This window comes from Amblyomma maculatum, chromosome 4, assembly GCF_055883805.1.
Source record: "Amblyomma maculatum isolate TAMU_Amacu chromosome 4, ASM5588380v1, whole genome shotgun sequence".
Lineage (NCBI taxonomy): Eukaryota > Metazoa > Arthropoda > Arachnida > Ixodida > Ixodidae > Amblyomma > Amblyomma maculatum.
This window is the reverse complement of record NC_139347.1, coordinates 118799232-118860179: the sequence shown is the minus strand read 5'-3', so window position 1 is coordinate 118860179 and position 60948 is coordinate 118799232. Positions and strand designations below refer to the sequence as shown.

Genomic DNA, 60948 nt, shown 5'->3' with positions numbered 1-60948 from the left:
AGGTGCCTAAACAGGAATGCCTAAAACGTTTTTACCAGCGGCAGATGTGGCAAAAAGTTTTATATGATTTTAATTCATACGAACACAACACAACATACACATGCGCTTATGATCTCTTATGTTTGAACATATAGTTAGGAAAGGCGCAATTCTTTTCGGTCTTTGCAGGACTCAATTGAGAGCCGAGGTGTGCGGTGAGCATTTTAGGGTGACTTGAGTGCCTCAGTGTTTGTAGGCTCATTAGGTGTTCCAGGAGAACCTTTTAAGCCATAAGAAATGCTGGTAACGCTGGTGAAAATCGAGAAATACACTTTGGAGTATCTTTGGTGGACAGGGAGAAAAAAGAAAGAACATTTGCGCATGAACGTTGTTGCGAACGAGTGGAAGCGAAGCATGTTATGGGTCAATATTTACCTATGTCGCGTCGTAGAAAACGCGGAATGAAGACAAGGACTAAAACGCGGAGTAAACCAGAAAAAATGAAGCCACTTTTAAATCTTCTCATAAAAATCTCAACCACCTTGAAAGTGTGTTTCATAGCAAAATCATTCTACTGAACTTTCCCAATACCTCCACGAAGCGGTACCTTTGTCATAGATCATCCACCTTCGCATTCGGTGTGTACTTGGTTGCATTTGCTCTGCTGCCCGGTTCGCTCCACGTTTATATTGGGTGACATCGTTCACATAGCTTTGTGCTCAACCTTTCTGGCTACAACAGGCGTGAAAAAGGTCCCATCACCAATCCTACGTTGCGGTGAAATTCGTAAAAAGGCCATTTTTAGATCAGGCATGACTACTCATAAAACGCTAGAATAGTCAAGCTTCGCATTGCAGAGGTGCTGAACACGGTTTGCGGTACCGCGTGTACTCACTGCTCTTTTACCAAGCATGAGATCTCCCCTTACTAGGCGGCCAAATTCCTTTGAGTTGTTATATAATAAGAAAAAAAGACCTTAATTAAATCAAAGTAGCGCAAAGCAAAGCATTGTTTCTACAAAATAAATGAATGCTGGATGCCTTAATTCACAGATGGGTTTATTCGCTGCCTTAGTTGCAACATTGGGTGCCTCTTCAGAACAACTAATGAATTTGGCAGCTCTCACGATCACGGAAATGCAGTGTTCACTAAAACATCAGGAAAGCGCAGTGCAGCAACCCTGAACAGTTGCCCAGTTTATTTCTCCGAAGCATATCTTAACAATGACATTTGAAAGAGCCGCCGAGGACATCAAGGTTGCAGTTTTCCCAGGTCCAATGCGTACCGGCGACACCAGCTGATCGCCCGGGTTCCTGAGAAGAAAAGTGTATGTTTTATCTAGATAGAGTGAGTTGTATCTAGTCATGGATAGATAAAACTAAGGTTTCGCGAAGTTTACCGCTACCCTAACCATTTGTTTTCCAAGCCCAAAGAAGCGCAAAGTGATCTTATTCTACCACAAGGAATCTAAATATAAAAATGTCATGCACCGTAGAAACAAGCGAATAGCGGGAATGCAAAATGTCATATTGAGTAGGTAGGGTGCGAGTGGCTTTTTGTATCGCATAGAAAATCCATGATAGGCTGTGTACGTAGAAGAAATGCAGAGAGTAGAATTTTAGATACAATGACAAAGGGGATGCTTTGTTGGACACAGTTTCTATATGGTGCGATGTTACAGAGAATAGTGTGAACAGTAGAGTGGAGAAAAAAACAACGCTTACCGGAGTTATCAACGTCCTAAGAAGTGCCTGGCGGCGTCTAGCCCCTTCACCACGCAAGCGTCCATGGCTGCCATCGGCACTGGAAGGGCTGCCGCCAGTCGACGCCACGAGTCAGTAGACGACGAATAACACTCCACTGTTGCCGTTAGGCCCAAGTCTGCGGGATTAGGTGCAGTTAATAACATTGCCTGCACAATATTTTGTTCGAATAATATGCCAAATATTCTTTCATTTTACAGAGCTCGTAGGATATTTCTGGCGTTATTCTCCTGCACTATCTGCGAAGTCTCTATATTTGCGGTAGAACAGATATTACGTTGGGGGCAAAGAAGAGTTTGAAATAAAGGTTAACCGACGCCGCATCGCGTGGTAGGGCATGTGCGGTGGTATCAGATTATGTGCGGGGCTATACTTAGCGTGTGTCCATACTACCTAGAAATAAAATTTTCGCAACTGAGCTTCAAGCCCAAGCCGACTGCAAGACAGATGGGACCGCTACGCATCGACCAGGAAGGGTTGTTGGTATAAAACCTGTCAGATGGAGTACTATTGAACCGGCACTAATGGGCATGACTTCTTAACGTTTGTTTAGGATGTTAACAGATGCTACAATAATATAATTTTCAAAATGTACAATTTTTAAGAACATATAAAACTCACGGAATGAAAAAGCGGTGTTATTTACAGGTAATATCGCACCGTGTGCTTTTTAAATGCAAAGTTTAATTTATTCAAAATATTCGTGGCATCTTCAATTTTTCTCGCGACAAGCAAACAAATTTATTTGCATTTGCGGTGTAGAAGCTTATCAAGAAGAAAATGCAGGAAAAATGAGTTGCCTAGTTGTGAAGTGCATAAGAAGGGATGGTGCAAAAGTTTACCGAAGTAAATTTACAGGGTTCGAAGGAGGAGGTTGCAACACGCCATGACTCAATATAAAGCACGAATAATTTTTTATGCCAATCAGTGTGAACTGAATGTGTAATGATGAGGATAATGCATTAGAAAGTAGAACAAGATACATGCACCTGCCGCTGGCCAGATACGAAACTACGACCTCTATAATTTCGCGTCTGATGCTCAACGGACTGAGTACATCAATAGCTTTTCGATCTTCTACTTTTTTGGTAATTTTACGTTGCGCGTAATTTTCCCTCGAGGTTGTTCAGAAGAACCACCATCCAACACAGCGGCAGATGTGAAACGTACTGAGATACCGCCAGTGTTACGTCGGAACCTTATCTAATGATAAAATTGGGCGCTGTTGGATAATCCTTTTACGCTACCTATGGCGCTAAAGCCGCCAGTTTCGAAGACCCTGTTAAGCTATGCACCAAACAAACAAACGCAGGCGACCGGCTCCGTCACAAAGTACATAGGAATGGAACCAGCAGCTACAGACGAAGATGAAAGCATAAGGGATTTATACGAAACATGTACGGCTTGCTCGGTCGAAAAGCCGTCGCTGTAGCCTCAATTTAGAAACGTGGCGTGGGAGAAAATACGCATATGGTTTTGTGTAAAAAAAGAGCGCAGTAACTCTTTCTTCAGTGCTGTTCTATCATTTTGTTTGTCATTTATCATTCAACTTGAAGTCAGGTTGGAGGCTAATTTCCTATAAGGATTCCAAGCAACGACATATGTGCCCCTGATTAGTAAAGGTGCTCACTGGAAAGTGAGACTTCCTATCTCTAAGAAATCAACCTAAATAAAATAAAAATGCTTCGAGGAAGAAAAGTGGCGTTAAAAGCACTGAGGCAAATCTACTGTGCCCGCCTTTCCCCCAAAACGTCCAATTAAACAAAATATACAAGTATCGATAGAATGAGAAGACGGTGTGAAAGGCGCTCCCCGCTTTTAGCTAAGGCGCAGCTTTAGCGCCCACTTATATTCTTTTATGTTGAGGTGCGGTTTGTCGCTGAGCAATTTTATGTCTTTACTTGAATTTTATCTTAACTCAACCTTTGTATCCTTTAACAGCCAGTATTTTGTTCAGCGTAAAGGCATTTGCATTGGCTCGTGTATAGCACCAGTACTGGCTAAAATCTTTTTATCTGTCATTGACTGTGATCTGGCGCGCCTTTTTGACGACGAAGTAATTCTGAAAGTTTTTAGATATGTTGATGACTATTTGGTTTTTCTTAAACATCAACCTAATGTGCCCCGCACTGTGACTGTGGTAGATATGTTATCCTTTTTTAGACGACACGGGAAGGGTCTAACCTTTACCCACGAACTTCCGGAGCATGACAAATTAGTTTTTAGATATTAACCTGACTTTAACGCCAGATCACGTTTGTTGGATGTACTCACCACGAGCCCAGAAAGACCTGATACCATTTGGATCGGCACATTTGAAGACTGTGAAACGAGCCATGGCTTCCTATTGTGTGCAAGGCGCCTTGGATAAGTCTTGCGTGCACCTGGTAGATGCGAGTCTCAGTAATCAGGCCAATAGGTTGGTGAAAGCTGGGTTCCCGATTTCTGTCATTGCCTCTGCGGCAGAGAAACTCCTACAGAAGCTGAAAGCCAGATCATGCCAGGAAGGTGGCAGGTCAGAGAAAAGAAGGCCTGCGGTGCTGCCCTACCTCCACGGGGTTTCCCACAACTTGAAGAATGTGGCGAAAAGATACGACGTGCCTGCCGGTGGTGCTTTCTGCACCATGAAAATTGGCCTCGTTATGCCCGCTTATCATGTCCGAAGGGAAAAGTACGCAAGACTGCGTGAAGCGTCATGCCAACCCATATGTTAGTTGTCGGACGGGCGTTGTTTACGAGGTCCCCCTAACCTGTGGAAGGGCATACATCGGTCAGACGGGCAGATGTTTAAATGACCGCTTAAGGGAACACCAGCTTTCTATGGGGGCTAAGACAGGGTCGAATTTAGCCTTGCACTGCGGCGCTTGTCCGGGAGCTACACGTGACTAGCCATGCCTACCTTTGCTGAAGAAAACAATGATTTTAAAGATGAGCAGAGACCAGGTCGCACGTGAACTTGACGAGGCGTTTTTCATTGGTAAGCGTAGGGATGATTGCGTAAGTGACCGTTCAATCAACCTTCATGAAAAAGAAGGCAGATTTCTGAACTGCGTATGGGATTAGATATGACGCTTGAAGGCATGTAAGATGTGTTTCCTTCCCTATGAATTTCAGTCGCGAGTCTGCGCTTGTTGTGTACCTTTCTCGTCCTTGTTTTGTGTGTGCGCAGTATACCTTGAAGATATGTCTGACTGGCTCGCTCAAATATGCGTTCTTTTAAACTACAATTACCCCCGGGAGAAAAAGGAGGCATCCTGCCGACTCATTGCGTAGACACAAAAGGCGGATTGTAACAGGGCTTGAGGCGGTCAACATGCACTGTTTTGCGCCCGCGGCAGCGATTATCCTGCGTCAGAGGAAGCGGTTCAGTAATGTAGTTCACTGGAGATGTCTGGCAAATAACGCGATATGGACCGTGGTATTTGAAAGCAAATTTGGTATAGAGGCCGGGGGCGGTAGCAGGAACCCAAAGCCACACGAGGGAGTCTGTGGTATATGAAGGAGCTGGACACGTCGGTGCGCGAAGGGTCTTATGGTCTGGTTCTGGGTTGTGAATGATCGGGCTAGCTGGCGACATTCTTCTCCACATGCTGTAACTTGGGAGAGTGTGATAGATTCTGAGGTGTCAGGGCAATAAGTGAGTACGGTGTTTATAGTAGGGGTGGGTTCACGGCCGTAGAGAAGAAAAAACAGGGTAAACCCAGTCGTGCTTTGTATGACACTATTGTAAGCGTACATGTTGAAAGGGAGAGGCTGGTCCCAGTTTGAGTGGTCGGACGCGACATACATAGCCAGCATATCACTAAAGGTGCGGTTAAAACACTCCGTCATGCTATTTATCTGCGGATTGTAGGCTGCGGTAGAGCGGTGAACAATGCGGCACTGCTGAAGGAAGGCTTCGATGGTCTCGGCAAGAAAAGCACGGCTACGGTCACTGAGCAATTCTTTAGGCGAACCGTGGCGCAGAACGAGATGGTGAAGGACTAAAGACGCGACGTCTTGCGTTGATATCACAAAGTTTAAATGCTTCTGAGTAGCGGGTGGGGTGGTCGACAGCCACGATTACCCAGCGGTTACCAGCTAGAGTGACTGGCAGTGGCCCATAAAGATCAATGCCCACACAATCAAATGGCCGGTGGAGCGGCGTGGAGGGTTTTTGCGACGTTGGCATTCATGGCATGCGCGGACGTAATGACGCACGAAGCGGTACATACCCCGCCATTGATAGCGGAGGCAAAAATGAGTGTAAGTTCTCAACCCTCCGGCGTGGGCAAACTGAGGATTGGCGTAAAACGCGGCGCATATTTCCGAACGAAGGTGCCGAGGAATGACAAGGAGCCATTTGCGTCCATAGGAAAGGTTTTTTCGGCGATAAAGCATGCCGTCACGCATGACAAAATGACGAGCTGGGCGGCGAAGAGTCGAGAGGCGGGGTGCAGAGTAGTTGTAGACAGAAACGTGAGAAGGGAAGCGATCCAAGGGCCCTGCCTTTGTTCATTCGACATGTCGGAAATATCCAGAAATGTTGAGTCACCTATGGTCAGCGCTGTCGAGTCAGAGTCACATTGGAGAGGTGACCTAGACAGGGCGTCGGCATCGGAATGCATCTGAACGGCCAGACATGTAGGTAACCTTAATGTCGTACTCCTGTAAGCGGAGCGCCCAACGAGCAAGACGGCCGAATGGGTCTTCAATGGTGGACAACCAGCAGAGTGCATGATTATACATTACAACAAAGAAGGGACGAAAGTATAGATAAGGGCGTAACTTCCTAATTACCCAAATGATCGCTAAACACTCCTTTTCGATTTACAGAATAATTTTTTCTCCCCTTGATAAAGTGCGGCTGGCATAAGCAACAACCTACTCTTGGTAGCCACGCTTTCGTTGTGCAAGAACAGCACCGAGAGTCACACCGCTGGCATCAGTGTGGAGTTCGGTAGGCGCTCTAGGATCAAAATGACGAAGAATCGGAGGCGACACTAGAAGGCGCCGAAGCACCGAAGAAGCTTTATCCCAGTCGGACTTCCAAGAAAAAAAAACATAGCATCACCGACAAGGAGCTCAGTCAGCGGCGAGATGATCGAAGCGAATTTGCGGATGAAGCGACAAAAATGTTAACACAGCCCGATAAAACTACGCAGCTCCTTTATCTCCGAGGCCTTGATCTAGGGAAGAAGGGAAAGCGGTTCAGAAGAGAGGCCGCACACTGCCGGAAGTGGCAATAACTCATCGTTCATGTCAAAACAACCAGTCCTAATATAGGAAGCTGCCGAGCCCCGAATCAGCACTTTTTCAAATTTAGTTGCAGGCCGGCGTCAATAAAACACTTCAGCACACTCTCGAGGCAGTCCAGATGGGATGCAAAATATTTTGAAAACGCGACAACGTCGCCCAGGTAACAGACACAATCATGCCACTTAAGCCTGCACAGAAATATGTCCATCATGCGCTCGATCGTGGCCGGTGCATTGCACAATCCAAACGGCATGACGTTAATTCATAGAGGCTGTCAGGGGCAAAAAAAAAAAAACGGCTGTTAGTTTCCCTCCGGGCGAGTAGGGAAGCGACTGCGCAGAGGCGAGAGGGAGTGACGCTGGGGAGACGGCGATCGGCGTGGGAAGTGGGAGCAGCGGTCAGGATAAAGTGAGTCTCTAGAGGTGCTGGTGACTGACACGTGGCGGCGAAGGTACATAGCGCTGTGCAGGCGGGAACCATTGCGATACGATGGGGCACACTGGCGGCAAAGCCGGGAAACGTGACCAGGAACACCACATGAATATCAGACTGGGCGGTTGTCGAGGGGGCAGATAAGGTCAGGGCAGAGGTGGTGGCGGTGGCAGCAGCGCAGTATACGTGTCAGGGCGAGATGGTATGGCGGCGATAGCGGAGTACGTTAGCGGAGCTATTGCAGCCGGAAGTCGAGAGCTTGGCCGCAAAACGTCCGCGACTTGCTCCTGGATGGTGCTTCCAAGTGTAAGATCCAGCGATGATGTGATTTCGGCAGAAGCAGGGAGGGGTGGCAGTTGACGAGCCACTTCCTCTCGTATAAAGGCCTTGATCTATGGAAGAAGGGAAGGCGGTTCAGAAGAGAGACCGCACACTGCCGGAGGTGGGAATAACCCATCGTTCATGACAGAACAAGTAGAAGCTTGTTGCCTCTTGAGGACGTCGTAACTCTGACACAGCTGAACCACTTCGATGGCGGTTTGCGGGTTTCTGTCTAGCAACATTTGAAAGGCGTCATCAGAAATTCCCTCTAATATCTTGGTAATCTTGTCACCTTCAGACAAAGAAGATTAAAACGTTCGCAGAGGTCCACGACGTCCTCTTATGTAGCTGTTGAATGTTTCCTCGGGGTTCTGAGCGCGGGTGTGGAGGCAATATACGGCACGCAGTTTTCCCACCGCGGGGCGCCCGAACACTTCTGATAAGCTTGTCTTGAAGGCCGACCAAGTGGGCAGATCGGGTTCGTGGTTTCGAAACCATAGATTGGCTACATCTGTCAGGTAAAATAGGACGGTGGCTAGCTTGGTGGTAGCATCCCACTTGTTGTAGGCGCTTACGCGTTCGTATGAGGACAGCCAATCGTCCATGTCCTGGTCATCTGCGCCACTGAAGAAGCTGTTGTCACACTGGCGGAGCCCACCAGAGCACAGGATGGTAGGCGAAGTGGTAGGAGCAGTCTGTCCAAGAGTAGCGGTCTGGCTTGTTGCCTTGAGCATAGAGGATGGTCAATCGAGGGTGCGGATCCGAAGCTCCAGCGTGAGAAAAGCGAACAAAGAGCATTCTCTAGCAAATGTAAGAGTAAGTTCTATTTCAAGTCGGCGTTCTGACCGAGCGATCCACTAGCAAGCGAGTCTCTTGCGTCTTGTTTATCTGTCTTCTTTGTCAGCACGTACCTTTCGACCTACGCTCGCCTTCTTTAAGACACCCACCGAGCGTTGGTACGAAATAAATATAAATAAATGAATAAGTAAATAAATGAGACTTTTTTTTTCATAGTATTTATTTCTAAAGAAATGTCTAACCGTTTCTTAGGTCCGTTTAAACGGCTCTAACATATGCAATTTGCATGCAAAGCCTAATGGCGTTAATAATGCGTTACCGAAAAAGAGTATGCTTATTATACAACTTATTCTAATTCTCCTGTACTTGAGTACCCAAGGAGAAAACAACGCTGCAGTAAACAAACTGCTAGCCTTAAGGTAGCAAGTACGTATTACTAACAAACATAAACTGAAGTATGCAGCGTTCGGGACCTAGCCTTGGTTGCCTTCGCAAGCTAGCCTTTGCGACCGCGTTGCCGCGTGCAGTTCAAGACACTCACAGAGGGTGGACAAGACCATTGGCTTTGTTGTTGTGGCTGTAGGAAGAAAGAAAAGAAAATGCACGGGCCTGCTACTGGCTCTGTAGCTGAGCCACCTCCGCTGCCTCGTGCGGACAGAAAATAGACAAGAAAGAAATAAAAGGGAGAGAAAGACGCGCTCCGCAAAACAGCCGTCGTCCACCACCTACGAAGCGGTGGCGGGTGCAATGACGGCCTACAACAGATAAAGATCAGTGGCTGGCTAGCCGCCGCCGCAAGCGGTGTTAACCTACCGTTCCAGCCCCATAGGCCAGGAACTGCCACCCTTCACGACCTCCACCCTCCAAGAACATTGGCGTTTTTGAGGTGAAAGCCTTTTCAGGCTCACGATACGCGAAGGTTGAGGCCGGAACTTGTAAGCGAAATGTGTCCACGAAAGGCGGCCTTGGTAACCTTATCATGTCAATACGAAAACAACACTGAGTCGTGTCCATGCCAGTCCTCAAACCACCATCTCTTTGTGCCAAAGCTGAGCGCGATGTCCACTATTAACACCAGCCTCCTCAGAATGAGGCCATAATTCTCCTTGTGTAGTGTACGGCGCCAGATTGCGTTGAGGGGAACTAAAATTGCGTGCTGGGGAGGAAGGTGGAAAATTCAACTGTTGGGCGAGAGGGAACCACCACTGGAGGGACGTGCCAACGGCGGAAGCCCGCTCGCAGCGTGTTTACGCGCCTTGTACACGATGCCGCGTAGGCCTAGCGCTTTATGCCAAATGCTATGGGTGACGACGCACCGTCAAGGACGGAGCAAAACGAGTAAGCGCTGTACAGCAGAAGCGGCTAGAGCAGCTTGAAATGGCTATGACGACGTAAATGATGTCGGCATGTAGATTTACGACTAGAAGTACTACGGTGATTGAAGTATGTACATGGGGGTTTAATGTCTCGTAGTGCGAATAAAAGACGCAAAAAGTGTGACCAAACGTCCAACTATGGCTTTTTCCTTAATAATCCTACAAAGCACTTGCATCCTCATAAATCTTGCACTGTTTACCGCCGAGGGCGCGACGTGTTCTCTTGAAACAGCAGCGCACAAATACCATAAAGACAGGACGCTGTTAGTCTCTTCGCGTAGGCCAAGCCTACCTAAAATATGTACTGCAGCACCCTACTATTATACTTAATATTGTGATTACTCTTGGTAAAGTAACCTAAATGCTCTTTGATCGCATGCCACCGGAGTTTATAACAGATTTATTTTACCGTTTATTAAGCAAGAAATTATTAATGTAGCTGACCTGAGATATTCAGCCCTACCCTCTGATAACCCGTACATAAAAATGGTCTACCGAATCACCCGCTCCCGCCACATTAATGCAGCATGTCCCCCCCCCCCCCCCCCCACACGCGCATCCTACTACTTTTCAGCAGTCATTTTTTCTTGCACACAACACAGGAATGAAATGACCTGCCCACTGAAGTCGCCACAATCATCGACCCCGATGTATTCAAGTGGATCATCGAAAACATGCCATTGTGATTTTCGTTATATTTGTGTGCCCTGTAATGCCTACTCCCTGATGTAATAGGACTTTTGAGGAATAAATAAATATAAAAAAATAGAATACAAAGCAAAAACTTCCAAAACACAGATTTCGTGTAAAACAATATTACCTTTTGTAAACATAAATTGGTGAATAAAAAGCCCTTGCCGGTGTTAGGATTTGTGCTTTCTAAGCCAAGTCGGAGTAGCTCCTCGCCGCACAATACAAAGCGATAGCCATAACACATCGTGCCTTCGGCTTCGAATGCTTTCTGTCCGTTTCAGATAAATCATGAGCTATGGGCTTTCCGATCTTGTTAAGCCGTGAATATGAAATGATGTCAACCATACTTCAATAAAGAAGACGGTAGTTTAACAAAACTTGAAGTTGGGCTAGATGGTGCATTGTAATTTGGCTGAAGATAAAGCGCACGGGAAGACGCACACAAGAGAAGAAGACACAGGACACGCGCTAATGTGTCCTGTGTCTTCTTCTCTTGTGTGCGTCTTCCCGTGCGCTTTATCTTCAGCCAAATTAAAGAAGACGCGGGCCGGCAAATGATGCTTGAGAGAAAACACAAGCGACTTAGCAGCCGACATGCGTGGTTGTAGAAAATTCATCGCTATATTTTATAAGCTCACTCAGATTCACACCTGTTGATGTTCAGAATGGTCAGTGCAATTGATTTTTGAGCGGCAGTTATATGCTTACGAAAACGGTGTGGTAGCGTTGAAAGTGTTCGTGTACTCAGTAGGCACTGAGACATTTAGATATAAAGCAAGATTATGTAATATAGAAAATGAAGAAAGATTGAGCTCAATGTTGCATTTCTAAACAAAACAACATAATCGCAAACGATGACGGAAGACGACAAGACAGGGCCTCTTCTGCTTATTTACGGCGTCCTTCGTCGCTGCCCTCTATTCTTACAAAGGCAACGCTTTTTTTTTGTTATAATATGTAGAAACCGCGCAAAGGCACGCGAACAGATTGCGCGCCCTCATTAAAATTTGGAAAAATATTGCGCTTGTATATATGTTGCATTCAACCATGGTCAACACTGAAATTTGGCAGTCGCAAAGGAAAAGACAGGCCGTAACTGCGAGCGGGCGGCTGCTCCAAACACTTACATTAAAAGAAACAATTAGCAGGAGGCTCATGCTTCGCATTGTGGGTAAGAAAAGGCACAATGTATGTTACATATCGATGAACACCGACACAGGCGCCCGTGTGCTGTGCGATGCCAGTGCACGTTACAGAACCCCAGGTGGCCGAAATTTCTGGAGTCCTCCACTACGGCGTCTTTCATAGCCTGAGTTGCCTTGGGACATTAAACTCCACAAACTGAACCGAACCGAACTTACTATGAAGGATACACAATTAAAGATACATGTATCATCGGCTGGTATCTCTATTGCAAGCCAGCCTCCAACGTGAAAAAATCAAAGTCAAATGGGAAGAAAAATGGTACGATACCACACTCAATGCGACTTAGAGAACTGTTGCATTATGATTTTAACACGAAGTGATGCAAGTATTTTTTCAGGCACATTCTTGTCAAAACTAGTTTATGACTGTGCCTTTTCGACCAAATGTGCGAAATATTGTATGCACAGGGCATAATGTTTTGTTTTGCGCACCAATAGGCCATGCGCAGTGTTTTTTTTTTTCTTAGAGTACTACATCGACACTCGCGCATAAGCGGGCTAATTTGTCACTTTTTGCGCCGTGTAAATCGTGTGAATAGCTCTCCCCTTTGTTTTGTCGCAATCCTATGTCCCTTCTACATCTGCCAGTAATCACAGTTCGCTTGCCTAAGATATTAGAGAGAAATTGCCGCTGCTGACGACACCTTTAGCTTCCATTTTTGTTGGTTTAACAAACCACTACTGATACTACTCACCGGTGACTCCGCCAATGACGTAGATCTCGTTGTCGAACTCGGCCGCCGCAAAGCTGCTTCGAGGAATGCTCAGCGGTGCCACGTTCTGCCAGTTGTGCCGCATGTCCACTCCGCTTCGTATCACTGCGCACACGGTGGCAACGACAAGCTGAGCGGTAACGATACTGAGTGAACGGTTCATTGAATATTTAGCTATCAACATTAGTTGTACCATAGCTATCGTATCATTTCAGATTATAGAGGCTGCAAGAAGGAGACAAGAAACTGCCTTGACATAATTTCGGCTCTCTATCACAACGCTCAACATGAAAGAATGCATCGCCGAATACGTGCTAACTGGTCATTTTTGTCAAACTTGAGGGATGCATAGTCACTGGAAAGCAAAGAGAATATCAGCGGTTAAAGTAGCGGTGCGCATTCACGAGAACCTTCCTCGATAAGGACGTGTTATGTTGTATCTGGGGTTTAACGTACCAAATGCGACGCAGGCTATGAGAGGCGCCGCAGTGTGGGGTCCCAACATTCCAATTACTTTGGGTTCTTTAACGTTAACTGACATCGCACACCACAAGGGCGCGTAGTTTTTCGCCTCCATCGAAAAGCGGCCGTTGCGCCAGACATTCGATCCCACATCCCTGAGCACATAAGTCGAGCGCCCTAACCACTGCACCCCCACGGCCGGCAAGATAATGAGAGAAATACCAGCAGGAAAATGTAGATGATGGGCTGCGATCAGCATACGCGGTGTTGAAGAGCAGAGAAAACTGTTTTTAGGGCTGATAAATATCATGACACATTTATGCTTTCTTGCAAAGTGTTCACCGGCTCGAACAATAGCTTTTGGCCTGCTGTCTAGGGGAAAGCAATCGAAGCTCCCGGCAAAGAACAAGGCGTCGTCTAACAACAATAACGTTTTAATCTTGCATTCCGTAAAGCGGCTCGTCAAGCAGGCCTAATAAAATAGCGTCACGATAACACGGGAGGTTTCATGGTGATGAATATACCAAAAGAAGAGGCGACAGCAGCTTAAATGCTCTTACAGTGCAGAAGAAAACACGCGAGGACGAAGCGGCAAAACACGTGGTGCGACTGGTCTGATGCTTGCGTTAAATTACTTTCTCGCACTAGCCGCTGTAAGCCTGAAAACTGACACTCTCCCTTCGTCCTAGTATTTTGTTCTGTAAAAGGCTGTGCATTCCACACCATTAGACCAGAGTGATGAATGATTGAAGATTCGCAAAGGAATCAGCAAGCGGAGCCAGGAGGATGAAGATGAAGGAGACAGGGCACCATGTTATGGTATTTACAGCCGTGGAGGCAGCCGAGGAATAAACGCAGTTTAGAGGCGGCTTGGTGTCTGCAATCGTTCTTCTATATTCATGGTGCCGCAACAAGGGAAGGTAGTGTGAGCTCCTCCATCGATCCTTCCCGGAGATTGCAAGATGAACGCCAACAGCCTTCCAGGAAGACACCAGGAGCTCTGCCAGCTAAATCCACGGGAGAGGGACGAAGAGGGCTTCAGAAAAGCACCATGGACCGCATTATAAGGAAGTGCGTCATCCAGCTTGCTTTCCTGACCCGGCTGTGCCATGAGATAAGTGAACTATTGAGATCAAATCCAGAAATTATTCTAGTTATAATTAAACAGCGGAAAACATGCTAAAGAAACGAGAGAATAACACACCACAAGCACTTTTGATATGTTATTCTCTTATTTCGTCTGCGTGTTTCGCGCTGTTTTATTTTTAACTATGTATCACCAACTTATCCGCTTAGCTATTCTGTTGGGACTATTCTAGACCTAAAGATCGTTCAAGCGAGAGTGCGAACCTTCAACAACAGTTTACGCGCTTAATGAGTAAATACAGGAATATAAAGTCGAGGTTTGTGCAGACGTCACAGCTGTGCTAGAGTACGATGAAACTGCCACATGGGCAATGACGATTCTCTGCCACTGCATCGAGGCCCTTCAGGTGCTTGTTCCTGCTGTTCACAGTCGTTGTTCTGTGAAGGCAGAGCTGAGCTCACTGCAGCAGCTTCATCGTCTATGAAATCAAATTTATCGGATATTTTGACCTATCATCTTTCCACTTAGCCATCCATTCTGCCACTGAGTTTAAAGAGACGCGCGTCGAAGGTTCCACCACGGTTAAACACATGCCTGACTTCCAATTCTCTGAGTCAGCTTCAAATGCATTATCGGAGGAAACGCAATTCACCGAGTTATTGCGGAGTGTCATTGACAAGAGTGATGATTTTAAGAGTGCCCAGAGCATTGTCAGCCGTCAGCGACGAGCGGCTGCCATACTGTGAGACATGCTTTTGGAAAAAGCTTACTCCAAATAGGAACAAATTCACAGGAGGCTCTCCGAGAGTAAGGGAAGCGTCGCGCCAGTTACACGCGTTGAAAGGTGGGCAGATGCATCTGTGAACTTTGCAAGCAAGATTGATTTTGGAACACCAATTACAGAAAACTGAACGAGCGCAACAAATTGATCCTGTGCCGGACGACATACACATGGAGTGATCATTCGAAGGAATCGATTTATCGGCCTGCGGTGGTGCGACGCTTACAAAGAGACGCTTATCGTAGGTAGCGAGTAAGACCTTACTCGAGGCTCCCAGAAGCCATCAACCAAAAACGACGTAACTTTATTCAGTGGCTCTAAGCAAGCTATGAAGGAGAGTGAACAGCTGAGAGTATCCCTCAAAGAGCGCAGAAGTGAAACATGTGAAACGAATATGCGAAAGGGAGATGTATTGAGTCATTCTAGTAGACACGCCACCTCGTAGACGTTACGAAAGAGGCGAAGGTTAAAAACGGAGAGCTTGTCTCCGGTATTATTGCACAAACGCATTGATCAGGAGAGAGAGCACTGTCGACGGCTTTCCGAAGACAGCGCGAAGCGATGATCTGTAAGAGGAACGAGGTGGGCTGAGGGCACTGACGCTGCCGGAGATTGTATCGGCATAGTGGGAGAGAGACGGCGAGATAGAAATAAAATGTTCAGAACGCAGAGGTTTGGCATGCACAGTGCACTCTCCACGTTGGAAAGTTAGTGGTAGAAAAATCGCTACTAGTGGCTAGTTCGATGTGGCCGCTTCGTACACTAAGGATTGCGCAGGGGAGGGGAAGACATCTTTGCGAGACGAAAAGGGAAGTTATGTGAAGAGCACTGTAAAATCATGAAGCGAGGCACAGTTTATAGGATCAATCACAGCAGATGAAGGGGGGATATGGGTAGCATCCGTGAAGTGACATTTGGCTTTCTCAAAAAACGTTAGCGGCGTCGGGTGCGCTGCACTGCGGAGATTGCTCGTCTTCGGCACGAGAGCAACGCATTCTGGATCGGTTCCGACAGAAGTCCCGTCCTAAAATATTGTCGTGAGAGCAGTCATGCAAAACAATAAAACTAATGACGTGAAAACATCTTGAAGGGTGTTTCTGGCCATGCAGGTACCTATCGGCTCGATGTGCTGTACAGTCGCGGTGCGCACTGAAACCCCATAAAGCGACAGGACACCTTTTCGTAGAAAACGGCAGTCTATCATCAATAATAAATACAGCAGCACCAGTGTCTACAAGCGCAATGGTAGAAACGTTTTCAATGGTAAGTTCTATTTAACTGTTCGAACACGAAGCAGGACTTTCAGTGGTCGACGACAGCGCAGTTCTTGCCCACGTTACTGCGTCTAGTGAGCTTCCGGTGATGGAGAGGTAGGACGTCTACGCATCGGCGACAGTGAGCGAGGACGCGGAGAAGCTGAGCGGTGCGCAGGCGAGAACTGGTTGTCAAAATGGCACGAGGGCTCTGGTGGCGCACGAGGAGTGGACGGCGGCGGACGGAGACGTGCGGGACCGAGCGATGGCGATTCAGGCGTTCAACATGGCCAGGGAGCCACATGTGTAGCAACTCGGCCAGTTGTCACAAGTCCGCCAAGGGTGCACAAAAGGCGGCGCACGTCGGTGAGTGCAAAATGCCCGCTGGGGAGAACCGTACAATGGAGAATACGTAGGGGGCGGTCGTGCGGCAACTTCAGCGTAAGATACTGGAGTTGGTCTTGGTGTCAGGACAGTTTTGGCATGAGTGAGCGGAGCTGTGCGCTGAGAAGCAAAAAGAGCTCGTTATCAAGCGGGCGGAATGATTCGGCAACTGATTCCTGAATAACCAGACTGTGTCGTTGTAGCCAAGTGTGAGGCGGACTGCGGGTGCTTTTTTTTTTTTTATTCGAGGAGTTTGCCATCAGGCATAGTGAGAAGGGAGCGGGGAGTAGGAGGAAACTAGAAGAATTAGTTCAAACAGGTCTCCCTTAAATAATCACACAGGTTGCCGATAAACTGATTGTTCAGCGTCCACTTCCTGTAATCCCATTCACGGTCCCACCGCAGGCCTACTTTCTGTAGGTAGCACTGTCGCATGGATGCCGTAGCTGGGCAGGTCCACAATGGATGCTTCGCATCGCACTGTTCCGGTGAAGCACCCCAATGAGGGCACGTTTCGGTCACTTGTGAGCATTGGAATATTTGGAAGTATATGCGAATGCCGAGCAATGTCTTCCCGCACGAAGTCTTTGATTTCTTGAAAAAGATTGGAGTGATAGTGGCATCAGACAAAGTAGCGATCATGTCTTCAGGTTTTTGAGGGACGACACGTTGGTGACATAGGTCGTCGTAATTTTGGCACATGGTGACAATATCACTTACAGCGCTGGGATCTTTGGCCAGAAGGATTTATGGTTGCCTTCGTGGATGCCTTTTATGACATGGCGAATCTTGTCGGTTTCAGGCATCGATTAATTTGAACTATGGCACAAATCTAACACGTCTTCGATAGAGCTGGCGAACATTTCTCCTGTGGCACGGGCAGAGGCTCTTTATTTTTCTTTCCTTTTGCATGCCTCAACATAATATATGTCATCTGCGTCCCACTCGTGCAAAAGGTGCTCGGCACGAAGCTTGTGGACCGCAGAGCGACCGAAGACATCCACGAAGCGAGATTTGAAGGAGGCCCAAGTTGGGATGTCAGCCTCGCGAGTTGCGTAGCATAACTTGGCTACTTCCGTAAGGTAGAAGATTACTTTGTTTTGTTTCAAAACATCATCCCACTTATTGTGTTTGCTTGCGCATTCGTACGACGAAAGCGAGTCTTCGACGCCCTGATCGTCAGTGCCACTGAAGACCGGAGGACCCTGCTGGCGGAGCACCCCAGAACATGGAACCGAAGGCGCCTAGAAAGCAGGGCCGGGTGTTTTGGTGCTGGAGTCATTCATTGTGGTCGGAATTAGGTGGCTGCGGAGCTCCACGGTAAGGAACTGGAATATAAAATCCGCGACCTGCATCAAGTGTTAAGCGGGGGGTGAGGCACTGGTAGCAGGCAGGACCGGAGCGATGGTGATTTCGCTTGTAGACTGATAGTCCACAAAAACACTCCCTCTTCCTCCACCGCAGCCATGCGTCCGCATAAATGTAACTTCTTTTCAGTTTTAAGGATTTTTGTGGTGGCTTCTCAGAGACGTTACTTTATGGCAGGAGTTCGTAAGCAGGACCGTTTACAGTTTCCCGATTTCGACGTGCGCTATGTAGACGACATTGTGAGTTGGAACAGCACCAGTACGGAGATGCGTTCTAATCGGCTCGGACCACGTTAGATTGCTGAAGGACGGGTTGGATACCACCTGCATCACGTCAGGTTTCTGAAAGTGGGGATATCGCCTTGTTAAGCACGCATTTTCGGAGCAGAATTCCAAGCTAATGGTGGCTAAGTTTTCGACTGGCCATCTCACCAATATGTTGGCGAGTGTTTTGATCACCCTCAGGCAAGGGGCGCAGCGTTAAAAATGACGCCATTCCTTATTTTCAAGGCAAATCGGCCTGACTAAAGACATAGCGGCAAAGACTGTGTTGTTTTTACATAAAATAACAAAGCTGGAGAACTTGCGTCGCGATCAAAAGCATGCTGGATATAATGAAGAGAACTAGAATACAATGGAGAGAATCCATATATATATATATATATATATATATATATATATATATATATACAAATTCGTCACTGAACAGGAGACTGTGGTTTATCATCTTCCGCTGTCTTCCTGAAGAAGCTGCTACGGGCAGACAGGCGTATGCCTTAATTGGACGAGAGAATGTAATTGGACTACACAGGGCATGTCTCACTCTGAAAGCAAGGCTCCAGGAGGGTTCGATTCTGCCGAGCCAGCCATCCGAGGTGAGAAGCCCGATTTACAGCTCTTGGCAAATCGTCCTTGTAATACCCCTTAAATGGGGCCTTTGAGGATTCAATAAATAAATAAAAAGTCCATATCATGAGTTGGCGTGACGTCGCACCGCTACCACATCATTCACTGCCCAGCCACAGGTCAGCTGCCGCCTATACACAACGCCGGAGACACGCCAAAGATTTTTTTTTCCCACAACAGCAACATCGCCAACAACGAAAACGCTAGGTATTCTGGAGGACAGGGCCTTTCCCACTACAGCAGTTATAAAGGAAAAGTCTGAGTCTTCGAAGTGATACGCAAAATTAAAGTGACAACAAGTAGCTTAAAGAAAGAACCACCGTTTTCATATCCCATCTTGGAAGCGATGCTCAAGTTTACCCAATATTTTTGACAAACCCTTTACTGGTCGTTACGAAGCGCACTCGATAAATGGCCAGAGTCGGTCCGACGTTTTTTAGTGCCCAGCATTCAAAACTCGGATTCGCGTTTTGTTCTTTGTCGCCCTAAAACAAATTATTTCACGCCATTTCCTCTTCTCAAAAGGAACCTTGATTATTTCTCTCACAATGTTTTGGGAACACGGAAGTCGCATCAGGTCGGAGGCACTCGGTAAAAAAAAAAAAAAAAAAAAAAAAAAAGAAAAAAAAAAAACGGGTTTAAAAGAGATTTCTGTTCTTTGTTTCTATGAAAACAACGAAGAAACAAAGGCGTTTTCTGGCAACTTCAAAATATCAATGGAACGCAGAATTGGGGCGACAGTATATTTATGCACCACACACACTACGTTGGCTTGATGCTGAGTTTGTGACTCTACGTGATGGTCTTATTTGTTAGTGCGAGAAATAACAGTCTAAGAATAGATTACGGTTATCGCAGTTACTCTATTGCGACTGCTCAGGACAAAGGAAATGCTGGCGGAGATGGAGGAAGCATAACGACGCACGTACCCCTGGCGAGTCGCCCGCGTTCGCCGTATCCTCCGATGACGTAGACGCGGCCGGCGTGCGTCAGCATGCGATGACCGTTGCGAGGATAGGGCATGGGGCACACCATGAACCACGCGTCCAGCTCCGCGTTGTACTCCTCTACACTGGCAAGCAAAGCCGAGTCGCTGCTGCCGCCACTCACGTACACCCTGCCTAAACGCGCCAGGCGACTAAAATAAATGCCTTCTAATGGCCACTGTACAAATGTCGCTTTGGGCACAAAAAGACGCCATATTGTTTTCGGCGTGCAGGGCAAGTTGACCTGCATTTGTTTTTTTAGACACCACAGAATTAGGAGCCATCACGATAAACTCGGCCGGCTATAGACGTTTCAGACATTTTATACAGGGCACTGTTTAGGTTTCTAACCGCCACCGGCTTGTGTCACAAACTGTGACTGTGCTCCATGTCCCTTTTCTCTTCCCCTCTTTATCCCCCTAATCCCTTTTCCCCAGTGTAGGGTAGCCAACCGGAGGCCTTTCTGGTTAACATCCCTATCTTCCATCCTCAACTCTATCTATGCATATGTAGAGAAGATAAATTTAGGTGCAACACCCAAAGCGATTTATTTGTCTAGCTTATTACACTCAGGGCTGAACGTTACAAAAAAATATATTTCAGTCAAAAATTAACAACAAACAATTTTACCAAGAAACCTGTTCTTAAAATTTCCATGGAAGTAAAAAATGACGGCTCATTATACAGATCAATTATTTTGATGACAGAATGTAAGATGGTGTCCAAAAAGTCTCCTCCTTCACCACTGATGACAGTAGTGGAGGACTCCGGAGAGTGCGACTACCTGGGATCCTTTGACGTACACTGACATCGCACAGTGCAAGGGTGACTCTTTTCGCTTCCATCGAAAAGCGGCCGCTGCGGCCGGGATCGATCCAGCGTCTTTGTCTTAAGTAGTCGAAGGCTCTTACCACTGAGCAAGGGGCGATTTTGGCTCTTTATTGAACTCTGCGCTTTGTATAATTATATATAAATTATATTTTTATTAAGCGGCATTGAAAAATTCGTTGTTCGTTCTCTCTAGGTTTACCGGTTCTGTGCAGTGGTATCAATTCCGAAGGCGACCATATGAAACTTCAACGCGAACTGAGAAGCTATTTGGTTGGTGCAACACATAGCAGATGTCCGTAAAAAACTGCGATGTCTGTCAACAACAAAAAGAATTCCCTTTTCTTTCAATACACCGGGAGACGCATTGTTTTTCATCGTCCTAAAAAGCATGCATAAATACCTTGGCTACAGGACAGCTTTCCTTCTCGCTTCAATAATTAGCATTCATGCTGCCGTTACAGCACCCGCTGAATGAGCGGCTATTGCGTACTCAACAGGCTAGTGTGATGGCAAGAGCAAAGCTAGCGATTGTGGTTCGGAATTTTTCTGTTCTGACCTTAGGCGGCTAAGGTGATGGAGAAAGATTGAGGTTTAATTTTTTACAACTACCTCACTGCTAATGTTCCATATTGCCATTGCAGGTGAATCCTTACGGGAAAATTATGCACATTACGTGTCTGCAGAAGGTTATTAGGAGCTCAGGATTAAAGGCTAGCCATATAGTTGCCTACACTGCGAGCAGTTGCAACTATAATTGGGTGAGTAAGCTTTTTTATGTCAAAATGATGCGTCGCTCTGCCAACAAACATTGTTTTTGAGAAGTAACCTAGCGAATAACAGCGCAAGGAGTTAAGTTGAAATGTGTGCCCAAGTGCATAATTAATCCCAACGTAATACATCGTCCGTATGAAATACATGGAAGCCTTCCATGAGATTATCGTTCTTTCCCTCTGTCATCGCGAGTTACCTTGAAACAAATCAAGAAGGTTTGTAAGGAATGGGGGCCCTGGAAGTATACAATGTTTTTTGAAAAGCGCATTTTTAATGGTGAAATATTTGTTTGAGACGGAATAGCGAGTTTGAAAATTGATTTTCTATACAATTTTCTTCAGTGTTCGCGCTCGCATGCAGAGTAACGGCGTGCAACCTTTTCGATATCGTCTTGTCACCGCCTCATTAAGAACAACAAGAAGAGGTACAGTACTGGAAGGCCGCTGGAAATACTTCCTGCCGCAAATTTTGAGGCCCCTGTTACGAACTGGAGGTAAGTATGTTGATGTCATCACTATAAGGACCAAGATTTTGCAAAATAATCCTAAAAACATGGGGACAGCATCTGTTGGCCTAATCCCAGCATTCGGCTAAATTTTTGATGTCATTCGGAATAAATAATAAGTAAACTTTTTACGTGTGAAATGTGATAGGTATTCTCCGTATTTCTTATTCTTTTTCCGACTCCTTCGAACGCGAGGTCTTATATAGAATGACTCCTGGACCACCACTGCTAGCGCTGGCATGTGTTTTGTCCAGGCCTTGCTGCCTCGAACCAAAAGTATATGTAACATGGAGCCCAGTCTGTCAGCATGAGGATACACAAGGAAGAGGTCGAAATGCAGTCTCTGAGACCCTGTCCGAAATAAACACTACCCAGAAGAATAGCGCTTACTTTGAAATACGCACGCCGCCGCCGAACTCCGTGATCTCCTCATTGGGGCTATCAGGGTCCACTGGTTTTGCTGTGGGCTGTAGCGCTCTGCCGTGGCCGTGCGTTCAATGCCTGCGTCATGAAGTGTACGGCAAAAAAATTGGAAATGACACAGTTCTTTAACGAAATAGTTTCGGAAGCCCGTTCTAAAAAAGGCGGCGTCGTCGGCGTTGAACGTGAGGAAGAAATTTTGACTGGTCGAGAGGATAATGACGTCACTGCCAAATTACCTCGCGAAGGAACTTTAATAGCCCAGAACGTTCACATTACACATAACATTACGCGAAAAATGGAGATTAAAAGACGTCATGTAATGGCAAACAATGACCGCCGCGTGTTTGAAATCTGTTGTTTTATAAAATAATTTACTTGACCTAAACCATACTGACACTTTATAAGGGAATTCCAACACGCAACCTTCGGCTCGCCAACCAGACACGCTACCGACTAGGCCAAGGAAGCCATTTTTGAAGCGGTAGTTTCACTACTAGAGTTCTCGGTAAGTCCATGGCGTGCGCTGCGCATGACCTTCAAGGCTGTTACAAGGTGAAACCTTGGGTTTGGAGAACCAGTGGATGGTCTGTGGCTAGATCAATGGTCAATCTACTGCATAGGTGAATGGTCAAAGACATGTCAAGGTCAAGCCGGGGACATCAAGGCCACGCCACGGGCATTTTAAGGTTGCAGAAACCGATCCCACTATTTGGGACCATCACTGCTCCCCTCTCGCTCTGCTCTTGACTGTCTTTCCTCTCGCCGTTGCCCTTTGCGGCGAAGAATGCAGGGAAGATGTCCTATCCGTGGGGTCCAACAGCGAAAAGCCTTTCCTCCTCGGGGCTCTCCCTCTCCATTGTTCGGCGGCAGCGCGAACGACAGGGCAGTGAGGAGTGCGGACCGGACGAGCGAAGGCGGATGCGTCCTCGATGCCAACAGGCGAAGGTGAACTCTGCTTGTTGCATGATCGCCCGCGCGGCCGAGGAAGACGAGAGGGAGAGCCCCTCGGTGTTCTTGTTCATTGGGGCCATTAGTGTGCTCTGAGCTAGCGGAGTGTGTCACAAACATTGCCTTTACGGTCAACAAACGCGCGGGATCCCCTTTTTGCTTACCTGTCGTCCCTCTATGAGGTTGGAGAACACAGGTATAAGTCAGTCCAGTCAACCAGTGAAGTACGTTTGTCGGTGTGTGATTGAGGAATAAGTTCAAGAAGGTCACTTTCTTTTGCAAACAATCGAATATTTATAGATAGTAGTCCAAATTACAATGCATAACCATAGAATAAAATAAAAATAACGCCACGGCACTACAGCGAAAAAATACGACCATGTAAATGACAAGAGAAAAACACGAAAATGAACGAAACACTGCGATAAAATAACACTATAAAGATAACAAAGCAAGTATGCCAGATATAATAAGTAGGGGCAAGATTTACACAAGAAAACACAGCGAAAAACAATACTAAATCAGGTCAAGGTTCAAGCAAAGGCGAAAACAATATTAAATTAACCGACAATCTGCGGCCAAAAGGAATTCTCACGTCTTTCTTGTTAGATGAAGCTTCGAAGTCGCAGATTTTATCGGTAGTGGTGGCCGTACTGATTAGGAGAATGGTGAGTTGATCGCAGGATTGGTGAAAAACAAGACACTTTCCCAGAGCGGTGTCGAGAGGGGCCCGGAGGACTGAATCTTCCCAGAACGCACTGCGGCGGGCGTGCTGCGGTATGCCTTTTTATTCTCTCGGTTGGCTGCAGCGCTGTTGCCATCTCAAATACGCGTGGTCGCTGCCCGAACTCATGTCGAGCGCGCTCGGAGAAGCGGGGAGATCCCGTAACTTCCACTCTATAGGTGAGGCAGCTTGTGACAGAGTGGCATATTGGCTTTGACAGCGGAGCCGCATCCGGTAGAAAAACGCCACATTTTAGCGCTTCAGCTGCTCAGAATTCTCCTCGGCCCTGCTCGCTTTTTCTCCTTTTAACGACGCATGAATCCTACCCAATGATATTATTTCAAAAAATCTATCAGATATGCTATACAGGATGCCCCAAGCATGGCTAAACAATGGAACTCTAGCGATGCCCTCTGGCGAATATACACTGAACATGGCAACATCTGTTAGGCGTCTACAAATTTTCTAGGTAACACATGCTAGATGTCTATATGACAGCTAGCAAGATATTTTAGCACTCTATTAAACATCTATGAAGTGTTTGCAAGACATTCAAGACATCTAGAGTTCATCCTGTCAAAAATTTCAAGAATTATCAAGCTGGTCATTAGCCCTCTTATAGCTGGGATAACGCTCCGTACATTTTGGGTTACAAAACATCTTACTAGATGATATACATCTTTAGGATACCTACTGCATGGCTATGATATTTGGCTCGTCTTATAGCTATATATTTATGAGCTAATGCGCCATTATTTTTTGCTTAAAAGGCTAGGAATACCTTGCAGAGATGCACTTAAAAATACAATTCAAAAAAAAAAAAAACTAAAGAAGCAAAACAAAACTGAAAACATCAAAGTTGAGGTCACTGAAAATTAAACATGTATTAAAACCGAAGAAAAAACACACACTGAACATTAGGACTTATCCGTTGAGAAATATTATTTGTCTAAAGCAGCGACCTAAATAAAACATAAAAGTGAGCATCAAATGTGAGATATGTAGAAGACAAGTATGCCACTCGGTTTTGTAAATACATAAATATCTAAAAAAAAACATCACAAGGAATTATGGACTCAGAAACAAGGTTCGTCTACAGCAACGACGTAATGAGAACTAAAAATAAGCATGAAATGTAATTAAATACACTAGCCAGTGCATGTAAATAGATAAATATCGGAAAAAGAGCATGACAAGACTAATGTACTCAGAAAGGTTGTCTACGACAACTGCCTAAACAGAACTGCACAATAAGCATGAAATGTGATGTGTAAGGAAAAAAGAAGTATATTGCTTGGCACTGTGAATAAATAGACAAATAACGAAGGACTTATGCACTAAGAGACATGTCTTGTCTACATAAAAATAAAATTTTTACAGCATCCATAAATGCTAACACTGGCTGGTGGGCACCTTGGACGATGAGTTTCAGTTGGCACTGGCAGCTGACCTATCAAGAATCCCCTAGGCATCCTGCATTGAGAAAATGTCTTTCAATGATATGTGACATATTTAAAAAGATACTTCTATAAAAATGCCAAATAAGTGTCTTATATTGTGTTTCCAGAATAAAAATGGGACCTCTATACTGCAAGTTTGCCTACATGAAAATTATTTTTTTTGCCTTGCGTCGTTGTCCGTGGTCACATTGTCACGCATGAAAATCTGCAACTTGTAATGCAAGGTGAAATGAGTAGTTTTCAAAGAATGGTTTGTTAGTAACTAGGGATGTGACAATAGTATTCTGAAACTCAATTGAATATTATCGCTTTGCTGGCGAAGTATATGTACAGAGCAGAAAAAAAATGAAACTGAAAAGCGAGTACCAAATCAAACATCCATGCGATTGTTACTTGAGTGCAATTGCTCGATTATTGATGATTGATGACCTAAACAGGAAAAGTAGAAAGGTAGGCTTGAAAACCAATATGCAGAAGACAAAAGGTAATATTCTACAGCCTCGGGAAGGAACAGCAGTTTACGTTAGGTGGCGAAGCACTTGAAGTAGTTGGTGAATATATCTATTTGGGAGATGTATGTAACCGCAGATCCGGATCATTAAAGGGAAATAACAAAGAAAATAAGACTGCGATGTAGCGCATTTGGCAAGCACTCCCAGATTATAACTAGGAGCTTACCGTTATTGCTCAACAGGAAAGTATACAACAGTTGCATCTTACCTGTACTTATCTAAGGGCCTGAAACGTGAAAGCTAACAAAGAGGGTTCTACTTAAGTTGAGGACAACTCAGCGGGCTATGGAACGAAAAATGGTAGGGGTAACATTAAAAGATAGAAAGCGTGCAGAGTGGGTCAGAGAAATAACTCAAGTTACCGACATTATAGTGGAAATCAACAAGAAGAAATGGGCATGGGCAGGACATGTAGTGCGAAGAGATGATAACCGATGGTCGCTTAGGGTAACAAACTGGATTACAAGGGAAGGAAAGCGTAGCAGGGGACGGCAGAAAGTTAGGTTGGCGGATGAGGTTAAGAAATTCGCAGGGCTCAAGTGGATGCAGCTAGCACAGGACCGAGTTAATTGAATGAATGTGGGAGAGGCATTCGCCCTGAATTGGGTAGTCAGGCTGATAATGATGAAGATAATGATGACCTTAATTTCGTGAGTCCATATGCCATCAATAGGTTTGCGTGCAGTCATAGCTTTGTTGTTCACTGAAGCCATTCTGCAATAAGACCCCTTTCTATATGTCTCAAAGGACAGACAAGATCCAGTGCACTGACTTTTCTCTTCCCAGTTGTGGACAGGAAAAGTCCATTGACACTGAAGCTAGAAAGTTAATAAAATTGATATTTTGTGTATATTATACTATGTATTTTTTAATGGAGGTCCCCTTGAAAACTTTGTTTTGGGAGCTCCTTCCGTATCACTTCAACTGACGCTTAATTTTTGTGATAGAATTCTGTAAAAGAAAATAAGCCAAAGCGACTATAGCTCCAGCACATCATATAGTCTCATTGCATGGCCCGTTTGGTGGGCAAATATTCGGCAGGCATTTTATTTGCATTGTACATAAAACGTTTACAGCCATGCATTACGTTGCCACAATACCTTAGTCGTTGTTATGCAGTGATTAAGTACTCCTATTCTTTATTCAATGATTACCTCGCTTAGCCTGAGGGCGCTACAGCAGGGGGGTTACAGAGTGGAAAAAACAAATCTTCATTTATGGAGCACACTTGATGACCTGAAAGCCGATTCCATTCAGTTAATCATCAGTAATCATGTAATCAGTTAGTACAATTTAGTTTTCTTGAGTTTCGGAACTGCATGCAATGAGACACTACTATATGATGTGCTGGAGCTATATTCGCTTTGGTTTATTTTTTATCGACAGAAATCTATCACAAAAATTAAGTGTCAGGTGAAGTGGTACGGAAGGAGCTCCCAAAACAAAGCTGTCCCTGTGAACAGGCCGAGAGTATATTGCTAGCAGTGAAAGAGTCGTTGTGGCTTATGTATACCTGACCCAAGTCTCTGACTGCTTTGGGCGGCTCGAGGTCCATTTTTTTCACACCTTCTGCTTCTTATGACTTCTAACCCACGAATCGTGACACAACTATTGGCGTATGATCTGCAGGCAATATAAACAATGCACGGCTTCCATTTGACGCCTCTATCTTGGTACAGAGTGAAGGCCACACTAATAAGCAGACTTTCGTGCCTGTTGTGTTTCTTGCGAAAGTGTTAGAGCCAGCAGCAGCCAACGAGAGACGACAGGGATTGCCGAGCTCATTTTGAAGAATTGCATCGCGAGCTTCACCGCCGGTGGCAGTTCACAAAACGCAGCGAAAAGAATTAAAAGCACAAACCTTCCTCGATGCACAAAACTGTAGATGTTTCATAAAACCCCGCCTTTCGTACTGACTAAACGGTCTGTGCGCGCTATCTCGCTCGCCCATACAGCCTGCGCTCGCGGAAGCAAAGAGCGGTAGCTTTTGTTTAGAAAAAACAAAAACAAATCAGCCATTTTATGCTGCTCGATTAGGTGACACGTTCAGAAGACAAAATTTCTTACTCTCCCAGCGAAGCTTGCCTTGCAGCCAGAAGTAGCATCCTTTGTGCGTAATACATTTTGAGCACAGTTACCAAACAATGAGCATACATGACGAGATTCAAAATTCTGATGGTTGCGATTGGTCGGCAACGTCGGCAATGTCACGCAGCGCATTGATACAATCACTTTGTGCACTGTATGTGCTTTAGAATGCCTAATAAATTTAAATTTTCACTCGTGGGAACGCTATGGTCGCGAGATCATTTGGGACAGATTTCATTTCAGGCATACATACCACAGGAATTTATTCTCATGTTCCTACATGACCCGTCAAACTATGCGAGATTTTAATGAAGCGATGGCTATCAAAGGCAACTTTGCGGAGTGATGTGGGACGAACTGTGCCTCTCAGTCTACGGCGGTGGCGGTGATGCGTGAATACTTATCTGGTTATGCACATCCAGAGGAAAGCATTGTGAGTTAAGACAAGTGTTTGTTCATCTCTGATTGCGACTCCAGCTCACATATAGAAATCTCGTTACATCCCTCCCAATGACCGTGCCAGTCTTTTAATTCAAAGTAACATTTTGTCGAACGTATATGCGCCATTCGCATATCTTATAACATATTTTATCATATCCTATAATATATATTTCATATCTTCCAGGAACCCGCGATTCTACAGAGGAGGATAATTAATGTTATTCTGCTCACACGGTAGTCCTTAAACTGAACGAATCACTGCTTCTGCACAGCCACTTCAAGAGGGACCGGTGATGTCACTTACACTACGAATAGAAGGGGCTGATGGCGTCTGAATCAACTCTTTGTAAGCGCCTACCGACAACAGAGCTGTCCTGTAGAACACAAGAAAGCATAAGACCTGCATGTCGACTTTGAGCTTGTGACGCCTACCACGTATTCTTGAGCAGATGGTAGCGGCCATTTAGCTCTTTAGCTCGTCACGCAGCGACTACGACTCGAAGAGATGCCACACACTGCTCCTTCCTCCGCCATGACAGTTCAAAAACGTTCAAAATTCACTCGTTTTTCCTGATTTTATCTTTTTCTCGAAGCCATATCTTATCCCCGGGAGTGGCATGTGCGCGTACTTACGCGTACTCGCTAATGTCGGCCCACGCACCGCGTACTTAACTGTTGCCTAAAGCTAAGCCACGCTCCCGCACATCAATTATCTTGACCGTGGAAACATAAGAGACGATAGGCTCACCATAGCAAACTCTTGCCCCGTTTTTAAGGCGACGTAAAACGTCTCAGACACTTATAATGCATAAGCATTAAGTGTCTATGTTCTAGGAGTTTGTCACCAAACTTTTGTCGGCAGCATTGCGTCAAATGAGGGGAGATAGGAAAAAAACAAATGGAATGGTTGTCAATACAGAATACAAAACGTCGCCAGAGAACAATGTGGTGAATGTGGAGTCATTAGTTAAATAATTAGCGCCAATTAAGTCAGTCAGATGCAGAAAAAACAGAACGGGGCAATGTAGACGTCCAAAATGATCACGTGGTACCCCATTCCGGTCGCGTTACCTATCAGGACGTCGGAATAGTTGCGTAATTATGTCGACGTTGGATGTGACGCCAGTGTGTGATGTGATAAACCGGAAGGGGACATGCTTACGCATTCCCTCAAAGCGGGAGGCAGCAGTAATCAGTAAAGTTTTTTTTTTTTTTTTTGTTATCTTAGACTGTGATGGCATAACTGCGCTATAACCTGCGTTATAGCCGTGTAGAACACGACGAAAAGCGGGCGGAAAGTCACTGCAGAAGCTACAAGAGTAAGGTGCAAGGACGACGATGACAAAAGGATGGTATGGAACACGCGCAGTTCTCCATCTAAAAAGTGTTTCGTCTTTCAGCACGCATGGTTATCCTATCAAAAGAGATGAGTCAACGGGGCGAAACATTGCATCGCCGCCCGGTCAGTGTCTCGCCCCTGCAACACAGAAAGATAGTGCAAGCATTCTATTATCAGGAAAAGGGGTCTGTTTGTTGGTGCCGCCCAGACTAGCAATTCGGCTTCAATTTGAAAAATATTCAGTATGTAGCGCATATATGAGACGCTCAGAAGTAATTCTGGTAACCTAACTCCTCGTCAATGTAATTTTAAGCGCCAATGCGTATATCGCGTAAAATGAGGTGTTTTTTGTGCTGCTGCTTTCAAAATATATTGCACCTGACTGCGAATGGCTGTTCGTGTACTGAATCGAAAAAAAAAAAGAATGCGCATAACTTTAGTATGTAGCTCACGTTTAGTTTCGACTGAAGGCAGGGAAAAAGAATACCCTACCACGGTGCCTCAGGGGTTAGGGCACTTGACAAGCGTACCCAAGTATGCGGGATCGAATCCCAGCCTTAGAGGCCGCTTTTCAATGAAAGGGAAAAGCAAGGCACCTGTGTGCTGTCGGATGTCAGTGCACATTGAACAGGCCACGATAGTCGAACTTTCCTACGCCCTTCACTATGGAATTTCTCATAGCGTGTGTCGCTTTGGGACGTTAAAACCCACAAACGAAAACCAAGCCAGGCAAGGAGGAATATTAGGAATCCCTTTGGCGGCATCACATCGCAGAAGGTTCCTCACGTGTCCGGCTGATTTGACTTCGCCGAATGTAAGCTGGCGCTACTTGTGCTGAAAGGGCTGGTTTCTGCATTAACCTCACCTTTCGCTTTTCAGCAAAGCTTCCTTGCGCTCAAAACTAAGACAAGGAATACTTTACTTCACATATAATTAATATATATGATACATTCAACGTATTGGAAACAAGAAGAAAGGTTGGCGCGAAAATCCACTGCGTGTACACCGTTTGCCTTCAAGTGTGGATAGCCAGATATTTAATTAAATTAAAATGTGCCATGCTGTCACCCGTTAATAATTAGGGGGATTATTAACGATGCGCCCTTAACGGTGCGCACAATCCCACGCACCCTTAGAGTGAGGGGGGGAGGGGGGGGGTAGCGGCTCCGGTCGCAAAGGAGATGCCCTCGATTGCGAGGCAAGCTCAGCCGGAATTAAACTACCTTGTAGTGACAGAAGGGGGTGGCAGTTTGGTGCCCAGCTATCGCCGGTTCAAGGAAGAGTAAGGTTCGGAGTCAGAAGTAACAAAGAAAACAAACTTTATACACAGCAAGAGACGATACAGAGGAATACACAAACACTAAAATTGCACAGACGAGAGGTTCATAGAAAAACAAACGCTAAACTTACAACTAGAGAGGTGTTCAATAACACAGAGGCTTTACAACACAGATCAAACACGAGAGGCACATAAACAAACACCAAATTGTTCACCGGGCACTGTTGCAGTCCGACGCCTCGAGAGTCACAATGTGGCCGCCATGCAAGACGAGCGCCGCTCCCTTGCAGGTCCGTGGGCTTGCCAGCAGCGGGTGATCCCCGGAAGTCCAGTCGAAGCACTGGCGAACACGCCGCAACCACCTACTGACTGACACTGACTACACAAGCGGCGCGGCCTCAATAAATAGGGTGCGCCGCGTCTGTCTGTTAAGCCGCGCTAAGGCTAGCGCGCACACACACTTAGCTTCGCTGGTTAGAGCGCCCCCTTCTCCTCCCGTCGAGCCGCGCGTCCTCATTGGCTAGCTTCCATAGAATGTTCTGGAGTTTTCTGGCATATTCCAGACTGATGAGTCAGCTTCATCGCCGGGTGATGAGAAAGAGGGCGACGGCGACGCGTACAAAGCTACGCGCTCTCTCGCGCGGGGGAGGAGGCTTTTTCTCGAACTTTGTGGAAGAAACCATGCGGCGCCGCACGGGCCTCGCGCTGCGCCGGCTTGATAAAAATGTGCGCCGATTTCGTGACACATGCTCATGACGTGCGTCAAGTGAACATTGCGCACGGATTCCAACGCGTATCTTCATAGCGGCTAATTGAGGATATTATGACATTTATATGTTGCGTTGATAAAAATAAGTGGTGCGGGCACTTTTTCTGCTGTATTTAAGATGTGGAGGCTGCGTGGCGAGGGTGGGATCGTGTGGCTGCATTTCGCCATTTCATAACCTGTTGCTTTTGAACTTTTCACGCTATCTGCGTTTACTGACTGCTGTCGAGAAACCACGGAAAACGCTCATGTGAGCGCAGTACGCGTGGAATCCCGCATGGTGCCTCAGATCGGCTTCATTATTTCATAAGATAAGCCCTTATACCAATTTAAACATGCGTAGACGGGCGCCTCATGTTGTTGTGCGGTTTTAACGCGTCAAAATCCCAGATTCTTGCATGTCTATTGAACTATAATTGTTCCTACCGTTACATGATAAACCTCTCATTTTGTTTTATGGCAAAATATCTGTGCCGTTTTTTAAATGAATTATGTTTTGGTAACAGAACTTTTTGTAGTAATATCAGAATTTTCCTTGTTACATAAGTACTAACAAATACAGACAGCTGAAAATAACGGCTTGAGGGGCTAGTTGGTGCTGCATAATATTCAGAAATGTGGCGCAACAAACACAAACACAAGAGAAGAGACACAACACACGCGCACACTACCAACTGTAATAAGAATCTGAAAACCCTCTTCACCACTCCTCATCTTCTACACTCAGGTACATCTCATCTTCCTCTTCTTTGCTAAGGGGCGCGTGTGTTGTGTCTCTTCTCTTGTGTTTGTGTTTGGTGCGCCACATTTCTGAATACAGAGAGCTGAATACTACAGAAAAAGGTACAGAACTACAGAAAAGTACTACAGAACTGCAGACAATATTACTTTTATGACAGAACAAAATAATGCCACATGGCTCTTTGCGACCGTGGAATAGACCGAGTACGGTGTAGTGCAGTGCCATACTGACCGCATTAATGTTTTCTGCCGGATTTATTGGCGAGTGCTTATTACCGTGCACCGCGCCCTGTATCGATTCCATTTTCTCGTGGAGGTGCTGGGCGTTTACAAGCCCAGGGCACTGTTCCTGGTTGACCGCAAGCATTAGGCGGCGAAATCTTATCCTTGACCATATTTGGATCAGCTTACCTAAAAGAGCAGATCATGTCTTCGTAACACATTGCAACACTCATGCGGACAGAAAATGTACCCAGCACAAGGTGCGGAGGTAATGAGCACTCGCCGAAAAATACGAGACGGACGACATTGATGCGGTATGGCCCCACACTACACTGTACTTCGTCTTCTTTCGCGGTCGCAGAGAGGCACGTGGCGATATCTTGTCGTATATTTGACATGGTTATGTAGTTTCTTCGACTGGGCTCTTTGGTAATTGCCCCTTAAAACTGGCGAGGAAGGCCTATTCCACTGAAGCCTAACGAGAACTGTGCCTTAAAGTTTCAGCGTCTATGGTTTAAAGCAGATTGTTTGTAACTATAGGTTCGTATAAGGAGTTTTTGGACAGAGGGGCCGACGAATGCTATGATTTCCACACGCCAAAGGTTGAATGCTTTCAACAAAATTCCTATTTTCTCTACACCACCACTCCACAACTGGAGTTTTCTTTTTTTTTTTTGCTAATATCATCATCGAGTCCAGATTCTTTTCACATGTGTTAAGGCATTGAGCAGCGCGCAAATTATTAAGCTTAGCAGATGGAACATAAGGTTTCACACTGTGGGACCAGTCTGGGTGTCTATACCACGAAATATTTTCATTTAATGTTGAAATCATAAAGTGTAATGACATCTTGGCTCGGGCGAACGATATGCTTACAACGTACTTGGTCGGTGGAGTCATTTGCATTTAAAATAGAAAAAGCAAAGCGAATTTTAGTATATAGTTACGCATGTTGTTATATTGCTTCTAACTTTGCAATGCCATTGATTGAATTTTTGCGAAAAGCATTTAAGGCTCACAGTTTCTGACTCTGTAATTGCGGCGAGGGATAAATGCCTTCTCAGCAGTGACGCGTTGGAACTTGTAAAAAAGAGAATGAATGCGTTAAGTAAGTCTCCGTAAGCAGAGCAATAAAAACGAACTGACATGAGACCGTTGCATCGTGGAAAATTGACTGAAGGAAAGAATATTCAAATTGAAATGTTTAGTCTTCAGACCTAATTTCTTTAGTGTTTAGTTTTTAGTCTTAATTTGCACTAAAAACAATTACAGTAACATTAACATCCAATGACTAGAGCAACTGAGTGTAGTTGGCTACCCCAGGTGCCATACCACCCTTTGTGTTTGAGGGCTATCCACATCTGTCCAATAAATGCCCGATGCGCACATTGGTAGGAAGAAAAATGCGAGCTTGAGCTCCAGCGTTCAGTAAGTGTAGGACCGACAGGGTCCTTGCTGGGCTGCCTTAAATGGCTGGATGTTGCTTCGAGTTCTACAAGATGCAATTCACCCACATTTTATGTTATATCAAACCTGCAGGGACAAGCAGATAAATGAAGGGGAAATGAGGGTGCTTTCTTTCCTTTCTGCAGGGACAAGATATCACATCCTACTTGGTGCTACACATCTGCTACGATCAGATCCTAACTCAGAATGTATCACTACATACATACATGTCATTTTCAAAGTAACGTCGACTTGTTAATCTAAGTTTAGTCGAAGTACCGGGACTACGAGACCAAATTCGGGAGCTCTCAGCTCAGCTATACTCAATTTGGTCTCAAAAAGCCGAACTTGCAGTGATGTTAAGTTCGTGTTCGGCAGGTACAGAAGCAGAAGACGATGATCTGATGATGGTCAGGAGGAGATATATATTTACAGAAGCAAAATATTATACATTGGCAAACGGTTACAGTAACAAGAGTCACACAGACAACTGCAACTTAAAGGGCAACTCCGGTGGTTTTTTCATCATTTTGTGTTTTTAATTGAATTACATTCCTCGGCACGTCCTGACTCCAACACAAAAAACCGTGTTCCAAAATTCCAATTAGAAGTATTTTTAAAAAAGAAAAACAGCAAATCGAAACCGAAACTGATTTCACGGCCAGAAGCGACGTCACATTTGACGAAATGGTGACGTCACACTCAGTATTAGAAAAACCCTCGTACGTGCGTTGGATGGTGAAAATAAAGTATGGAAATCATGCCGCACTGCGTAAAATGTCTGAGGTTGTTCAATATAAGCCTCACAATTTCATAATCACGCGGGAAGTAGACATTAACGCCTGTATACTGTTTGTGACGTCAGAAACTCAGTGTTGCCCGCAGAAATACTCTCAACTTAAGCCATGAAAACGGCATATTTTAAAGCCGTATTGCGCGTGAACGGATTATCGTACGGCACTCAAATTTTGTAGAATGCGTCAGGACGGAGAGAAGAACCTGTGGTTAAAGTTTCACTACAATATTCGAATGTCAAAAAACCCCCGGAGTTGCCCTTTAAGACAAAATACTCTCACACAGAGAAGTCACTCTACAAGCCCTTACTTTTCTACCGAGCATTTCGGTTAAAGCCTAGGGACTGTAAATACGTGCTAAGCACGGAGCCTCATTCTTGACTGTCGAACATGGTCCGAGGACCGCTTTTTCATACCAGACATCAACAAAGACCCAAGGGCGGTCACCTTAGGTGATCCGCCCCGAAAATGAAGCAGCCAATCAAATTATTTAAAAACATGCCACAACCTCCGTGGGTTGGGAATAATCTGGGACCCAGGTCCTTAATTACGTCAAATAAAAATGCAACATTCAAAACACACACTCTTTCCACTCGCCGGTCCCCAAACCCTCTCACACAGCGCCTGTCTTTGCCTCCCCTCCTCAGCGTGTTTGCGACGCGACCTTGCAGCTGGCGCCTTTGTGAAAAAAACGCCGCGGGGTATCTGGAGACTAGGTCACCCCGCCGTCCCGTTCGAGGAAACAGGAAACAGGGGGGGGGGGGGGGGCACTGTCCCAGAGCAGTGTACCGTCGCCTTCTACAGGGCGTTTAGGGAGCGCTTGGGGCAGGGCAAAACGGCTTCATTATCGGGGTCTCTCTGCCCCGATGTTTCGCGACACAGCGGGAGATCGCTGGGCTGATTGCCTACTTGGGAGGGCCGAGGGTCGCGTCCATTGTCGCCTTCTGCAGGCCATTTAGTGAGCGCTTGTGGCAGTGCAAAAAGCTTCATTAACGGCGTCTCCCTGCACCCATGCTTGGCGCCACGGCGGGAGATCGCTGAGATTGCTCGACGAGCTGGCCGTAAAGTGGTTCGCAGAAGTGTGCCACTGTTGTTCCCGGCTGATAATTGGATGCGTCTGTCGTTCGCTTCTTGGCGACGCCTCGGGGCAAAGGGGCGAAACAAACCAAGCCTCGCGCGCACCCCGCGGGGCGCAGAAGAGCATCCAAGAAGAGGGGAGAAAAGGAGAACAAAAAACAACAGCGCTCGCTCCTTGGCCTCGGCGCGTGGGGGGTTCGACCGCCAGCTCGACTCCACGTGCGAATCACTTTTCACTGCGGCCTTACACTTGCGTTTCAACAAGCTATTACAGTTTTTAAATGCCTAACGAGCTAGCTCAACCGGGTGTGTGCAACTCTCGGCACGAGGAAGAAGCGAGAAGTATGTGGCGCGTGCGAGATGGAACGGAAGGACACATAAAAGAGGACTGCAGAGCAGCGTTGCTAGACGACCGGTAGTCACGGAGCTGCTGCTAATCGCGTCCCGCCTGACCTACTACCCCAGAGGCTAGACCTTGGAGTGGCCACGGAGCTCCTGCTGATCGCGTTCCACTTGTCCTATGACCCGATTGACCGACCCTGGAGTGACCGACTCTTGTCGTGCTCCAAGCACGTAGCTAGCACTCACGTTCGGCGTTGTGCTGGGTGCGCTGGACAGACGCACCTGGAAATTGGCGTTTCTACCGCTTGACAGCATCCTGAGGCCTCTCGCCTCGGCTGAGCCTCTCTGGTTGCCTAGCCACTTGCGGACCTGGCTCAAGAACCTGTGGACACTAGGCGCTCTCTTTGCACTCCGAGCCCACGCGACCAGGAGCGTTGACATGGACTTCATGCTTCTAGCGCTCATTTGTTACGCACGTTATTTGTAATTTGTTATTTTGTCTAGTATAATATTTCTGTATAAAAAGATATATTTCTAGTTTGACCGGTCTGGTCATGTTTTTGTTGGATCCCACCAAATCAGTACTTCGATTGGTAGGTTTTAAAGAACCTCCTCACAACATTATTACGGAATTGGTTGGACAACCCAGCCTACTTTTCCGCTAATAGCCTTATCGGTTGTAAGTATGGAAGCGCCCTAAACATTGGCTGTGAGCTATTAACTTAGAAATGGGCAACAAAAGTCATAAATAAAAGCTTGACGCACACACGCACACCACACAACACACACACAGTCACGCGCGCTTACGCACATAGGCCATGAGGGCGGCACCGAAATTATGGCTTCATTGACCGCTTTGAGAGATAAACAACCGCGCAAGGTTCCTTCATGTTAACAACCTGGAAATTGTCGCAACATGGCACAGATCATAGTGACGTGGTAGGCGTACCGCTGTTCCCGCCGATGGCGTACAGATGGCCGCCCATGACAACGACGCAGACGAAAGCACGAGCCACGTGCATTGACGAGCATTCTTCCCAGACGCCGCTCTCCAAATCGAAGCAGTGCACTGAACGAAGGAACGTGTCTTCATCCCTCCAGCCGCCAACCACGTAAATTCGCTTGCCCAAGACTGCCACTCCATGGTACGCTCTGCAGAGGTGAAAGAAAACTTGTTTTGTGTGGTTCAGGTGATCAAGTTAAGACAGTGCTTTTAAGGCAACAATCGTTATGGAGCTCTACCAAACGATCATGGCGATCTAGCTTAACGTCTGAGATTCAAAGTGTGAGAAACTTTGTCCATGCACCCGAGTTTATTTTTGAAATAGATTTGTTATAGAGACAGTGCAGAGGTGACGTAGAGGTAGAACATCGACATCGCATTAAATAGGTCCGTGGCTCAAATCCCGGTACCGCACAAATTTCCCTCGTTTAAAAAACTCCGCGTGTCGATGGAATTGTTTGAACAGGTTTGCGGTGCCACCAGATGCCAGTGAACATCTCCGGCAACACCCTCCCTCACCAGAACAGGGGTTGGCCACCCTGGTGCAGTAATTGGCGATAACCATCTATGATTATAAAACCCCGGCCCTCAGTCACTAGCGGATGAGGAGTAACTGACCACGGGGGGAGATCAAGTAACTGTAGATTTGTTGAAGCACAGGGGAGATATCGTGTTAGAAAACTGGCCACCCTGTACACGCAGTGCCTGATGACAGAGAAAGTACCGAAATCATGGAAGTAAAGAACGGCAATATTATCTTAATTCATATAAACGGAAACGCTGAAGACTTGATAAATTATAAACCAATCAGCTTACTATTCGTTACGTAAAGAGTATTTACTAACGTAACTGCTAATAGGAGCAGGAGAACCTTAGACTTTAAACAACCAAAGCATCAAGCACAATGTCGGAAAGGGTACTCCACCATTGATCACATCCACCCTATCAACCAGGTTACAGAAACGTGTCCGGAATATAACCAGCCCCTATACATAGCATTCACGGACTACGAGAAACCATTCGACTCGGTCGAAACCTGGGCAGTCATGCAGGCATTGCGAGATCATGGTGTACGTGAGCAATATGTGAAAATACTGAAAGATATCTACAGTAGCTGCATAGCAACCATAGTCCTGAATTAAGAAATTGAGTCATAAAACTCCAATTAAGAAAGATGTTAGGCAAGGAGACACGATCTCCCTAGTGCTATTTATAGCTTGCTTAGAGCGGGTATTCAAAGACATGTAATGGAAGAAGTTAGGCATCAGGGTCAGCGGAAAATATATTGTTATTTGCGATTCGCTAATGACATTTCCTTATTAAGTAACTCAAGGGACCAATTGTAACTAATGCTTATTGATCTACACAGGAGAAGCAGAAAAGTAGGTGTAAAGATTAATATACAGAAGACTAAGGTAATGCTGAACAGTATGGGAAAGGAACAGCAGTTTAAAATAGATAGCGAAGAATTGAAGGAGGTACGCGAATATGTCTACTAAAGACAGGTAGTGACCGCAGACCTGGACCCAGAAAGGGAAATAGCTAAGAGAATAAGGTTGGGATGGAGCGCATTTGAAAGGTACTCAAACATTATGACTAGCAGCTTACCGGTATCACTAAAGAGGAAAATTTATAACGGTTGCATCCTACCCGTACTGACCTATGGAGCTGAAAGATGGAGGTTAACGAAAAGGGTTCTTAAATTTAGGACAACACGGAAGGCCATGGAATGAAAAATGGAAGGTGCAACGTTAAAATACAAGAAGCGTGCAGAGTGGATCAGAGAAATAAAGCAGGTTATTCACATTCCAGTGGAAATCAAGGAGAAGAAATGGGCATGAGCAAGAACTGAAGCGTCAAGAGAGGACAACTGATGGTCTCTAAAACTACCCAATTCGATTCCAAGGAAAAGTAAGTGTAGCAGGCGGGGGCAGAAAATTAGGTGGGTGTATGAGGTTAAGAAATTCGGAGTGGTCAAGTGATTTCAGCCAGCACAGGATCAGATAAATTACAGGAAAATGGGGTAGGCCTTCGCACTGCAGGGCTTATAGTCCGGCTGATGATGATGATGAGATATGGAGACATCAGCATCACTTGTTTCTTTTTTTTGAACGAAATTTGAGATATGTAGACTTATAGCCAAACATGGATTTGACCTTGGATGCTCTCACTGAAACCTGTAGATTTTACAAGATGAAAGGCGCCGTAAAAGAAGAGGTGAGAAAAAAACGGCACTGCACCGGGGTTACTGGCGGTGTAAAAATATGACCAATTTTATTTAAAACCAACTAGCCTTTACTTCCTTCCTTTGGAGGCTCCTTAAACCTGAGCTAGCAGGTCTTTGTGTGTTGCTTACTGTTTTTGCTCATAGATAGGGATAACAGCAGGTGTTACAAAAATACAATTAAAAAACTATTGTTTATCTATATCACACCTTGCCATTCTTTGCCAATAGCGGTAACTGACATGCCCATAATTCTCCCCTAGTTTCTTTTCCTGCATTCTTTTCCTGCAAACGCAGTCCCTCACACTCCCTCTCTGTGAAAAAAAAAATATTTGGTTCCCCCATTATGCAAAAAATAAATGAACCAAAACTCTGTAATTGCATCTTCAGGTTGCACATGATAATATCTTCATTTTTCAAGCAATCAATAACACCGCCTCCATCTGACACCGAAAGTGACATGCAACGCAGAAGCACGAAGACAAACCGACGCATCAGTGCTGTTGCTAGACAAAAATGAGTGTGGCAAGTTTCCGAGGTCGATGCAAATGATTAAGGGAGAATTCCAGGCTGCAGCAATTTCAAGTTCTAGTATCTTCCTTGCTCAATCGCAATACATGGAATTTCAACATGTTTCTGTGCCTAGCCGATTGTATACATATTCAATTGTGCATCTCCAGGGTTGATGCAGCGCATCATCGCAAAACTAGCGTGGGACGCGTATGTGCATCACGTAAACTCACTGATGGACAGTTCGGGGCAGTAAGCTTGTGCTGTCTTGGACATATAGCTTCCTAATATAATGTGATTATTGCCAATAAGTGGTTTTGCGAGTTTCAGATAGGTCTGATCTAGTTTAACAGCTCAGAAACCGTATGTGTATGTGTGTTTCTTCTATGTCCTTCGCTATTTATCTGGCTATTTTTCTAGTAAATAAATGATAGGTAATCATTGATATGCAATAAGTACTGGTAGTAAAAATATCGCGGCAGTGCTAATGCTTTCGCATTCTTCCAGTGCAGTTTCTGCAGTGACCTCCTCGTTTTAAGGCGAAAGTTTAGTACAGCTAACATGACGAGTAATCTGTGACCGGAAGTAGACTCCAGAGTCTATCCGCGACATGTGTCCACGAAAAATGGCCCCAGTCATGTTAATGACTGTCAGAGGGGAGACGCCTAGAAAGGTCAAACTAGTGTCACTCCAGTTCGAACGATGATGGAATGCCACCTGGCAGGGGCGTTTCGTCCAATACAGCACCAGCAGGAGCGCATTAAACGCGGGAGCAATGTTGAAGCGCCACGAGACAGAAACAACGGCATCCCGTCAATCGCACACTTGCATGAGGACTGCAACGAGCATGCGCTAAGATTTGCGGCATGAGCCTTGACCTCGAACTAGGAACCAGCAGACCTATTAAGGCGGCGCGTGGTGTCTCTCGCATTGCTCCAGAGCAGATATCTCAGTTTTTGAGGGAAGACTGGAATCTGTAAGAACTAGTCCGTTAATTCAATTTTGCTCACTTTATTACAATTACCATTTTTTAGTGCTAAGGTTTTCACTGCCGATAAGAAAAAATATATGGTGTAGAAATAAACCAGATTGGAAATAACATTTAAAATCGACGTGTGGCAACTGAGGCTTCTTGAAAGCCTTCGTATGTCATCTTGCTTGTGATTACTTCTTCTTAGTTTCGTGCTCTGTATTTAGGTTCAGCTCCACAAACCAGGGAATAAGCATAGTCTGGTCTTATCTGAGCCCAATAATCATGCAAGTACTCTTCACATGATCATATTTCACCACTGCCCTAAAGCAAGACTGCAAGTTTCTATCCCTAAGTCCTTTACACATTGTATTCTGTCACCAAGCACCCAGCCGAACATCTCAGTCATATTGTGGCAGCCGCATGCTCGTCGATTATTGGCGGCACAATGAGCCCATCACAAAACAGAGATAAAAATAAATGGGATCAATGAATCAAATGGGAGGTGGGGCAATATCCAGTGCTCGGCACATCACAAGCATCACAGCATGAGATGGCAGTGGACTCGCAAAGTATGTTGACCGTTAAAGAAATAGTTTTATGTCGATGCGCACAAGGCTGTTACTGGATAGCACTGGCACCTGTGGCTTCATCATCGAGTGTGCAATGGAAAGATTTCCAATTTTCGGCTCACCTCTGAAATTCGAAAAGCTTCATCAATAAAATCAGATTCGCGACGTCGTTGCTTGGTGAAGCTCCAACCAAGAGGAAGTGTACTCACCTAGACCCGAACTCTCCATTCCCGCGCGAGACCCATCGCTGGGCCTGCTCATCGAATGCGGTTATGCCTGCGTTCCGCTCTGCTGGGTGCGAAGAGCCGGCCACCACCATCAGCATCTCGTACGGAAGCCGTGGTCGCCAGCGGTAGGGAGTCGCGCCCCCACAGTGCGCGCAGAAAGGACGCTGGGCCGGTGATTGCTGCGCAGGTTTCACTGCAGTCCAAGAAAATGTGTATTCAGAGAGCGATTTATTAAGGCGAAAGAATTTATAGGCGCATGCGTTTGCACTGAAAGTGTCCGCCCACAGAGGATGTCAAACCATTCCTGTCGAAGAACGACGTGATTTATGAGTAAAAACATTGATGTGTGAGGTCGATGGTGAAAACGTTATGTGCAAAATGCCTTTGATACAGAGTAATCAGTTAATTAATTAAAGCAAAAAAAAAATAAATTCTCCGTCGAAATAGCCATAGGCATCTATATAGTGTGGAGACGTGAAAATATCCGCGGGCGTCGAAATTGTGCAATACAGTTGCAAAAGTGTTGCAATCTCAACATCGCGTTACATATTGAAAACAGTCAGTAGAGTAAAAGAGGAAAAAAGTAGCATAAAAGGAAAAGGTGTAAAAAAAGTAAACACAAACAAACAAAAAAGCAAGAAATAAAAAATAAATAGAGCAACAAAAGAAAAAAAGAGCCGTAAAGAAAGAAAGAATAAAACATTAAAAAAAAACAGCAGCGGTTGAGTGAACAAGCTGCAAATGAGAGCAGAGCCACAGGAAAAGCTTTGGCCTTACCGCACTCAAAATACCGAAACTAAGGGCCCCCAACAAATTTTTGATGACCCAGCGTGCAGCTACCAACAATAAAATGGGCTCTGTTCTTCTATACCAATATTCGAATTTCCTTGCTAGCAACTCAGGAGCGAGCCCTTTATTTGGGTCGAAACTATGACCAAGTTCACATACCTTATAGAAAAATGTTACGAACGAGAGAGAGCACCTATACCGATTTGAAAGCCAGAAAATACTGCGGTGTTTGTATGGTGATTTCTAGTATCAGAAATCGGTAACTATGGTGGCGGTGAAAACTTTATTTCCGTAAAGAGAGAGAGAGAGTAAAAAAAAAAGACATTTGTCAAATGATCAATGGGTTTCTTTCCGTTGGCTTCGTGATGTGGCCGTCAGACCGTGTCTTTCGGTGACTTCCAAAGCCCAGCTCACCGCCCGCAGTTGTACCACAGATTCGGAGCTGGTCACCGCAGCCTCCCATTGTAGTGGGTTAGATAATAGCCATTCGGCTTTGGAACTATAAAAACAGTTTCTAGCCTAGCGCAGGAAGAGTAGAACACCATTTGGAGAATGCTATGCATAGGAAACTGCGCAACCACCGAACAGAAATTGTATTTGAAAGAAGAGTATAAGAATTGACTAAAGTGTAGCGAGAAAATCCTCAGAATGAATAAAACAATTGCATCCTGCTTCATCATCGTGGAACTGTATTACAATCAGTCTTCCCCCAAGCTCGTTACATCTGCGCTGCACTTTAACGCGAAGCGTATATATAGCATGTTCGGGGAACAGCCATCAGCGTCTTGTCAGAATCAGGGTGTCGGAAATATTCGTGCGAAAGAATACTAATTGGTCTACAGGGTTAAGATGTCACAACTACATGACATAGTGCTGGGACTTCAATCACACTACAGTCACGATAAAGAATGAAATATATTCAGGGAAGGAAATTTGTCCCCATTTGGAGTTCAAACCAAGATCCTCCGCATTCTAGACGGGCACCCAACAACATAGGCCACGCATGATAGAGAGGCACCTCGTGAACGTGTGTTCTGCGTATGATTTACCAATGTGTGCTTGAGATGTGTACTGAAGTTGCAGTAATAAGTTTTTAGGACTGGAATGATGCGCACAAAAAATAAAAATAAGCAATGAAAAGGTGGCGGTGAAAGTGCTTAGCGTCTGCTCTTAAGGCGGATAATAACCTTCCCCATAATACTTGATTAGGGCAAAGCAGGGAGATCAAACTAATATTGTTAAACTACTAAAATTTAGAATATTCTTCTATGCATATAGTAGTGCACTGAATTATTAACAATTAAATTCTTGAAGAGACTGCATGTACTGCTTGTGTAAAAAACAAAATGAGAAGCAACATATCTTCAAGAGTTCGGAACTTTTTTACTCAACAGCGGTAAAACCATGTTGTAGCTTGATAGCCGGGATTCTTTCGATTAACGTGCTTCAAGCTCTGTTTTTCGTGTGACCGGAATGCCCCAATGACATTCGCGTTAGCCGCAGACAGGTGCTAATATAGCTGTACCATCTCCCGCACCTAAGTTAGAAGAACCTTAGGTCCCCCGAATGTTCATTCAATTTCTTTTTCCAAATGAAAGGAGAGACGCTTTGGGCTTTGTCCCAGTCGACAGATTCTTGCAGTGTGTTTCCACGTAAGATAAAATAAAGAATAATCGGTCGACCTTTTATATTTCGACATGATTATATATTCCTGCTTGTTGACTGGAAAGAAGAGAGCTGCAATTGGTTTTGCTGTCAGAAATTGTTCGCGCCACACGGGATAACAATGACGAAGTGGTGGAATGCCTCGCTTATCTTCTTTGTTCTTTTGGACAACCTTAAAGAAGAAGAAGAAGAAAGTTTCCTTATTCATAAAAACAGGTATTACCCAAATAATACAGAAGGATGTCCCAGAGCTCAAGGCTGTATCTGGAGCTCCTATATATGGATGTATAAACTTATGAACGATAATATTGGTACGGCAAACGCAGTGAAAAGAGGCAAAACCGGCGAACACAATATGGTAAAAAGAAAAAAGTAAGAACACAATACAAGTTCAAAAATTTCATGCGCGACCGGTATTGCTAAAATAAAGAAAATTATATACAATTTGATACATTTTCCCAACGGACATGAAAACACTCATGTAATGAATGTGAACAAAGCAGTATATGAAGTGAAGAACTTGTTCGAAAGTTGTGTTAAACTATTGCGATAATACGAATAACAGTTGTTTAAAACTGGACAGAGATGGGGATTGCATGGCATGAGAAGGGAGGTTATTCCAAATTTGCAATTTATGATTTACGCAAAATATAATAAAGTTAGCTAGTAAAAATTGTTTAACTAAATATATGCATTTTTTTGTTGGTATTCAGTTAATGTTTGCTTTTCTGGGTAGAGTAGAGTTTATAACATTTTCAAAATCGGCCCAAGAAACGAAATTTCACCCATTTTGCAGGCCTTTATCTATAAATGGTTTATGGTACAGCAGTAATAGGTCCACATTATGTTGCCAGCATACGTATCTATCAAAGTGGTAAACCTTATGTTTATAGAACGCTTGAGTACACAGGCGTCGTCGTCGTCGTCGTCTGTCTTCGTTACATGGAAGGTTCCGCTTGCGGTGCTTCCCATTTAAAAGACACATAAGTCTATGTAAGTTGCGTCTGTGGTTCGGCGATTTGCGAAACGTTTCTCATAAATTGGCGGTAGTAAGCGCGCAGCCCGAGGAATCTTCGCGCAGCTTTCTTATCGGCAGGCGGCGGAAACTTCTCTGGGTCTGGGCGAACACCATCCTTGCTAACGATGTGACCAAGAAACAACCGTCCTTCGTCGGCGAAGTGGCCCGCCTCTGCTTTCAGCGTTAACCCTGATGACTGGATTGCGTTAAGCACTGTTCGAATCCTTTTCATATGGTCTTCGAAGTTTGCTGTGAATACAACGACATCGTCTAAATATACTAGAGAAATCTCCCACTGCGAGTCTGCCAGTACCGCATCCTTTACTCATTGGAACGTGGCTGCTGCGGCGCAGAGGCCAAAAGGCACCACCTCGAATTCGAGAGGCCGTCTGGCATGATGAACGGGTCTACTCGCGATCTCTTTCATCGACCTCAATTTGCTAGTAGCCGCCCTTCAAGTCCCTAAAATGTAACTTTCATTGCAGACCCGGTCCAGTGTGTAGTGGAACTGAGGGAGCGGAAAGATATCCCTCTTCGTGATGTTTTCAAGCAGCGGTAATCGAGTCAGAAGTAGACTGTCGTCTTCTTCATTAGGATGACTGGTGCCACACAGGGGCTGTTCTATGGCTGAATCAGGTCACCGCGAATTATTTCATCAACTTCATCGGGGATAGCTTGGCGTTCTCATGGCAATACACAGTAGTAGGTCGGGCGTGTTCATCTGTGATAGTGCTTTGCCAGTGGAGTCTCTCGCACCTTTGGCACTGACGAAAAGCACTCGCTGTAGTTAACAAGAAGACTGCTAATCCGGTCTTCCCTTTTTAGGGATATTGCTGTGTTGATGTCGAACGTAGGCTACTTGGATAGGTTGGGTGCATTGTCTTCGGGTTTCCCGGGGAGGGCGAAGACATCTCGGCTGTCCGCTAGACAGTCGGGAAAATTGATCCTCGTGCCCTTTAGAAGTTTCCGGTATTCCTTGGTGAAATTTGTAACCAGCAGATGAGTGTGTCCTCCTCGGATATGGGCGACACAGCTTGCGATACCGAGCCCTCTTTTCAAAAGCAACCGGATGCTTCCTTTGATGTTTCGCAGTTTCAAAGCATCATCCCAATATTTAAGTGCGGTGACCAGTCTTCTGGACATTGCACCGGGTTGCTATTGAAAATGGGGGGGGGGGGGGGGAGAGGGGGGCTGTTGGGGGCTATTACTCATCCTATTCGAGCCGCAGTGTTTTGTGTTGCCGCGGTAAAACCCTGAACCTTGTTCCGTTTTATTCTTGATAGTCCCTTATCGCGCACCTCGACGGCATGTTTTCAGCGCAGTTTTATCCAATATGTTGTTCCTTTTTTATTTAATATTTTGCTGTTGATCCGGAATAAACCGGTGTTTTTAAGAAAGACTTGATTTTTCACTTGTCCGGCGAGATCATGGCTCGCGGACCCGTATTCTAGAAGGCGGAGCCTTCAAAGTGTACTACGAAAAGTTCAAATATTTTTGAATGGCACCTAAGTTTCCCAATAATGACGTGACTTGATATCGTTAAATGGTCCATTCCGCCAACTACGCTTCTATACATTATCGCGTTACGGAGAAGTAAAATGAAGAGGTATTCCACTCGTGGCGATGCGGGAGTGTCTGTGTAGGCAAACGATTTTGAATGTTTTGCAAGAATACCATATTTTAGGTTTTGCTGAACAGGCTCGCTGTTGATCACTCTGCACATTGAGCAAATAACGTTTACCGTTTCCTGTTTTCTTTCAAGTTGTGACTGCATTTGAAGCCATTTCAAGACAACTAAAATTTTAGATAAATATTTATCTCACTGATCCGCGACACAAGTGCCATTTATTAGAAGCGTAGTAATGAAAACGCTCAATATGAGACTCTGCATTATATAAGGAAGACTCCGCCATGATTATGCAGTGGTTGGGGCGCTCGTGTGATGTACCCAGAGATGCGTGATCGAATCTCAGCCCTGGCAGCCGCTCTTTGATGGAGGTGAATATCAAGGCGCCTGTGTGATGTTCGATGCCAGTTCACGTTATAGAACACTAGGTGGTCGAAATGTTTGGAGCCCTCAAATAAATCGTCTCTCATTATTTCATAACCTGAGTCGCATGCGACGATAAACCCCATAAGCTAAACAAAGAAAGCGAGCAGCAGCTGACATTGCTGCAGGGAGGCATTGGAAATTTTTTTTGCGTGGATGAAGGTTATGTAATAACAAATTGTTGAGATTATTGATTAGAAATCAGGAGGATACACAAGCACTTTCGTGTCCGGTGTTCTAATTCTGGGTGACAACGTCGGCTCTTTAGTCTTCCACTTTGTCAGATATTTATGTCGTGTGTACGATTTTGCCACTTTCACCCTCTTTCATAGCAGCGGACGAGAAAAGTTCTAAGCTAACGTTTTACGTTCTGGTCTAACCCGCAGGGCGAAAGCTATGTGATAACGCTCTTGAGCACCTATGGCGCCAAGTCCGCCAGATGTGAAGCTCTCGTTAAATCTTTCGTTACTGCGGGAAAATTACCGTTTTTTATAGGTGCCGGAAGACATTCTTCTGCCAGCACAAAAAATTCTGCAGCATATGTTCAGCATGCAAAACTAGTCATAATCGAATGTTCTTTACAAAAACATGCAGCAAAACAAAAAATGCATTATAGAGCACACAAAATCGTAAAACTGCCATTTTTGTGGAAAGTCGATAAAAGTAAGGTATAAAAGGCATGATATCTACAAACTAATTATTAACAAAGAAAATTTAGACTATATATTTTGAATATCTATGACCCAGGAGCACTGTCTAAAAATTAACCATCTGCACAGCACCGTTATTCAGCTACATGAAAAACTACAGAAGGAAACAGCCTCAATTCTCTAACCATACGGAGAAGCAGTTCCTGGTTTTCGTGAGGCAGAAAACCAGAAAACCAGAACTGCTGTAAACTGGCTGTAAAGGGCGGGTACCCATGTTAGACATGCGGCAGACCTTCAAGAATGTGTTTTATAGAAAAAAAACCATCCAGACTCCCATTCAAAGCTCGCTAGTCCATAGCTGGCGCCATTTTCAGGTTATCACCTCTCAACACCGTCAGATAAGAAATCTGACAGTATTATTCGATATTTGACTTGCTAGAAGTCATTTTATCATAAGAATGTGATGTTAATGCTGGATTACCACGAGTGGCAGGTTTCTTTTTTTCAATCGCGGCCACCATGCCCTCTTTCGCAAGAACACATGCACAGTAGTTCTCAAAAAAGTCCATCAAAATTCAGAGCGCCTCCATAGCCGAAATATTTAAACGGGATCTACACGTGCAGTGCCTAGACTAACCACTGGGCGGCGCTAGGTGCACGAGAAACGATTCCAACATGTCGCAATCGGCAATCATCGATCACTGCTGATAGATTCCAATAGGCGTAATAACGAGAGTTTAGGTAATCAGCAAAACATGCAGGTCAGAATATGTGCTTTGTTATGCGCTAGAAAGAAGGAAGCGACCAGCCGCTTGACATACCAGCAATATATTTTCGGTGTTCAGTAGAGGTAATTGCTTACAAAGCGGGATGAAAAAACAACATATACCTTTGATGGGATCCTAACCTACGAAATGAGAATTACTCGTCCGGTGCTCTGCCACTGAGCTACAACGGTAACTGTTAATCTTCCTCTTAAGTATACTTATGTTTCGTGTAACCTATTGTTGAGAGTGCTCGCCCGCGCCACTCTCCTCCATAGGCGGTGTGTTAGGTACTCTTACAACGGCAGCTGTATGACCTGATTCAGGGAACTGTGAGTGACCGCTTACCAAATCTCTGGATTCTCTTCCCTCGCCTAATTCCCTATAAGCATCAGACTTATTTTGTTTTATCAGTGCGAAGCGTCTGTCCGCAGTGATCGTAGGAGTAGTAAAGCCCTTGTTTACTTCCTAACAGAATCGATGGTAAGTTATTGCTAATCAAATTGTAGATTTGTCATAGCGTTTGCTGAGGTGATTAAAGTCCGGTTCAATAGTTTACAAACGCAGGAGCGATCAGTTTCCAATTTTGTCGGAAATTCCACCAGCATGGGATACATTCATGACGTTTTCAGCTATGGCATTAAGGTAATCTTTCACTGGATTGGCGCCTTTAGATCTCAAATCCCGTAGTGCGGTTCACTATACCTGCTCCGAGATTGCGAGGTGACGGTTCAATCTCACAACTACAGCACCCTCGGTTCAAGGCTTCTTGAACGGCCTCCTGGTAAGCTGGGCTGTTGGACAGCTCCAGGCACCATCGCGTGAATTCATGCAGGGCCCTGCGTGGACATGGAAAATATGACTAAGCAAACATGTGTCGGACGTTTGGCATAAAAAAATTCTAGGGGCACTTTTGACCACTAAAGTGCGATGAGGCGAAAGTGTCGGTTGCGCACTGGTCTTAAGCCCTCCACTCTCTCTCTTTTTTCATTCCCACCTTCGCGATGATGCGATAGCGTAAGCTACCAGTCAACTATTATTGGTACAACGCATACGACGAAGACGAGAGGAAAGAGGCACAGCGCTTAACTTACAACTGATGTTTACTGAAGCTCTGCCTCTGTTTAGATACAGTGGCGGACATTCTGAAACAAGGAGAAAAAAAAACACACCAAATGGCGTAAAACGCATTACCGGAACTCAGCACCTAGCAATAGTGGCACATGGCAAGCTGCGAGCATTTCCTTATCGGTGGCTTAGAAAACAGGTTTCTCTTTCACACAGACCAATTTACGTGGTGCTTATGTATTGGTTTTGAAGATTTTTTGGAATTTTCTAGGCCTCTACCACTTAGTTCAGCGAAACGCGCAGCGTTAAGACCAAACTAGAGAGATAAGGACAGGACAGAGCTTTTTTTCTCTATGACTTCTCTCGTAAACTTAACGCGGCTATCAGCCTTCGTTATATGCGCTGCACCGATTATGTATAACCAACATGCCCAAGCGTGTGCCTTGTCATATCAGCCCACACATAAAGTCCGCTTTTACCGAGCCGTATGGACGAGGCTGCGTGTCGTAGGGGTAACGAGAATGCAAGCGGTCCTGGCAGGCTGATGCTAATATCAACCTCCCAAATGAAAGGAGCGACCTGAGTTGGCAGCTCCTGCCAAACGTACCGTCAAGAAGCCCTACGTCCAATTATTGCTCGGCCATGCCAGCTGTCAGCTACCGCCTCCTACGTAACGAAAGCGTTACGGACGGATGGACACGATCCGCGAGCATGAGCCATTAAAGGTTATTGCCTTAATATTGACGAGCTTTAGATGGCGTTCTCACGAAAGTCATCAGGACATTAGAGTTCACCAAATTGAGCGCTCTACTTTTTAACTACAAAAGCTACAAAAGCCTGTTGCGCCCCCCCCCCCCCCCCCCACACACACACTTGGTTATTTCTGAAAAGGAAAACAAGTCTTCCAATATTTAGCTAAGACAGAGCAAACGCATCCACCCCGGCGTGTGCCTCTGACTGGTCTTGCGCAAACACAAATGCTGTCCTGCAGCCGCGGTGAGCACATCACGCTACGTAGGGCCATGAACATAAGTCATTTGCACACACGGGCCGGGAGGATTGTCCAGCATCTGAGTGGCACCCCGTACATAAGTGTAGTCATTGTTTAGGCTCACTCTTCTGTGCAGCGGCCAACGCGCACGTGTTGCAGCAGCGATAAAAGGACGGGCGGATCCTCGCCAGCGGCTGACGGAGACCAGCGGTGGAGCGCGTAGAGCAGCTCCTCCTCGCGACGCACGTTCAGTTCATCGGCCGCAAGCAACTTGAGGAGCAGCGCCGATCCGCAGCCAGGGAACTCTTCGCTCTGGCGCCACACCTGCGCAGAAGACGTGGTCGGGGTTACAGGAAATGTTGGGTGCTTTTCAAGCTGATTCGAACTGATATTTCACCATCGACGCGAAGTGCTTAAGAGGTACACATCATCGCAATCAATTAAAAAAAAAAATTCACAGCTGGTTTGCTCCGTGTTTATATTCCATTTTGTGGACTTGGAGCTGCAATTCATCATCATCAGCCTAACTATACCCACTGTAGGGCGAAGGCCTCTCCCATATTTCTCCACTTAACCCGGTTCTGTGCTAGTAGTATCCACTTGACCCCTGCGAACTTCTTAATCTCATCCGCCCATCTAACTTTCTGCCGCCCCCTGCTACGCTTTCCTTCCCTTGGAATTCAGTTTGTTACCCTCAGCGACCATCGGTTATCCTCTCTTCGCACTACATGTACTGCCCATGTCCATTTCTTCTTAATTTCCACTAGAATGTCGGTAACTTGAGTTATTTCTCTGATCCACTGTGCACGCTTCATATCTCTTAATGTTACCCTACCATTTTTCGTTATATAGCGCTCTGGGTTGTCCTCAACTTAAGTAGAACTCTCTTGGTTAGCCTCCACGTTTCAGCCCCATAGGTGAGTACAGGCAAGATGCAAATGTTGTATACTTTCCTCTTGAGCGATACCGGTAGGCTGCTAGTCATAATCTGCGAGTGCTTGCCAAATGCGCTCTATCCTAATCTTATTCTTCTTGTTGTTTTCTTTTCATGGTCCTGATCTGCGGTTACTATCTGTCCTAAGTAGACATATTCGCCTACTACTTCCAGTACTTCACTACCTAATGTAAACTGCTGTTCCTTCCCGAGATTGTTGAACATTACTTTAGTCTTCTGCATACTGATTTTCAAGCCTACCTTTCTACTTTTCCTGTCTAGGTCATCAATCATTATTTGCAGTTCATCCCCCGAGTTGCTTAGCAAGGCAATGTCATCAGCAAATCTCAGATTACTGAGGTATTCTCCATCTACCCTTATCCCTAACTGCTCCCATTCCAAGTCTCTGATTACTTCCTCTAAACAAGCTGTGAATAGTACTGGGGAGATTGTGTCTCCTTGCCTAACACCTTTCTTTTTGGGAATTTTGTTACTTTCTTTATGCAGAACTATGACTGCTGTGCAGCCACTATATATATCTTCCAGCACTTTCACGTACGGCTCGTCTACCCCCTGATTTCGCAATGCCTGCATCACCGCCGAGGTTTCAACTGAGTCAAATGCTTTTTCGTAATCAATGAATGATATGTATAAGGGCTGGTTATATTTCGAGCATTTTTCAATAACCTGATTGATGGTATGGATATGATTGATAGTAGAGTACCGTTTCCGAAACCCTGCTTGATCCTTTGCTTGATTGCAGTCTAAGGTTGTCCTGATTCTATTAGCGATCACATTAGTAAATACCTTATACGTAACAGACAGTAATTGGTCTGTAATTTTTAAGGTCCTTAGAGTCCCCTTTCTTATGAATGAGAATAATGTTTGCATTCTTTCATGGTTCCGGTACCGTCGATGACACCAGGCACTGCGTATACAGGGTGGCCAGTTTTTCTAGCACGATATCCCCCCCGTCCTTCAGCAAATCTATAGTTATCTGATCCTCTCCAGCTGATTTCGCCCTTTTCATAGTTTCTAGTGCTTTCTTGACCTCGTCCTTCGTCACTGGTGGAACGTCTGACTGTTTTTCCCTACCACCAATCTCATTACGGTTCTGACTACTTTGGCTACTGTAGAGATCTGTATAAAACTCCTCGGCTACTTTGACTACCTTGTCCATATTCGTGATGACGTTGCCCGCCTTGTCCCTTATCGCATACATCTGGTTTTTGCATATGCCCAATTTCTTCTTTACCGCTTTAAGGCTTCCCCCGTTCTTTACAGCATGCTCAATTTTTTCCATGTCATACTTCCTTATATCGGCCACCTTGCGCTTATTGATTAGCTTTGATATTTCGGCCAATTCGATCTAGTCTGTTGGATTGGAAGCTTTCATACTCTGGCGTTTCTTAATCAAATCTTTCCTCTCCTTAGACAGCTTACCGGTATCCTCTCTAACTATCCTACCGCCTTCTTCTATTCTTCTACCGCGCACTCAGTAATGATATCTCTGAAATTATTGTTCTAGGGTAATTCTAGGGTAATGTCGCCATCCTCGGTTAGAGCTGAATACCTATTTTGTAACGAGATCCTGAACACTTCTGCCCTCCCCCTCACTGCTAATTCGTTGATGGGTTTCTTTCTTACTAATCTGTTGCGTTCCTTCTTCAGATTTAGGCTAATTCGGGACCTCACCATTCTGTGGTCACTGCATCGCACTTTCCCGATTACCTCTACATCTTGCATAATGGCGGGGGTTGAACACGTTATGGAGTCGATTTCATTTTTAGTCTCCCCGTTAGGACTTTTCCATGTCCATTTCCGGTTCTTCCGTTTGCTGAAGAAGGTATTCATGATTCGTAAGTTATTGCGCTTTGCAAACTCAACTAGTAACTCCCCCCTGCTATTCCTAGAACCAATGCCATAGTCCCCTACTGCCTTGTCTCCTGCCTGCTTTTTCCCTACCTTGGCATTGAAGTCGCCCATTAGTACAGTATACTGCGTCTTTATTTTTCGCATTGCCGATTCTACATCTTCGTAGAAGCTTTCAACTGTCTGGTCATCATAACTACATTTAGATGCATAGGCCTGTACAACCTTCAGTTTATACCGCTTATTATGCAAATTACGATGCCTGCCACCCTCTCAATAATACTATAGAATTCAGCTATATTACCCGCTATATACTTATTGACAAGGAAACATACTCCTAGTTGTCGCCTCTCTGGTAAACCTCGATAACACAGTACACGCCCATCCTTCAGTACAGTATATGCCTCATTTGGCCTCCTAACCTCACTAAGCCCAAATGAGGCATATACTGTACTGAAGGATGGGCATGTACTGTGGGCATGAGCTGCAATTTCTCGGGCGATATGCAGTAAATGGTTCTATATGCCTGATAATAGATAACAGTGATGTGGAAATGATGACATCGAGGCGGGCAGGGTGGTACAGGGGTTAGGGCGCTTGACTAATGTGCCCAATGATGCGGGGTAGAATCCCGGCCGCGGCGGCCGCTTTTAGATACCGGCGAAAAGCTAAGCGTCCGTGTGCTCTATGATGTCAGTGCCCGGTAAATAACTCCAGATCGCCTAACTTTTCGGAGCCCTCTGCTACGATGTCTGTCATAGCCTGAGTTACTTTGAGATGTTAAACTCCCTAAAACAAAAAGCAAACCAAATCATCACTCCGATAGGCGTTTATATGCATCCATTCTCTTCCAAACGTGATTGTGCTCTCATCCTCAGCTATGTCGCAGATAGTACGAGCCGAGAGCACCAGATCTGACCCCCTATCAACGCCCAATAAGTCAATACCCATTGAAAGCTGCCTTCATTAAGTTGGATTTTTCTAATGCATGGCAACCACATAACATATGAATATAATGAAGTTAGAACGGCTAAGCGAATAAAACTCCCTGTCCATCACCCTCCTCCCTATTCAGTAAATACTCTTTGAGGCCTTTGTGCCAGATCCATTTAATAAAGATTACTCAATCACAAGGTCGGTACTGAAGAGATACTTCTTGTGCTTGACTGAGCACATTTTTAATATTAGAAAATCAACTTGCGAGGCTCTCCCGGTGAGTTGTAAGTTTTGGATGCTGTCCTAGGCGTAGATGTCGAGAGATGTAGACCAAAAAACCTTCAAAATATTTGGAACATTGTCAATGAATTATGATCCACACTGTGTAGATACGAAGCAAATGCCCCGGAGTTGAAACGCCCCCCCCCCCCCCCCTCCCTCCTCACAAAATGTTAATCGGCGCCAAAAAGCTGTGCAATCAATTTCGACAAACCATGAAAACTCCAAATCTTTCTTTTTAGCGAAGCGATTGAAGAGCTTCCGAATCTCCCGCAAGACGGGCTGCGTATCTTCACATCGCTTACCGTGCGGAACTTCTCCCAAACGAAGCGGAACACAGCCTCCGTGAAATGCGGTACATCGTAGCGTCCCGCCAAAGCCGCCATTCCGAGGCAGTTCTCGTCACGCAAATTCCGCAGCAAGTAGCGCAGGCACTTGTCCCGCGCGGCGTCCATCTGGAGGTAGTTAGCCGCCTCCAGGACATCCAAGACGTTGTCGCTCCCGAGGCACATCTGGGAAACGCTAGTTTGTTTATCAGACCGAATTTGGAAAGGGCCAACAAACTGCGTAAAAGGAAGTGAATACGAGATGGAACTCTTTTTCACCAGAGCTTTCATCGACACATGTGAAAAAAAAAAAAACTGCGACACCCACTGAAGGCAACTGCGAGGCGCTGAATGCTAGATAAATTTGAAAAGAGAGACTGCTCTGGCGTTGGGCTTGCGATTCATCGTGATAGCGTTGGACTCTCCTTGAAGAATCCGGCTTCGGCGATCGCGGTGTTGTTGTCGGTAATATGAGCGAATAAATTTAGCTGTGGTTTAGCTCTGGTTGAACCTGGGTGGAAGCGGAAGCTTCGTTTGCCTGGTACGTTGTTCCCCTATCAAGCCCTATCACTCTATGGTGCCTATTATTGGGGACACGTAAGATCAACTTTTAAGGGTATGACGCGAAAACGTCAGCTACCAGCCCACATAATAAGTCCCGCTTTAACCAAGCAGTATGGACGTCCTTGTGTGTTTTAGAGGTAACGTGAATGCAAAGGGTTCTGGTAGGCTGATTCTGATATCACCCTCCCATATTGTCACGTGAGGACTACATATATTTACAATATATCTACAAGACAGCTATAACTGGCATAGCAGCGAGCAGCACCATGGAACCAGTTCCACTTCGTCGTCCTCTATCTGCCTTCCGCGACACAAGGAATGAAAACATTGTACCCAGAAATGTGGCGCACCAACTTCCCCCTCAAGCTGTTATAATGAAAACATTTCATCCTCGTCTTTTTATAACATCCCCCCAGGTTGTGTAAGCGCCATCCCGGCGTTAAACTGGCAAAGAAGGCATGAGTTTGCATGACTTCAGGCGGAAAAATATGTACTATGTCAATAGCGGGGCGAGAGGCGAAGGACACGGGCACAAGAGGGGCAAGTTAATACGTCACATCGGTTACTTGGCGCACCACACAATAGGGGGCACTGTAGGGGGACAAACGTTCCTCCGAGAGGCCAACGCGGCGTGCAAGAGACCATAAAAAAAAAAAAACAAGGACCCAGGGCCTTAGGATGATTGGTGATGTCGCCTATCCTAAGCAGATTTCTGGGAAGTCTGATAGGCGAGGAGTCTACGGGCTACTTGGCGCGCTTCAGTAGCTTGAGCAATGGCGTCACGAGCATAAATGGTTATGGGGCGGCCAGCAGACGGTACCTGTGTGTCCAGAAGTAAAGCGGTGTTCCTACCAAAGAGCAGGAATAAGGGCGAAAAGCCGTCATGCCGTGCTTCGAAGAACTGTAGGTAAATGTCACATATGGCAGCGCGAGGTCCCAGTCGTGGTGATCAAGCGATACATACAATGGTCAGGGTTCGGGCTAGTGGGTAATCTACGTGAGGTTCCATAACTCGCATCAAAGACGGGACAGAACACGAGCTCTAACTTCCACTATACGAATTTTTTATTTCGCTCTAGCGGCTTTATACAGAAACAAGCAACTTTTGTTTTGTCGATCGCATGCTGAGTCAATACATAAGAACGAAAAAACACAATAACCAACCTACACGTGGGCACTTTTCCCGCGATCACCTACTGCCGCGAATCCAATAAAATTAGGTCTTTTTTTATGAGGAAACAGACAGTTCACCCCAGTAAAGAAAAGCCTTCGCTTTTCAAAAAATGTATCGAATGGCATCGTTTCAGCATTAAGCTCTTTGGTACACGTTCTTGAGTTTCGCGTCATCGTCGCCGTTAACCCTCGTAACCAGCTTTGCAGCTGAGGCAGCGCGTGCTCCTCCCTCCCCCCACCCTCCCTCCTCCTCCGTGGCGGCGATTGCACGTGTTGTTTCCCGATTGCTGCTCGCGGTCCTAGCATACCGTTCGCCATGCGTGTACCCTCCCCCCCCCCCCCTCTTCCTGCGTGGCGGTGACGGTTTCGGTTGCCGAATCGCCGGCTCGCCACGTTGTCTTGACTCGCTAGCGGCGTCAGCGGCATCAGTCAATCACTGCAATCTCTTCTGGTCACACCATGCTTATCCCGGAAACCACAGTCGCATGTCGGTTGATAACTGTTGAAGGGTACCGTCCTATATCCTTATGCAACGTGGTTTATAAGATATTTGCGAAGGTTCTTTCTTCTCGTCTGCAGTTGGGGTATTAGTCGCTTCGCCGCGAAACGTTCCTATGGGCCCACGCCCTGCCTCCCGCAACCTCCTGATAACTTATTTGATCTCTTCATTTCTCCGACCACAAAGCTTCCTCCATGACATTCAAAGACTGTTAGTGGAGTGTTTCTTGAATGAACATGTGTGAGAAATAAACTAGTTGTCTGTAATTGTACATACATGCATTGCTCGAAATCTTTGCCTCAATCTATCGAGAAAAAAAAATGAAAGATGGCTGAGCTCTGCTATGCCTGGATATACGTAGTGAAAAGCAGTGACTACCTCGAAATCAGAAGAAGGTAATTTCTCCAATCTTCTGCGTCGTTCATCAGCAGCTAAACTCTCCTTGGCTTTTAGCTTCAAAAGGGGGAACAGCTGATCAACTGCGCTCACATTTCGCAAAAGGAAGTACCGTAATTGTCGGCAAATTTTCGAAGTGGTAGTATCAATACTATAGTTATCGGGCTTTTTGCCATACGCTGCCCGTGACTGGGGATCTGCAAGATGGTGGTTTGATTCCCCGTGGACACATGATTTTTGTTTTTATAGTGACGTCATGAATTTGACTGACAAGTGTAATTTCACGCTGTCCTGCGAAATCTCGTGAAGAAGTGACACACTTCTCGTGGACTCACGGACGGACACGTTGGTGAGTCATGAGCCATTGAAGGTTTTCGCCTATAATGATTCTGGAAGAAAGTTATATACCTCGGTAGAGTTGCAAAAGGTCATTGAAAAGCTATAGAGCGGGCTCTGCTCTTTAGTTGGAACAACTGCCAACCTACAGGGTAGCAGGAACACATTATTTTGCGTGAATCGGTACCTTGGAACATTTTGAAGCGGAAGCTTCACTACAGTAGGTAGTCCGAGCTTTCAGCGTAGCGCCGGTTTACGCCTTCAAGTGACCTTGACAGATACTGCGCATTTCCTTTCTTATAATCAAATTTACAATTCAAGATATCTGTTGACTACGCTAGGTAAAGCCGGCTTTCGCGTGGCACTAAATGTGGCCTTCAAGTGACCTTGACCTAATGAATGTGGGTGTCCACGACTTTGTAGTGTCAACCAGAAGTATAATGGGGATTCGTTTCCCGAAAAAGTCCGGACGAGGAGAAACTCGTGATCACCATGGATGACTACAACAAAGACACAAAGCGGGAAACATCTTTCCTGACAATGGCAAAGGAGCGATTTGACTTGGAGTTGCACATATGCCAACTTTCTAAAAACAACAACCCAATGGGGCGCTAGTTCAGACTTGGTTCTCTAACGCAAGACCATCAACTAGACAATACAGATGAACAAGATAGAAATCAAGTCTCACTACTTCACGTACTGTCTCAGCGTATTCATTGGCATAAGGCCGAACATACCATTCGAACGAGTGCTTAACCGTGTTTTCAGTCGCAAGCTCGTCAATGGGCGTAGCCGTGCAAATGAAGTTTATTCCATCCACGTTTATGCAAAGCTAAACCACGGTAATTTTTTTCTGCCCCGTCGTGGTGAATTAAAGGCTAGGACGCTCAGGCTTGAATGCTGAACGCAAGGACGCGGGTTCAGCGCTGCCGGAACCCGCAGTTCCTATGGTGGTGAAGCGTGAAGCGACTGTATACTATGCGATATGAGTGCTCCCGACTGCCGGTGGCTGCGTTTCGATGAAGGCGAATCGAAGAAGCGTCCGTGGGCTTGCGATATCAGCGCACGTAAAGTACCCGTAGGTGGTCGAAATTATTCCTGAGCCATCCACTACAGTACCTATTCACTTCCACCTTCCTCATTTTTATTACGGCGCGGTTCAGGTGCCCACCGAACAAGTGTGGCCGATACTGCGCTTTATTTTCATATTATGTCAGTGCGCGTCAAATATTTATGGCGGACCAAATTTCTAGAGCCCTCATTTACGGCATCTATCGTAGCCTGAGTTGCGTTGGGATGTCACAGCTTTCCTCAACGGCTGTATTTCACCAATAGATTTCATGCGACAACGCTCAGTAGTTGGCTGGAGGCTGAAATAACGATACCTGAGGGAAAAGAAGTTTACGTGCTTTCAGGTAGGTATGTTGATACAGCTAGAAACAAATTGGCACAGAATAAAATCAACTTGCAAAGAACATGTCTGCGTATCAGGAACAATTGTTGACATGAGGACGTGCCTAGGGGTAGTTTATTTAGGGACAGGGAGCCAACGCAGGCAGGAAACCAAGGATCTCGTTAAATGTGCGAGTAAACGGTGTAAGCCAGTTTGGAGACGGGGCGATATATTTGTACTGCGGGACATGAACGGCCACATCGACGATCTGGATGGATAGACGGATTGTAACGGGAAGTTGCTAAATTTCTTTGAGCGACACAGCCTAGTTATTGTAAATAGAGAAAAAAATTGTCAGAGACAAATCACGTTGAAATTCTAGAACAGGCCGGTGACCATTGACTAACTTACGTCGCAGGGAATTTATAGCAAGCTCACAAAGACGGATATGGACGAACAACGCCTGCAGCGTCCTCAACGCCGCAACTGTTACCACCGCGGAAGAGGTTGCCATCGCGCTAGCTTTGACCGACCCCTCCACCAAAGTAGTCGTTAGCGATTCCGAACAGGCAATTCGTAACTTCGATGCAGGTCGTATATCCCGACCGGCGCACACTATCCTCCGATCTCTCCCCTTACCGTCTACACCTCGTCTTCTCATATGGGCCCCAGCTCATGAGGCGCTCAGCGAGAACGCACAGGCGCATGCTCTAGCCCGAGAACTTAGCTACCGGGCGGAGCACCCTCCTCAGCTTGCCGCTTCCTCTGACACTCCCCAAGGCACTCATTCACGCCTTGTTACATACACGGACATCCTCCAGCATTATCGGCTCGAATGGCGTCTATACCCCCCTGCACACCGGGAACTATCCCGGCGCGAGACCGTCCATTGGCGCAAAATACAAACAGGAACATTTCCCAACCAGTGTCCAATAATTCCAAACCAGTGTCCTAAAATATTTCACAGTCACCTCACCAGTAAAACTGATGTCCAAGAAAACTGGACTTGAGGCTCCAATGAGACTGAAATAGGCTTCAGGAAGGAGCACTCTCACTAACACGATCTGCGCATTACTTCCTCACCTCTTGAGCACAAGCTTGGCCGGAAAATTTCCAGCGTCTTTATCAATTGACCCTTGAGATTCGTGGAACGGCAATTACTTTCGACCTGCAGGCAGTGACGCAAATTGGTAGATTGCAGTGAGGGACTTTAAAGCTGAATAATCAATTTAGAGAAAGGTCCTTGAAAATAAGTCCCCCGCTTTGCGACGCACCTTCGCTCGTTT

The 60948-nt window shown here is 45.6% G+C and overlaps 1 protein-coding gene across 1 annotated transcript; it reads right to left on the bottom strand.

The window, feature by feature from the left end:
• Positions 1-1016: 1016 nt before the first annotated feature.
• Positions 1017-55487, bottom strand: LOC146192233 (kelch-like protein 35). The gene is made up of 9 exons (XM_084600434.1): positions 55281-55487; positions 51079-51278; positions 49601-49734; positions 41942-42152; positions 37403-37605; positions 19688-19879; positions 12501-12623; positions 1704-1860; positions 1017-1292 (listed from the first exon to the last, which is right to left on the bottom strand). The coding sequence occupies exons 1-8, from the start codon at positions 55485-55487 to the stop codon at positions 1712-1714; spliced, it is 1419 nt and encodes a 472-aa protein (XP_084456560.1). The 3' UTR covers positions 1017-1292; positions 1704-1711.
• Between the last annotated feature and the right edge of the window lie 5461 nt (positions 55488-60948).

Bases quoted from the DNA above. Each gene is read 5' to 3' on its own strand.
- LOC146192233 (XM_084600434.1), bottom strand. From the start codon at position 55,487: ATGTGCCTCGGGAGCGACAACGTCTTGGATGTCCTGGAGGCGGCTAAC. The intron at 49,735-51,078 runs GTGAGCCTAAAC...ATGTCCACGCAG, and splicing joins GTTGGCCGCTGCACAGAAGA to GGCCCTGCATGAATTCACGC. The intron at 42,153-49,600 runs GTATAGTGAACC...CTTGGACTGCAG, and splicing joins ACCTCGCAATCTCGGAGCAG to TGAAACCTGCGCAGCAATCA.